Source organism: Mustela putorius, unplaced genomic scaffold (genome assembly GCF_011764305.1).
Source record: "Mustela putorius furo isolate JIRA1106 unplaced genomic scaffold, ASM1176430v1.1 tig00003858_pilon_pilon_pilon, whole genome shotgun sequence".
In the NCBI taxonomy this organism is placed as follows: Eukaryota; Metazoa; Chordata; class Mammalia; order Carnivora; family Mustelidae; genus Mustela; species Mustela putorius.
In genome coordinates, this window is record NW_025422010.1 from 3734239 (window position 1) to 3789830 (window position 55592).

The 55592-nt window shown below is 54.0% G+C and overlaps 2 protein-coding genes across 6 annotated transcripts; both read left to right on the top strand.

The window, feature by feature from the left end:
• Positions 1-2513: 2513 nt before the first annotated feature.
• Positions 2514-38478, top strand: KLHL22 (kelch like family member 22). Of its 5 annotated transcripts, XM_045065295.1 has the most exons (8): positions 7216-7308; positions 7946-8006; positions 8280-8545; positions 18581-18746; positions 21388-22106; positions 28027-28219; positions 34915-35148; positions 37526-38478. In XM_045065295.1, exons 3-8 carry the CDS (start codon positions 8319-8321, stop codon positions 37889-37891), a joined length of 1905 nt encoding a protein of 634 aa, XP_044921230.1. In that variant the 5' UTR covers positions 7216-7308; positions 7946-8006; positions 8280-8318; the 3' UTR covers positions 37892-38478. The 5 variants fall into 5 exon arrangements, with proteins under 5 accessions (XP_044921229.1, XP_044921231.1, XP_044921230.1 ...); XM_045065294.1 differs by lacking the exons at positions 7216-7308; positions 7946-8006 and adding an exon at positions 2514-2641; XM_004742579.3 differs by lacking the exon at positions 7216-7308 and having other exon boundaries at positions 7781-8006.
• Positions 38479-42143: 3665 nt separating this feature from the next.
• SCARF2 (scavenger receptor class F member 2) lies at positions 42144-54204 on the top strand. The gene is made up of 11 exons (XM_004742904.3): positions 42144-42481; positions 47379-47437; positions 47542-47643; positions 47840-48359; positions 48484-48702; positions 48859-48987; positions 49607-49710; positions 49789-49906; positions 50118-50233; positions 51579-51731; positions 52490-54204. Exons 1-11 carry the CDS (start codon positions 42309-42311, stop codon positions 53395-53397), a joined length of 2601 nt encoding a protein of 866 aa, XP_004742961.3. The 5' UTR covers positions 42144-42308; the 3' UTR covers positions 53398-54204.
• The last annotated feature ends 1388 nt before the right edge of the window (positions 54205-55592 follow it).

Here is a 55592-nt window from a genome sequence, read left to right on the forward strand (position 1 = left end):
AGAGAGACTTCCTACTGATCAGAGAAGCCTGATGGGGTCTGGATTCTAGGAACCCAAGATCACGACCTGAGCCAAAGGCAGACGCTTAACGGACTGAGCCACCCAGGAACCCCTTGTACGAATTTTTTTATATACTATTTGCCACTTGCTCTCAAGTTTGTTGCAAACATTTCCTCCACTGTTTTTTGTTTAAGATGTCTGTGATCAGATTGTGTAGCAGGCAAGTGAGTTTGGCTTTTCTTTTGAAATATCTTCCATTGGGTCGAAGCTTGGAAGGTCTTCCATTATCTCTATCAGTTCTTTAACCAGTCTCTTAGGTTCTTATTTCTCTCCAATTCCCTCCACTTTTATTTACTTAGAACCTATTGTGTTTGGCTCTGTTTTAGGTTCTGGGAATATAGCCATAAAGGAGCAGGCAGAAGTTTGTACGCTCAGGGGAAACAGGATCTCCTAGAAAGCAAACACTTCTTGGGAGGCCACCAGAAGACCCTGCACACCAAAGCTTTTGGGGCCTCCTCTTTTCTTGCCACTCCCCTCCTCTAGAATTTTCCAGTGGGAATGCTTCTGACTTACTCTGGGTATATTATGAGATGCTGGTTCCTCTATCTCTGAAGACAGGGGAAATGTCCTGTCCTCTCAGTCCTGGCCAGCACCCCACCTTGCCCCTGGCCTTCTCCCCTTCACCCTGCAGCTCCTTTCTCCACCCTGAAGGTGCTCTTTCTGCTCTCTTCTCTCAAGCTGTGGTCCCATCTGTCTTCATCTCAGACTCCAGACCCACCCTGGCAGTCTTCCTGTCCTTCCCTGATTTCATACCTCAGTCACCGCAGGCTGGCTTCTGGAACTCCAAAGGATTCCGGTGAACATACTGCCTCTCACTTCTGGGGCCACCCTCACACTTAGCCCCATTAGATCTTTGAAATTATTCCTCCCATCTCCTCTATGGGTTCCTGCTCTCTGGGTGTCCCCCAATGCGACTTGTGCTCTGTCCTCTACTCACTCTCCTTTTCCTCATACTTGCTCTGGTTCAGTGCATCACCTCCGGCTGAAGTGTATATGTCCATGACTTTACCTCTGGACATCTGCAGTCTCTTTACCCTGCCTGGGGTCAAAGTGAGTCTTGTCTCCCCCTAGACTTGCTCTTCCTCCAATCTCCTTGTCAGGGGAGAGCCTCATTGTTCCCCACCATCTCTTGGGGTCACTCTTCCTCACCCATCACTCACGTGTAGTGGGGAACTTGTCTCTTTCCCAGGTTTCCAACCCATACCTCCCCGTCTCCTCTCCATGCCCACTTGAGGCTACAGCTTCACTTTTGGCCCCATATTCAGCCCTCTCCCCCCTCTAGTCCAGTCTGTAACCCACCTTGGCATCTTCCAGGCCTGGCAGAAGGCTGACCTTAGGGCTACGTCCACCTGTACCTCCAAAGGTAGGGTCTGCTTTCCAGTGCTCACTTCAGACTCAGAAATTTCTGGTGGCCTCCAGACTACTCATTTTGTAGGATCTTATTTCCACGCCTTTGCTGACACTTCCCTTCCTGGAATGCGTTTCTCATTCCCCAAAAGTTCTCATCTGTTATGTAGCTGGGGGGGAGGGTACCTCCTCCAGAGTCTTCCCAGAAGCCCATTCCCATTGGGAACCCCTGGTCCTGGAGTCTGGTCCAATTCTCCTGGCCCTCGCCTGGACCTAGGGCAGCTCTCTGGGATCAGCCAGGACAGTGCTTCTGTTTCGTTTACTTTCTTCCTCATTCCCATATACCTTTTTTTAACCATGAGCTATTCCTAGCCACACTCTTCCCCCATAGTTCCCCCACACTCCACAATGACTCTTATAAACAGCAGTGTAGGACCCCGCGACTTCATCTATCAGGAAGTTCTGCTGGCTGGAACCTCTGGCTGGACATGGCAATTACAAATGAGCCTCGGAGGACAAGATCCTCTTGCCCCTGGTGAGGCGTAGAAAATGAATACTCAGCCCTTTGGGATGGGGATTGGGAATTGGATTTACTTCAGAACCTCAGCCACCCCTTCACACTGGCAGTTTCTCTCTTCTCCCCAACATCCAGCAGAGGGCAGGCGATCGGCAGAAGCACCGTGAGCTAATAGGACCGCGAGGAAAGGAGGGAATGAGTTACAGGGAATGAATAAGGGGATGAGTAAGAGAGGTAATGAGGAAAGGAATAAAGGAATAAAGAGGGGGTGGATGGAAGGAATGAGTGAGGGAGGGAATGAATAAGTGAGGAGAGAGAAAACGAGAGAGGGACGGAAGAACTGGATTTACAGGGCGCGACCCTTCCCAAAAGGCACTGCTTCATTTATTCACTCATTCATTCGTTCAGCCCCGCCAGGTGCCGGGAGCTATGGCAAGTGCAGAGACTTAAGGTCAACCAGGCGGCTGGAGCTCTTCTTGGCTGAGCAGAGACCAGAAGCTCCGCCGCGGAAGAGAAGCTTCGGGCCGCGCCCCTCCTCCTGCCAGAGTTTAACACCCCTCCCCCAGCCCTCCAGCGAGGCGCCCCCCGGCCTCCGTCTACACCCGCCTGGCGCCTGCGCGACGCGGCCACGTGACTCGCTGAGGCCCCGCCCCGCGGCCGCCCGCCCGCCCCGCCCCCGCCTCCGGCGAGTGCGGCCTCAGCTTGCGGCGGCACCAGGTGAGCTGCCAGGCTCGGGCCGGGCGGGCCGGGTGGCAGCGAGTGCGGGTGGTGGGCGGCGGGCGGCCGGCGGCAACAGAGCCCCGGCGAGCAGCCCTGAGGGCGCGGGGACGCAGGGGCGGGCGCGGGCCAGAGACGCAGGAGTGGCGGCCTGAGGCGAGCCCGCGGCCTGACGTGGCGGGGGCGCGGCGGGCGGGACCCCCGGGCGCGGCTGGGCGGGGAGCTGGCGCTAGCAGAGATACCGGACCTCCGCGCGGCTGCAGGGCCCGCCAGCCTCCTAGCTCTTGGGCTGCCTGTCGCCCGGGGCGGGGCTGAGCGCGGCCTTCCCACCCGCGACCCTCGTTTCTGCGCGCGGGCGGGTCCTGCAACAGGCGGGTGGGGCGGGTCGGACTGCCACCACCTGGTGTGACCTTGGACCTCGGCCTGCGAGCCTCAGTTTCCTCAGCAGCTCTCCGGGGCCGGGTTTTCGGGGAGCCCGCGGGCTGCAGCCGAGGGAGTCCAACCTCGCCAGCTCGCGCGGTTTCCAAAGAGAAGCCGGAGATAGCGCTGTCATTGCAAAATCTCCGGGTCCGGGAGCGTCCGCCGCGGGTTCTGACTACTTCCAGTCTTGGCGCGGGCCGGAGTCGCGGGGTCGCCATCGCCTTATGCCTGGGGTCCTTTTCGCCCCGGGCCTGAGCCGCGGGTTTGGCGCGCCAAGATGCCCCAATTCAGCTTTCTGGAAGACTCATTCCAGAGCGCATCCGAGTTGGCACTCCTATGATGGCTCCCCATTCTGGAAATTAGTACCTACTCCCTCCCCTCCTCTTCCCAACTGTCCCTTTTCCCTTTGTTGCAGACCTTCGTGCTGCCAAGGATTGGGGTTCGTTGAAGGCAGACAATGTTTTGGGGCGCTTCAGAGGACTGAGGGGGTGCCTGCTCAGTAAATGGTGTTGAGTTGGAAATTCTTCAAAAATACTTTTGACTCTCATCCATGAGTTAATAAAAAAAATCATTTTACGTCCTTAAGTTTGTACTTACTTGGGACATAAAGCTTCCTTCCTGCTCCCCTCAAAAGCTTTGAAGAGCACAGAACGGAGGGGCCTTGCTTGTGATGAGTAGAATCAGAAATGTTATGGAGCTGGAGGGAACTAAATCCAGGGAAAGACTTGATGATAGAGTAATCCCTGTGAAACAAATAGGAGAAAGAAAGTGCTGCCAAATGAACTCCCCAGAACATTCATGGGAAAGGAATCACAAAAGGAGTGTTGCATTTAACTTAATTTATTTTTTGAAATTTTGTTAATTACACAAACATAGTTGCACTGTGAATGCTGTTTTTCATCTAAGTCAACAAAGACTAAAAAGAAATGGGATTGAGCTAGATAGTGGTTGGAACCAGCTTCTCCATACTTGGCTGGTGGAAGAATAATTACTATAACCTCTATGGAGGGCAATTTGGCAGTATGCATTCAAATGACAAGCATTAAAATTGGCATGATCTTGCAGTTATGTATCCAGCTAATTTTTCTCAGATAACTGCTGCATATGTGGCATATCTAAATGATTTTCAGTTAACTGTTCGCAAAAGCAAATAGTTGGAGGAAACCCAGATGTCTCTGAAAAGGATTGTTTAAGTAATGTGGTTATCCGTACAATGGACAGTGGGAGGGATATTAAGTTTTCAGATGCAAAAGTTAATGAAGGGGGGGAATGGTGTAGATTTACAGATTTGTCTTTGAAACTGTAGATGCCCCCGACCAGGGGAGATAGAATATAGTTTTCTTCTGGGAGAGGATCTGTTTAGGGCATAAGTGGGAGGAAAATTTAAGTTTCATAACATACCTTTCTGTGCCTTTTGAATTTGAATGTGAACATATTAAATAAGTTTGAGAATTTAGTTTTTAAAAAATTTATGCTGGCAGAAAAGTTATCATCTCTCCCAATCAGATCTTAATGTTTTGTCTTCTTTGTTTTTTTTGTTTGTTTTAAGGAAATAAAACATTCCCTTTTTCCTTCCTGGAGAAAATCATGATCCTGAATTCCTTTAATGTGCCTATGCTATGTTCTACTGTAACACCTATCTATAAGCAAAACTGGACAATATTTTGTTGTGTAATTTCAAACTTTTTGTATTATACATATTTTGCAGTGTGCTTTTTTCCCCCTTTGCAAGCCTTTGAGATTTTTCCATGTTGATGACTATAGTTTGAGTTCTAGTTTGCCCCCCCCTTTTAAAATTTTACTTATTTATTTGACAGAGGGACACAGTGAGAGAGGGAACATAAGCAAGGGGAGTGGGAGAGGGAGAAGCAGACTTCCCACTGAGCAGGGAGCCTAATGTGGGGCTTAGTCCCAGGACTATGGGACTATAACCTGAGCTGAAGGCACATGCTTAATGACTGAGCCACCCAGGCGCCCCTAGGTTGCCCATTTTTAGCTGTTGTCTAGGATTCTGTTGGCTCACTGTGTTGCGGCATACATTCCTTTGAGGATGGACATTTTGGTCGTGGCCAATGCTTGTTTTATGAAGGAGGCTCAGATGCATGGTCTTGAATGTGTTGCACTCTGAGCTATGCTTTGTCAGAGCAGGGAATTGCTTCGTTTTCTTCACACCATCCTTAGCACCTAGCTTAATTAGTTCCTTAAATTGTGCTTGGTAAATGTGGTTTGTTTGCCCAAGGGGGCAGCCTTCTCCTAATGCATTCTGTACTCTATAGTAAGTGTAGCTGCCATGGATCCCTTCCCAAAGGGGCAGAAGCGCTGATGTGGGATGGGGACCCACCAAGCATTGATGTCTGTTGGAGCAGTCAGTCCCCACTGCCACCCTTAGAGAAGGAGGCTCTCTTGACTTCCTGGTGGTGGTGGTAATGAGGAGGAAGCTTAGACTTGGAGATAATGAGTTATGTGCTCACAGTCACGTGGTTACAAGTGGTACAAACAGCCATGGAGTTTTGCAATGTGGGTGAGATAAAGCTCTAGCTGGTGGGTAGAGAGACCAGCTTCGGTGATGGAGCATGCCTGTTGTGTTCTTGATACAGTGACAGAGGGAGAAGTGATCGAACTAGACCTTGACCAATATGGTATTGTAAAGAGTCTGGTCTAAGAGGGAGTCTGATGGTGTTCAGAGGATGACCCAACGGTGTCCCTTTTGGTCTAAGGGCCAGTGACAAGGTACAAGGGAAAGGATCATTTTGAGCCAGATCGTGGGGGAGACCTAAGCAGAAGGCAGTAAGGAGCCAGCTCTTAAGCCAGGTGGTATACATACTGGGCATTTGGGGACCCCCTGCAACCTGAGCAGCTGAGCTGGGGAGGATGGAGCAGGAGGAAGGAAACCAGTTGGGAGTGTGCTGTGGTCTGACCCAGAGTGGTGGCTGCGGAAGAATACGTGGATGGGCATCTGAGATAGGAGAGATGGAATCAGAACGAGGGGGTCTGATAGACACAGGTATAAAAAGGAAAAGAGATCTTTGAAACCATGAGATTTCTGATGTGGAAATCATGGCTGTACGGAGTAAGAAAGCTAGACCAGTGGGGAGGGGTGCTGGCTGGATTAGGCATCGAGCTGGAGGTGCATTTGGGAATATAGGGTAGATTCTTGGGAAAGAGGGGTGGGCTGAGGCAGAGTGTGTTGCCCAAAGGGATCAGAAAAGAGAGCATTGCCATGGGGCAGAGTTTTGAGTCAAGAGAGATGGTTAATGGGGACTACCCCTTGGCCCTTGCTGTCTGTGTGTGAGGCAGTTCAGGGTGCGGAAGAAGCAGTGGTTATGGTGGGTGAAGGTCCCAAATCCAGGAGGTACACTGAGGAATGGAGCATGTTGGATGGGAAGCGGCAGAGTCCAAAGCAATCAGGTGTGCTCCTAAGCTGTAGTAGTGAGGACAGAGCCCTCTTCTTTTTGGCCAGGTTTTTTGTTTTGTTTTGTTTTGTTTTTCATTTGTTTAAGTAGACTCTGTGCCCAGCGTGGAGCCCAGTGCGGGGCTTAAACTCTCGACCCTGAGATCAAGACCTGAGCTGAGATCAAGAGTCAGATGCTTAACCAGCTGAGCCACCCAGGCGCCCCAGTTTGGCAAGTTATATAGTAGAATCTATTTTTCTTTCTCTCCCCTCCCTCTTCTCTTTTTTCTTTTTTAATTTTAAGTAGGCGCTGCGCCTAACATGGGGCTTGAACCCACAACCTTGAGATAAAGACTCCTGTGCTCTACTGACTGCCTTAACCAGGTGCCCCTTCATTTTTTTCTCTTAAAGATAGAGTACAGGGAATTGGAGAAGAAACTAATTTGGGGCAGGGCATAGTGGCATGGCCTAAGTGGTGAAGGCAAATGTTGACAGACAGTGTGGCAGGTAACTCCTGGGCTCCCGCTTGCTAGCTGGATGGCAGTGCTGCGGCTAGAGTGCTTAGCTTAGCCCCAGAGTGCAATGCAGGACTGGCTGCCCTCTGAGTTAGAATGCACTGCCAAAGTGTGTTTGAGGTAGGTTTATTTTACTGATTGGGTTTCTGAGGCTTGGACTCAATTCATTGTGCATGTTTTGAACATACTCAATTATTACAAAGTAACCCTGAACCAAAAACATGCTGCATATGATCTTGAATGCACCAGCTCTAGTTGAAATTACTGTGCTTGACTCTCAGAATCTTGGTAAAAGAAGACAGGTCCTGGACCCTCCCCTGGGTTTCCTGGCCAGCACTCAGGTCTGTTGTCATTTTTATGCATCCATTCCTATGTGAGGGAACCCAGTTTTGTTCTCCCTCTCTCTTTTATTTTTTATTTTATTTTTTTAAGATTTTATTTATGTTATTTATTTGACAGAGAGAGAGAGAGTGCACAAGCAGGGGGAGTGGCAGAGCTCCCCACTAAGCAGGGAGTCCTGGGATCATGACCTGAGCTGAAGACAGATGCTTAATCGACTGAGCTCCCCAGGCACCCCTCTTTTTTTTTTTTTTTTAAGATTTTATTTGTTTATTTGAGAGAGAGAGATCACGAGCAGTGGGGAGGGTAGAGGGAGACGCAGACTGCCCACCAAGCAGGGAGCCCAATGCGGGACTCAATCTGTGGATGCTGGGATCATGACCTGAGCCGAAGGCAGATGATTAACCGACTGAACCACCCAGGTGCCCTTTTCTCTCCCTTTTTTAAACATAAACTCTGCTTCCAGTTTGGGGCTCGAACTCACAACCCAGAGATTAAGAGCCGCATGCTCTACAGACTGAGTCATCCAGGTGCCCCGGTTTTATCCTTTTTCAATGGGAGAGAGGAAGAGCTCTTGAGAACCTGGTCTGTGCTGCTGCTTTATATTCATTGTTCACCAATTTTAGATTTCCCCAACAGGTGGGGTGCTTTTATTTCCCTTTTACCATTTGAGGAACCTGAGACTCAGGTTGGTCATGTGGTGAGTCCATGGTAGGGCTGGGGCCCCCACTGAAGTCAGTCTGTCTCTGGAACCCCTCAGAATCTTGAAGGGACACAGGACTTCAGGAAGGAGGCTCCAAGTTTGGAGAAGTGGGTGGGGAGAGGGAGTTCGTGGGTTTAAGACCACAGGGGAAGCACTGGTGAGCTGGTGGAGGGAACAGAAGTGCCATCAGCAGCAGGTGCCACTAGGCCAGCCTGTGCACTGTGTGGTGTTGCTTCCCTGGCTTATTCCCTGTCCCCTCTGTCTTGCCAGCTGACAGCCGCAGCGGTGAGGTCTGGTGTGGTGGTCAGGATGGCAGAAGAGCAGGAGTTCACTCAGCTGTGCAAGTTGCCTGTGCAGCCCTCACACCCGCATTGTGTCAACAACACCTACCGGAGTGCACAGCACTCCCAGGCCTTGCTCCGGGGGCTGCTGGCTCTCCGGGACAGTGGCATCCTCTTTGATGTTGTCCTGGTGGTGGAAGGGAGACACATTGAGGCCCATCGAATCCTCCTGGCTGCATCCTGTGATTACTTCAGGTGAGTTACATGCACATGTTCTCACAAGTAAAGTAACACAGGCAATCCTGGCTTCACTAGGAGTTTGTGTTGGCACCCGCAGTGACCAGGTGGGAAGAACCAGTCAGAAGCTGCCAAGTCCCTTGCTCTGCCCGAGCTCCTCCCACTGCTTGTCGTAGTGACTCACCAACACTGAGTGGGACAGAGGGGTCTTTGAATCTGTTTTTCTTTTTACTTTTTTTAAAGATTTTATTTATTTGAGAGAGAGAGAGTGAACGAGAGAGCAGAGCACAAGCCAAGAGAGAGACAAAGGGAGAGGCAGGAGTAGACTCCCCGCTGAGCAGGGAGCCTGGATCTGGGCTGGATCCTAGGACGCTGGGATTATGACCTGAACCCAAGGCAGGTGCTTAACTGACTGAGCCACCGAGGTGCCCTCGAATCTGGTTTTCTTTCAGCTCTCCTGGGACCTGTTCTCTCTTTTCCTTTTTTTTTAAGTTTGTTTACTTTTAAGTAGTCTCTAGCCAGCATGGGTGGGGCTGGAAATCACAACCCTGAGATCAACAGTGGTATGCTCTTCCCAGCCAGCTAGGCTCCCCTCTTTTTTCCTATTTTTTTTTTTAAAGATTTATTTATTTATTTGACAGACAGAGATCACAAATAGGCAGAGAGGCAGGCAGAGAGAAAGAGGGAGCAGGCTCCCTGCTGAGCGGAGAGCCTGATGTGGGGCTCGATCCCGGGACCCTGAGACCATGACCCGAGCCTAAGGCAGAGGCTTTAACCCACTGCGCCACCCAGGCGCCCCCTTTTTTCCTGTTTTTTTAAGAGACAACATGCTTGACTTGACTTGTCCTGTTGCATTTTATAAAATGAATTTTCTGTATCTTGGTATAAAATAGATTTTGTTTCTATTTACTCTGGTTTCCCCAACATTTCATTTTGAGAAATTTCAGATCTGTGGAAAGTTGGAGGAATAATATTACGAACACCTGAATACCAGTTGTTAACATTTTACCATATTTGCTTTCTCTTTACACACAAAGACACATACACACCTTTTTAAAGATACTGGCACTTTATGCCTTAGTCTTTCATTCCCCCCACCCCCCAGTGGTGTTCTTACAATGCTAACTAAAAGCCCACATGAACCCTGGTCATCAGGCTTCTGGTCCTGTGGGTGCTGAGGCCTAGGACAAGTGGTCAAGTTGTGTGTATACATTGTCCACACAACCATATGGTATATGAAGTTGTGCCTTTTGTGCCCCTTCCCTGGCCATCTACCTTCTCACCCACACCTTCTCATCTTTGTTGTTGTTGTTGTTAAGATTATATCTATGAATTTATTTGAGAGAGAGTGAGCATGCTCACGCATGAGCTGGGGGGTGAGGGCAGAAGGAGAAGCAGACTCCCCGCTGAGTGCAGAACCCCGCTTGGCCCAATCCCAGGACCCTGAGATCATGACCCTAGCAGAAGTCAGATGTTCAACCGACTGAGCCACCCAGGTGTCCCACACCTTTTCATATTGAGGGCCTAAGCCTCTGACCTTCCTCTTCCCCCACTCCTTGCCCCCGCCCAGCCATGGATTCTTGGTCCCTTGGAGTTTCTGTGGCCTTCTTCATGACCCCATCCCAGCCATTGGCACATTGAGAAGAATTAGTGCCACTGCCCTCATTGTACCCTGGTGAAAGGAGGCTCAGGAATGAGCCCCAGCGGAGGCCACCTGATTCCCATTCCAGCCTATTGTTTCATTGTTTCAACTTCAAGTATTGGTTATAGTCCTTAGGAGTTTTTTGTTTTGTTTTGCTTGTATGTTTTTATTTTTTTTATTTTTATTTTTTTTTTAAAGATTTTTATTTATTTGTTTGAGAGAGAGACAGTGAGAGAGAGCATGAGCGAGGAGAAGGTCAGAGGGAGAAGCAGACTCCCCATGGAGCTGGGAGCCCGATGTGGGACTCGATCCCCGGACTCTGGGATCATGACCTGGGCCGAAGGCAGTCATCCAACCAACTGAGCCACCCAGGCGTCCCTTGCTTGTATGTTTTTGTTTTAAAGATTTTATTTGAGAGCTAGAGGGAGTGGGGAGTGAGACTGGGAGGGGAGAGGCAAAGGGGGAAGGAGAGAGAGAGAATCTGAAGCAGACTCTGTGCTCAATGTAGAGCCTGATGTGGGGCTCGATCCCACAACTGCAAGATCATGACCTGAGCCAAAAGCAAGAGTCAGGTGATTAACCTAAAGCCACCCAGGTGCCTCTGTTTTTTGTTTGTTTGTGTTAAAAATAATCTCTGTTCCCATTGTGAGGCTTGAATTCATAACCCTGAGATCAGGAGTCGCACACTCTACTGAGCCAGTCAGACCCCCAAGTTCTCATTTTTTGATTTTAGGAACTATCAAGTATTTTTTTTTAAAGATTTTATTTATTTATTTGACAGAGATCACAAGTAGGCAGAGAGGGGGAAGCAGGCTCCCTGCTGAGCAGAGAGCCTGATGTGGGGCTCAATCCCAGAACCCTGGGATCATGACCCGAGCCAAAGGCAGAGGCTTTAACCAGCTGAGCCCCCCAGGTGCCCCGTGAAGTTTTTTTTTTTAACAAGATTTTATTTATTTATTTGACAGAGAGCACAAGTAAGCAGAGTGACAGGCAGAGGGAGAGAGAGAAGCAGGCTCTCTGCTCAGCAGAGAGCCTCATGCAGGACTCGATCCCTGGACTCTAGAATCATGACCTGAGCCAAAGGCAGCTGCCTAACCAACTGAGCCACCCAGTTGCCTCTCAAGTGAAATATTTTTTCATGGTAAAAGTACCTCCTGTTCTCCAGAAGGAGGTATAGAGAGCACGACCTGTGGTGACCAAGGGCAGACATGGCCAGGCTTTCTTGCTTCTACTTTTGCTGTTACTCTGCAATGCTCTCTGCCTTTCCTGTGCCACAGTGTTGTCTTCTGGGCCCAGCTGAGGTACTTCTTCCTCCGGGAAGCTTTCTGTAGTTGTCCTGCACCCTCTCCCAGCCTCTGGCTCTCAGGGTTGGCTCCTCCCTGCAGGAGGCTGCTGACCTGTTGGGGATGGAGAGCTGCATAGCCCTGGATCGCCCTTGTCTTGGGAGGTACCCCCTGCAGGAATCCTCCTTTGGTGTGTACTCTGTGCTAGGCTTAGGGATTGACTAAACTGTGCATCTTAGGTTTTTTGGTTTTTTTGTTTTTTAAAAAAGATTTTATTTATTTATTTGACAGATTACAAGTAGGCAGAGAGGGGGGGGGATGTAGGCTCTCCGCTGAGCAGAGAACCCGATGTGGGGCTCCATCCCAGGACCTTGGGATCATGACCTGAGCCAAAGGCAGAGGCTTTAACCCACTGAGCCATCCAGCGCCCTGGGTCTTGCTTTTTTCACATGTAGTAATAACTATCCACTGTGCTAATCTTCTGGCTCTCATGACCCTCTCGTGCTTTGCCCTATCTACTTCTGCTGTGCTGGTTCCTGTGCTCCCTGCCTCTGTGTGTCAGGGGGCATAAGTGTTCTGTCCTATATGTGGTCTCTCTGGGTCATAGACCTCTCCTTCGTTTCCATACTGTGAATTATAAGGTAGTCAACTATAATTGATACTTTGATTTTGAAAATTTGGATAAAATTGATATTTTGTAGAAAATATATATTGATAGAACTTCACCCCTGAAAAAGAGTTATATTCTCCACAAAAACATGAAGCCTAGACATGTCCTGGAGTCATATCCTTTTATGAACAGACTCTAATGTCATTTAAGCTTTCAGAGCAGAGAAAGAGAAAGGGTCTCCAAAAAAAATTTTTTTTAAAGATTTTATTTATATGACAGATAGCACAAGCAGGGGGAGAGGCAAGGAGCCTGATGAGGGGCTCGATGACAGGACCCTGGGATCATGACCTGAGCTGAAGGCAGACCCTTAACTGACTGAGCCACCCAGGCGTCCCTAAAATACTTTTTTTTTTTTAAGATTTTATTTATTTATCAGAGATAGAGAGGGGGAGAGAGCAAGCACAGGCAGACAGAATGGCAGGCAGAGGGAGAAGCAGGCTCCCTGCCGAGCAAGGAGCCCGATGTGGGACTCGATCCCAGGACGCTGGGATCATGACCTGAGCTGAAGGCAGCTGCTTAACCAACTGAGCCACCCAGGCGTCCCTAAAATACTTTTTGAAGTATACTTTTTGAATTGGTGAAGAAAAGTTGAAAGCACCTCTTTCCCCTTGCCCTCCCATGTCACCTCCCCACTTACTCCCTCACCATGGTAACTCTTTCAAAGTTACTCTTCATCCCTATACTGTTTCTCTTTGTAAACACTAGTCCAGAATTCTGAAACCCCCAAAGCTCTGAAATTTGAAAGTTGTTTTGTTTTGTTTTTTTGTTCCACTATGTTGCTAAAACTTTGTAAGTGTATTCAGGGGGTCCCCTAGAGCTGTTTTTGTTAGTTGGTAGCTGTCCAGTCCTTACTTTTGTGGGGGGATGGGGAACTCTGGGTTCAGCCACATTGCCATATTTTCACCAGTTTTTGTTTTTGTTTTTTAAATTTTGGTACCAATCTGTTAAACAACAAAGCCTGCCCTAAACTGATATGAGACTCATTTTATTTTTAATCTACTTAGTATATGTCTTTTACATTTTGCTTTGGAAATACTAATGAGTTTGGATGGGAGATACAGACCCAGACCCTGCAGGGGTGTGACATCCTATGTGGCATGGGTGCTGTGTCTCTCCAGTTGAAACCTTTTGAATTCTGAAACATACTTGGCCCCCATTAGGGTACTCACTGGAGTTGAGTTGCGGTTTCCTAGCAGCAGAGGCAGCCCTCCTTGCAGAGTGTTTTGTGCTTTTCATGCCCTCCACCTACTTTGTTGGTGCCCTGCTGTGATCTTAAACACATGATAAGATTTAGCATCTTATATCTGTTTTTTAGTGTACAGCTGAGTAGTGAAGTGTATTCATGCTGGTGCGGAAGGGGTCTCTGTGCTGTTTACCACAGTAGCTGTCACCATTTTACATTCCCACCAGCAGTGCACAAGGGTTCCATTATCTTTGTAGTCTCAGCAACACGTATCATTTTCAGGGTTTTTTTGGTAGTCGCCATCCTAATGGTTATGAGGTATGGACTACTTCTTCTTTTTTTAAAAATTTAATTTAATTTAATTTTTTATTAATTTTAAAAGATTTTATTTATTTGACAGAGAGAGAGAGATCACAAGTAGGCAGAGAGGCAGGCAGAGATAGAGGGGGAAGCAGGCTCCCTGCTGAGCAGAGAACCCGATGTGGGGCTCCATCCCAGGACCTTGAGACCATGACCTGAGCAGAAGGCAGAGGCTTAACCCACTGAGCCACCCAGGCGCCACCACCCCCCCCCTTTTTTTTTAAAGATTTATGTATTTTAGAGAGAGTGTGCAGGTGCATGGGGATGGGGGGAGAGAGGGAGGGAGAATCTCAAGCAGACTCCATGCTGAGCCCAGAGCCTTACATGGGGCTAGATCTCAGGACCCTGAGATCACAACCTGAGCTGAAACAAAGAGTTTCAGCTCTTGGGGTGCTTGGGGTTCCTGGGTGGCTCAGTCATTAAGCGTCTGCCTTTGGCTCAGGTCATGATCCCAGATTCCTGGGTTTGATCTCCACATTGGGCTCTCTGCTCTGCTAACCTGCTTCTCTCCCTCTGCCTGCTGCTCTCCCTGCTGTGCTCTGTCAAATAAATGAATAAAATCGTTTAAAAAAAAAAAGGGGAGTTTGTTGCTTAATTGCGCCACTCAGGCACCAGGCATCCATTTTTGGTTAAAACAGCAAAAACAAAAGGGGTGGATATATATTTTATTATTCTTTCAACATTTTTTTCCCTCCCTAACTCTTATTTTGAAAGCTGTCAGGGACGCCTGGGTGGCTCAGTTGGTTGAGCGTCTGCCTTTGGTTCGGGTCATGATCTCAGGGTCCTAGGATTGAGTCCTGCATCAGGCTCTCTGCTCAGCGGGGAGTGGTGAGCCAAGGGGCAACTCTGTTTCTTGAGAGGGCCAGTGGTGAGCATGCTTCTTCCTTTCCCTGCCCTTTTGCTCTTGCTCTTTCTATCTCTCTCTCTCTGTCAAATAAATAAATAAAATCGTAAAAAAAAAAAAAAAAAAAAAAGGCAGCCCTATAGAAGAGCTGAAAGATCCGTACAGTGACAGTGAATAGCTTGTGCCCTTCACCTAGATTCATCAGTTAGCATTTTGCATATTTGCTTCAGGTTAAGTTGGGGATATAACAGTTTATCTGGAAATACTTCATTGCACTTCCAAGAATAAGAGCTTTCTCTACTTTATCTGTAAGAATATTGTAAATCTCAGAACATTTATAGTCATTCCATAATTTTATCTGATACTGAGTCCATATTCACATTTCCTTAATTGTCCCCAAAATATATTTTGTCTCCTTCCTTCTTACCCTCTTCATTCAGGATCCAGACAAGGTCCACATATTGCAAGGACACTCCAGAGAGTCAGTGTACCACAGAGCACAGGAGAGCACCCTGAGGGGGTGCATGTGGAATAAAATGTGTAGGAATAAATGTGACATGCCAGGGCCAGCTCTGTGAGCAGGTGACCTCCAAGATCTCCACAGAGACACAGAGGCTGGCTTGTGAGATAGAAGAACCCATCGTGTCCATCACAGAGATGCTAGCTCTCTCTGCATCAGTCTGTATGTGTAATGCATTCCTCTTAAAAATACCAAGAGACTTTATGGGGGGGATGGGAGGATTGCACAAACTGATTCTAAAGTCCAGATTTTCAAAAGCAAGCAATGGCCAGGAAGTTACTGAGAAGCTAATAAAAGGAGACTCGCCCTACCCTACGGTCACTCATGTTATGGAGCTGCAGTAATCCAGACTGCTTCTGGTGGCCGCAGAGATGTGGGAACATTACTGGGGAAGTAGTGACTTTGAACACAGACAAAGGCCTGCCAGAAACTTGGTGTGTGGCAAAGAGGGCATCCCAACTTGGGGAAGGAGATGATGGGGTGGCCCTCTCAAGAAACAGTGTTGCCCCTTGGCTGTCGTGTTGTACCAAAATAAACTTCAGGTGGAACAGTTTGTTGTTGTTGCCAAATGATCCTTTATTGAAATATTTTCCTTTGTAGTTCTTAAGTAGCTGGGCATTCCACTACATACAGCACTGTTGACGTCACCTATGATGTCATGAGGGTAGCAGCCATCAGCATTGCAAGCCACAGCAGGATCACTTTAATGGTTCCAGAGAGTGAGTTCTCTGGCTAACGTGTTGATACCCTCATCAAAAGTGACAGTTCCACTGTGCTTTATGTGCTTCTGCTTCTTTCTTTCTTTCTCTTGGGAGGTTCCTTGAGGGTTTTGATAATCAGGGCAGAGGCAAAAGGTACCATTTCAATCTAGGCCTGTCTGTTCTATGTTTGTTTTAAATTTTAAGTAGGTTCCAACCCCAACCTGGGCTCAAACTGACAACTCTTGAGATCAAGACTTGGGTGCTTAACCAGGTAGTCTGCGGCCTGTCTGCTCTAAAGGATCAGTTTCACTGTAATCCTTAAACCCTTCCCATTACTGGTTGCCTTGGTGATGTCATCACTAACTTTTTTTTTTTTTTTTTTTAAATCACGAACCTTTTTTGGATACAGTCCCAGGGGGCCAGTCTTGGGGGCCAGGGCAGACATGGCACCGACTTCCCCACCAGTGCACCTCACATGTAAGACTTTGATCTCATTGAGGTCAGACTTGGTGCATGGCAAAATGCATCATAAAATCAAAAGATCTGAGGTAGAAAAAAAAGTTCTACTCATTCGAAAATGGGCAGATTTCGTCAAATTGACAAGATAGAGACTAATAGAAATTGGACAAAGAACCTGGACTGTTGAAAAAAGAATATAGATGGGTGCCTGGGTGGCTCAGTGGTTTAAGGCTCTGCCTTCGGCTCAGGTCCTGATCTCAGGGTCCTGGGATCTAGCCCCACGTTGGGCTCTCTGCTCCGTGGGGAGTCTGCTTCCCCCTTTCTCTCTGCCTGCCTCTACTCTATGCCTACTTGTGATCTCTGTCTATCAAATAAATAAACAAAGTCTTTTTTTTTTTAAGATTTTTTGTTTTTTTAGAGATTATATGTCTTTATTTATTTGTCAGCGAGAGAGAGAGAGAGAGAGAGAGCGAGCACAGGCAGGCAGAGTGGCAGCAGAGGCAGAGGGAGAAGCAGGCTCCCTGCTGAGCAAGGAGCCCAATATGGGACTCGATCCCAGGACACTGGGATCATGACCTGAGCCGAAGGCAGCTGCTTAACCAACTGAGCCACCCAGGCGTCCCAATAAACAAAATCTTTAAAAAAAGAGGGAGAGAGAATATAGAAATGGCACTTTAAAGGGTGCCTGGCCGGCTCATTTAGATCTCAGCTGAATCTCGGGGTCATGAGATTGAGGCGCACATCAGGCTCTGTGCTGAGTATGGAGCCTGCTTAGGCTTCTCCCTCTCTCTCTCTAAGGAAAAAAAAAAGTAACCTGGGTATATTGCGCTGTAGGTTAAATCAACCATGGTAGCCCTTTACATAAAGAAGAGCGGTGCTGTGTATACCATTAAGGAGCCATTTCCAAGATGCATTGTTAAATTATAATGTAACGTAGAGTATAGAGTACATGGACTGCCTTTGGGTGCGGTGCTGCCCTGGGAAGGGCAACTGATGGCCTAGAGCAGAGCAGAGGAGGAGGGCAAGAGGAAAACTTTCACCCTGCTCTGTATTTTAAGTCTTGTACTGCTATATACGTTACCTAGTTGAAAAATAAACAAAATGTAAAAATAACTACTCTTCCCTCTCTGTGTGGCTGTCATGTTCAGCCCTGCTGCCTCCCCTGATCACCCCGCTCTTTTGCCCTGAACAGCTTATTAACTGGCTCCCCAGGATGCCTCAGAGGCATCTCACTGATGGTGACTCCGACCTCACTCTGACCCCTTTCCTCCCAAGTCCCTGTCAGCCCAGCTAACCCAGCCAAAGGGCCCTGGTTCCTCCAGTGCTCTTCTAGATTCAGTCCTTCAACATGTTCTCCCTGCCACCGGGCCCTCCCCAGGCCTGCAGGAACCCTTTTGCCTGAAAAGTCTGCTCACACCACCGTCCTAGGTAAAATTCGCCGACAGAGCTTCATTATGCTTGGATTTCAATCCTGACTCAGTCTTGACTTGGGGGAAGCAGGATCTGGCCCTGACTCACCTGCTCACTTCCTCCTTGCGCTGGCCTGGCTGCCTGTGTACTGAGCTCATCCCTGCCCCAGGACTTGAGCTCCTGTCTTCTCCGCCTGGAATGCCATCCACTGGCTGGTGAGGTGCCATCCAGCCCTGTCTCAGCCTATCCCTGCTCCTCCTCACTCTCTCCCTGTTCCCCCTCTCCCAGCCAGGTGCTCCTAGATCATACACCCTCTTGTGCTTCTTCCTAGCATTTCCGCACTCAGAAATCCCTTGTTTTTTACTTGCTGTCCTCCCTAGCATCAAATTCCTTGTAAGTGGGAGTCTTAACCACTTTACTTGACAGTTAATCCTTTGACTCTAAATGGTACTGGCATTTAGTTAGGTGCTCAGTATATTTTGAATGGATTGACTTTTATGACTTGTTTCCCATTTATTCATTCATCCATTCATTCATGACGTGTTCTGGGCTGCAGCGTGTAATCCAGGAAGTGTATTGTGGATGCAGCAGAAAGCAAGCCAGATGCTGTCCCTGGCTCCAGGAATCTCAGGTGCCACACCCTGCAGCACGTGAAATGCGGACAGTGATTTCTAGTATGGCTGTCCAAACTTGATCAGGAGCTGGTGGGCACCTTCCGTGGTAAGACTCAGTGCTCAGAGCAAACCACTGTTCTGTTGCACATCACTGCTGGGTCAGTCTGCCTCCTGCTCCCCCTTGCTCTCTGCAGGCTGGGCTGGTAACCTAATTGATACTGATTTGCTCATTATGGGGCTTGAACTCATGACCCTGAGATGAGACCTGAGCTGAGATCAAGAGATGGACACAGACTGAGCCACCCAGATGCTGCTATGATTGATACAGATTGATATGACAGCACTTTTTCATGTTTTTACTTTGCAGAGGGATGTTTGCTGGGGGATTGAAGGAGATGGAGCAGGAAGAGGTGCTGATCCACGGCGTGTCCTACAATGCCATGTGCCAAATCCTGCATTTCATTTATACCTCTGAGCTGGAGCTCAGCCTGAGCAATGTCCAGGAGACGCTGGTCGCCGCCTGCCAGCTGCAGGTGAGGCTGCCCTCGCTCCAGCAAAGCAGACCCAGGTGTATCCCCAGGTGTCTGCCGGACAGTGGCGTGAGGGGGATCAGCAGGTGAGGGTATCAGGCAGCAAAGGAGACTGCAGGTAGGGCAGAGCCTCGAGGGTGGTACACAGCTCAGCCAGCCCTAGGCACCAAACCATAGCTGCTCCAAACACCTCCAGGCCCAGGCTCCTTTTCCCTCTGCCCTTCTGCTGGTTCCTTTCCTTCTGCCTGTAAACATGTAGGCCAACCCTGAGGCAGGTGTGTGATGTCCCGTGTGTCCTGGTGTCAGATGAAGCCGAGCTGCCCCCACAGTTGCCCAGGCCTTTTCTGCTCATCCACCCCACTTGGCTTGCCAGTCTCTTTGAAACTACTTTTCATTTTTGTCATTGAATTTTGAATACTTGTTTTCCTACAGAACTCAGAAAGTTTTCTGAGGCTTTGACAGCGTGACTTACGTTTTGGAAGGCTGTATGACCTCGGTGGCGTTGGTGCAGTCACGCAAGGGCTGGGCCTGCACGTGCCTTTGCTTTCAGGAGCCGTTGTCAGATGTCTCATCTGGCTGAAGAGACGTCTCATCTTACATTTGTTGAAAGTGAAAGTGAAATGCTATGCTGAATTCATTATCCTGACCTTTTTTCAGGTCAGAACATGTTTGGGGCCATCAGCAAAAACTCAAGTTGGGAAAGCCAAGCTGTTCAGGGGTGTCTGGAGCCCTCACACTGCGGCAGGGCCCCAGCAGTTCCCTGCGCCGTCTCTCTCAGATCGGGGGTGGGGGGCACTTGGCCTCTGCTTGCTGGGCTGGTTTGACCCTGGCTTGCCATATGCAATGAGTAGATGGACTTGAGCCAGTGTTCCTGAGCACGTTAGCACTTCCGAGGCCATTGTGGGGGCAGCACGGGATGTAGAGCCTCTGCTTTACCTCGAGCAGCTCAGCTTTTGGGGGTTTTATTTTTAACATAGTGGGCTTCTATGCAGTGTGTTTAAAGCAAGTCCTACTTGGTATAACAGTTCCAAGTCCATAGGCCCACCATGGTCATGTTTGTTCATGTAGCCAGTGACCACGTGCTCCCCTTGTACTGTCCCTGGCCCTAACTCAGGATCACACTGTTCCTGGTGTCCCCAGAGACCTGGATCTGAATCCCAGCAAGACTGTCACCACAGGATAACCCCCAGAAAGGGCTCCTTCCAGGCCTCTCATGGGGCTCCTGCACTGGGTAGACCTGGAGTGATTCCTCTGTAAGCTTCCCTAGCAGAGGACACCCCCTGTTGTGACAGTGAGGATGGGAAAGAGAGGGTGACATGGCCCCTGGGTTCTTCAGAAGTTGCTTCTCATGCCCACTGAGGGCTCTTTGCTCACACTTCCTCCCTAGAACCTGGTCAGTGTCCTGGCCCGTGACAGATCAGAAGTAGTTTTTTAGGAAGAAGAGGCAAAGCAGAAGTGCCAGGCAAGAGAGAAAATGGGTAGTCAAGTGAAGACTTCGAGGACCTAACAGAGCCCTACGGGGACATTCCATCTGGGGCAGACACATGCCTGGCACTTCACAGGTTTCCATTCAGCTCTTGGCTAATGACCTGGAAAGCACGGAGTGTTTTTGAAATGAGAAAAAATATAAAGATAAGATTTTTACACGTTTATTGTTAAGCTTCACATACCAGCAGAATTACTTTATGTGTACTGGTTAATTTGTTGATGATGAGTGAAGTATTCCCATTTTTAGAGCAATTTCAAAATCCTCTTTTCCTAAACAACTTAGCAGTGCCTGGGCAGCTTTCCCCAGAGCCCTCCTCTCTATCTCCTTCACCCGGCCATGCTCTGATTGTCTCAGCACAGGCTGGCCTCTAAGCCTGTGGCTCACTTCTCAGCTGCCACCTCAGCACTGTTCCGTCTTGCCCTCCTTTCAACCCACCAGTTCTGCATGACTGGAAAAGGACAGGTTTCGGCCACCTGGGGCCCCTGTGCTAGCCAGAGTCATGCAGGTCTCTCCCCAGGCAGGATGGCTTCTAGCCTTTCAAGAACTTAGTGGGGTTCCCAGGAAGGGTGCTGGGTGAGCATCTGAAATGCCCTGCTGGCAGTTCCTAGCTCCTGGGGGGTTCAGGGCCCTGCTACTGGGGTAGGGGGTGGCTCCCTGGGGCTGCAGCTTGGGCTAAGCCCACAGTTGTTGGTGGGGGGTGGGGGAGAAGAGAGCTGAATGACTTGTAGACAGCCTGGGTTCCCAGATGCCTTCCAGAGCAGGGGTGGCTGATGTGGTGGCCACTGAGCTGCCTCTTGATTCTCTGGAGATTCACTACTTTTGATTTGAAAGGGTCCGCTCTGTACCAGATAGTTCCTGGGTACAGTCTCATTTTCAATTTATTCCTCTCCACTTATAGAGGAGGAAACCGAGGCTCAGAGCAGTTAAGAACGTGCCACAGATCTCTTCCAAGCCTGGATTTAGACCCAGTCAGTCTGCAGTGAGCCCCAGTCGCCTCTAGAGCTGGGGGAGAACAGCAGCGCCACGCCTCCACTTCAGGAAAGGTTGGGGGCAGCGGTGGGGGGGCCAGCTGTAGCCATTGGCTGTTACCCTCTGTCTCCCTCACCCAGACACTGTTCCCAGCCCAGGCTCGAACGGGGCTTATTCTCTTCACAGATCCCAGAGATCATCCATTTCTGCTGTGATTTCCTCATGTCCTGGGTAGACGAAGAGAACATCCTTGATGTCTACCGGCTAGCGGAGCTGTTTGACTTGAGCCGTCTGACTGAGCAGCTGGACACCTACATCCTCAAAAACTTTGTGGCCTTCTCTCGGACTGACAAGTACCGCCAGCTTCCCCTGGAGAAGGTCTACTCCCTCCTCAGCAGCAACCGCCTGGAGGTCTCCTGCGAGACTGAGGTGTATGAGGGCGCCCTGCTCTACCATTACACCCTGGAGCAGGTGCAGGCCGACCAGATCTCACTGCACGAGCCCCCCAAGCTCCTGGAGACAGTGCGCTTTCCCCTGATGGAAGCTGAGGTCCTCCAGCGGCTGCACGACAAGCTGGACCCCAGCCCGCTGAGGGACACGGTGGCCAGCGCGCTCATGTACCACCGCAACGAGAGCCTGCAGCCCAGCCTGCAGGGCCCTCAGACAGAGCTGCGCTCGGACTTCCAGTGCGTCGTGGGTTTCGGGGGCATTCACTCCACGCCATCCACTGTCCTCAGCGACCAGGCCAAGTACCTGAACCCCCTGCTGGGAGAGTGGAAGCACTTCACCGCCTCCCTGGCCCCCCGCATGTCCAACCAGGGCATCGCGGTGCTCAACAACTTTGTGTACCTGATCGGAGGGGACAACAATGTCCAGGGCTTCCGCGCCGAGTCCCGGTGCTGGAGGTAGGCGAGGGTGCTCGGCTGAGGTATGGTCTGTGGGTGATGCTGTCATATGTGAATTACAGGCTCTGTGGGCTCAGAGGCTGCTGTGGGGGGGTTCTGCGAGGGCTGAGGCACTAGCCTTATAAATTAGTCTGTGGCTTGCTAGGATGCGCCACCTTATAAAGTCCAGGTTAATTTGGAGAGTTCGGCCGCGATGAGGCAAGGAAGAAGGCACCAGGCATGCATGTTTTCACTCTTGTCTTCTCAAAGCCACTCATTGTGGGTCACACACCCAGCTGTCTTGCGGGGGAGAGGCTAGGTTGTGAATGACTATGCATTTAGACCCGCTGGACAGGGCTCGGCCTCAGAAGGAGGGGACTGAGTTGCCAGGAGCACTGGGCAGGGCAGCTGCTCCTTCTGTCTTGCCCTCTCCAGCTTTGACATATCTCGTCCCAGGTTCCCTTTGCCCGTCAGCTGTGCTCCGCTCTCTTAACCACAGCCCCTGGTGGAGAGTGGCTTCCTGTCCTCCCTCCCTCTTTTGTAGTATAGAGTCCTCAGCCCAGGGAACCGAAAAAGCCAACAGGCATCAGTGAGCCTCATGTGAGATTTCATTACCCCTGCCTGCCCTGGCAGTGGTGTTGGTGGGCTCGGGGTCCCCCGAGGTCTTCCAAGCAGGCAGTTTTCCAAGAGCAGAAGGTGTGATGTACTATGTATGTTTTTTCTATGTTAGGTCTTTATACACAGTTCATGGTTCATAGCATCCAAAACCCTTGGAATATCCTAAGAGGAGAGCACTGATTCTGTCTTTTGCTGTTAAGAGAGTTATTGTGAGAATGGCACTTCCAAGTGCCTTCCCTAGGAACTACACTCCGCATTTTAGCATCGAGCGGCCAGAACTTTGAACTTTTTTTGTGACTCTGGAAGCCCCTGAGTGTGAGGGGTTGCTGGTCCCCAGGAGAACCAATCCTGCCCCTTAGAAAGTTGGAATTTTAGTCACGCCCTCTGACATTGGGGAGAGGAGAATGGCCTGTTGTTGAATCAGTTGCCAATGGGCAGTGATTTAATCAAGTGTGCCTATGTAGCAAAGTCTTCATAAAAAAACAAAAAGAGAGGGTTGGGAGAGCTTCAGGGTTGGTGACCACCCAGTCTGGAGGTGCTGGGAGAGTGACACACCGTCCTGGAGGGGGCGTGGAAGCTCCCTACTCTTTCCCCAGACCTTGCTCTTTGTATCTCTTTCTGTCTGGCCGTTCTGATTTATATCTTTTTATAATAAATGTAATCTAGTAAGTGTAATGTTTCTCTGAGTTCTATGAACTGCTCTGGCAGATTAATGAAACCCAAGGAAGGGGGTTTTGAGAATCTCTGATTTATGGCCAGTTGGCCAGAGGTACAACCTGGTGCTTGTGATTGGCATTGTGGGCTGGAGGGGGTCACTGGAACCTCCCATTGGTAGCCGGTAGGTCAGAAGCGTAGATAACAGGCTGGGCTTATGACTAGTGTCTGAAATGGGGACGCTGGGGAAGGGTGGTACCAGCCTATGGAGTGAGCCATCGTACTGTGGGATCTGATGCTACCTCCGGGTAGATAGCGTTGGGATTGAGTTGAATTGTAGGACGCTTAGTTGGCATCCAGAGGATTGCTTAACGGTGTAGAGAAAATGTCATGCTCCCTGCCCCAACACACACATTGGAATTGAGTGCAGGAACCCGAAAGAGGGGATTTTGTGGACTGTCCTGGTCTGTAGGATGCTTCTGGCTCTGTCAGTCTATTGAGCTGTAGGATGCTTCCGGCTCTGTTACTCTATTGAGCTATCCACTTTTGGGGGCAGAACAGAGGAAATCAGGGTAGATCCCCACAGCCTCAGCTACCATTAGATATCCAGGGCCCCTCCACTGTACTTTGGTTTGATTGTGTGGGATTTGATATGTGTGGGAAGTCTCCATCTTTTGCAAGCTGAAAGAAAGCTGGTAAGAAAGAGAGAGTGCTAGCTGCTTCCATGGCTATGAGTTAGGTACTGACCAAGTTCACATTCATGTTTCCTTCTTTGGGGGTGGGGGTGGGGTCTGGCCTGTCCTTGTCTCTTGGAAGTGAGCATGAGGTGACTTTGAGGGGAGAGCTCCAGCCCCTTCTGCTTTCTGGGCTCCAGGAAGCAATCACCTCTTTTAAACTGAAGAGCCCAAAGCTTGGCAGCTCAACTGCAGTTAAACACAGGACAGACTGAGTTCAGAAAGGAGGAAACAATATGTTCATTTTCTCCCTAACCAAATACCCTCCACAGTGGGTGTGGCAGCACCAGGTCAGCCTTCCCTTGAAAAGCCTCAAAGCTGCTTTTTTAGGGGCCTGTTTCCGCATTGGGAAGGCCAAGGCCAGACCTCCCTGCTGAGGGCAGCCCACAGACCTGCAAAACAGACCTCTCCAGGGTGTTGTGGTCACCAGTCTTTATCATACAGTGGGGTGGTTGTGTGCCCACAGGGAGGCTGTGGGGCTTTCCCACAGTGGGGGCTGCTGCCTGCCCTTGGTCTGCCCTTTTACTGACTTGCTATCAGTTTCACTCAAGACCGGTGTAAATTTCCCAAGCCAAACTCTGGAAAATGCTAGTATCGGCAGCAATGTTTGATAACCACTGCCTCAAACTCCAGTGACAAGTTTGGGTCATTGTGGCAGGTGGGGTGGGTGAGACCTGCCTGGCAGGGGAGGCATTCTGAAGGGATTGGGGTGCCATGTCTGCACCCCTGGGTGGTGGGCAGGACCCTGGGGTCTGTCACCTCTACAGGGTGGGAGTTCCATCAGTCTCCTCGTAGACTTCTAAAACTGCCAGATGGATCTTAATTGGAATGGTCTAAGAGTTTGGTTCTCTCCTTTCTCCCATTCCTTAGTTTATGAGCCTTAGATCTACAGACTCTCAGAATACAAGAAGACAAAATTTGCAATTAGGGTTTGCACTTGGGGTGCTAGAGACTTCTCAGGTTATGTCAGAGCATTGGTATCCAGAACCTGCATGTAAGAAGTCAGCTGTCTTGGAGCAAATTGTATTGTACTCCCCCCTACTTTTCAAAGTCTACGTTACTCCACTTTGCTCTTGTGAAAGACCTACATTAGTGCCTGTTTTCACTAACCAGTAGAATTCCAAGGAGGATTTTTGCTTTTACAAAAAGATTAAAAGCGAAGATAGTGTTCGGCATTGGTTTTGCAGCAAGCCTGTACAGAGGCAACATGCACCCTTGAGTGAGAGTGGGACCTCCAGATGCCTTCCCTGGAAACTACAGTCAGCATCTCAGCATCAAGTGGCCAGCACTTTGAACTCTGTGAGCATCTGTGCTTTGTCTCTTTTGTGCCTCCATTAGCAAGCAGTGACCTAAGGTATCAGAAAGGCCCTAAGAACGGTTATTTTTTGGGTCTGGAAACACTCTCATTTTTTCCCCACATGAATTAATTGTATTTGCTTTGTTTTATGCCATTTCAGCTTTTGAAAGGTTTCCAAGGAACACCCTGCTTTCAGATGGGGGGACCTGTGCTGACTGTCCACCTCACCCATGGTCTGTTGGACCCTTCTTAGAATAGAAACTTGTTTTCTCCCTTAGGCATTTCTGTGGCTATTCATATTTCAAAATATATTTTTAAAATTTCCTTGATTATAATGGATATAGGCATGGGGATGCTTAAGTTGTGGAAACACAGAAGAAAAATGGTCTGCCCAATTTAACAAAGACCTCAGAGCATTTCTTTTTGACTCTAGCTTGCACTTCTGAGTTTGCAGTAGGGTGATCCAAAATCTGCCTTAAAGTGACTAAAACTGTTTATATCTTTATATAGCTCCTTTTTATTAGAAAAAACATTACTTGAGGATTTATTCCAATGAAGTAGAAAATCCAATAAAATGGGAAATGTGGAATATAGGACACAGTGGAGAGATAAGAAGTGAGCACAACTGCGGTTGCGTCTGAATTATTGATGTATAGTGTGTGTATGTGTAGTATGTTTTGTGTGTGTGTGTGTCTGAAACCACAGATCCATATGAATGCATCCAAGGAAGCTGTGAGGGCAGGAGACCAGAAGGAAGCAAGCGGAAGCATCTGTGGGTCTTATCTCACTCTGGTGGAAGATGCTGACTTGCAGTTGACCAGAAATAGGGGTGGGGGAGACATGTACATGAATGAGTGTCGTGTACAGGAAAGGCAGTGGGAAGCGCCCATCCCAGTCACTTGGCAGGGCCTCCGTGAGTGCTGAGCCCCTGGAATGGCCTTGCTGCCCGTCTCCAGCTAGACCTTGGACTGGCTTGCCCCGGGCCCTTCCTGGTCTCTCCATGAGAGAGCTCTGCCCTCCCAGCCCCTGCTATCCAGGGATCCAGTAGATCATGACTTCTAGGTAGATCACCCTCTCTGTATCTCTACAGTTGAAAGAAGCGTGCTTGTCTGGAGTTTCCCTTCGGGGTCCCTGCACTGAGCACCATGCCTGATCCACATTGGGTGGCCAGCGATGACTGAATGATTGCACTGTTGGTAATTTTTGTTTAAGTCATCGAGCAGACAGTGCGCGATCTGCCCCTAGCTACAATGAGGACTAGGAATACAGACTTGAACCAGTCCTTTACGAACTCCCTTTCGGTGTGACAAGGACTCTTTTCATATGCATTGTCCTTTCTGAGTCCTTGTGATAGCTTTCATAGGCAGGCGGCACCCTCCCCTCACCAGGCGCAGAAACTGGGTGAATGCTGGAGTGGGGAGAACTGATGCCTGCACGCACCCAGCTGGACCGGGGCAGACCAGCTCCCAAACCTGGGTCTCTGTGACCCGTGTGCATGTGCTTTCTCTCCTGTTCGCCCCAGCTGCTGAGGCGTCCTGTTTCCTGCCATTCCTGGCTGGCAGGGAGGAGCTGGCTGAAATGTGCAGGCAGGCAGGAGGAGCCGCAGAGCATATCTCACTCGTGCTTTGAGGCAAAGGTTGAAATCTGTCTGTCCACCAACTGTATATGGCACCAACCAAAGAAAACTGTTCCTTCTCTAATGAGCCCCTTGAAGTTCAGCTCATCCCCTTGGAGTTGGTCTTTCTGTGGAGAAGCAAAACCACTTATCTGAAAGCAGCTATAATTATGCACGAGCTCTTGAGGAAGGAGACTGCAGAAGCAGGCACTCAGAACTGGTACCAGAGTGGACGACCAGGGGAAAAGGGCCAGACTCTGTTTGGTGGGGAAAGTGGACTCTGGGGCTCGGGCCCACAGGGTCCTGGTCACTTAAGGCTCTATAATCCTCTGTATTCACCCAAATAGCATACCTGCCTGCATGTCCTGCAAAGTGCCAGGCCTGTGGCATGGAGTGGGGCAGGGCTGAGTGCCGGCAAGGCAGGTGTGTAGATTGGCCTGTGAAGGGCCTCAGCTGCTAAGCTGGGTAAGGATTTTGGTATGAGTGGGGGCTTGCTGGTGAGTGTGGGATCGGGTGAGCAGAGGGAGCACGGGCTTCCGTTCGGACTGGTGAACAGCCAGCTGGAGAGGGCTAGGAGGCCTTTGCTGTGTGGGTCCAGCATGCCAGAGGATGAAGTGAGGGGTGATGTGGGTCTCCCAGGAAGGCTGCGATTGCCTGTGCTGAGTATGCAAATGAAGGCCTTCAAAGGCCCATGAAGGGCAGAGGACTCTCAGAGCTGTGGGAAGGGGTAGTTGCACAAAGGAGCTCGTGATGAAGCTGCTGCTTGGGGATATGACTTTTTGCAAAAGATGATGAAGGAAGAAGATGGGCTCCTGGCCATGCCTTCCAGGCTCTGTGCTAGAGACACACCCATGTTCAGGCATGTAGTGGCCTGCTGGTGTGGTTGTAGATGGGCATGTGCCGGTGTGTTGGGGCAGTTGGGGGGTGGCGGGTTCAGGGTACATGGTGGAACAGAAGGTGTGGGCCTGCTGGGCAAACTTTCTGGCCTATCAGTGATGCACTGCCCTCGTGTTCCCTCAAAAGGTATGACCCAAGGCACAACCGCTGGTTCCAGATCCAGTCGCTGCAGCAGGAACATGCCGACCTGTGTGTGTGTGTGGTGGGCAGGTACATCTATGCGGTGGCGGGCCGCGACTACCATAATGATCTGAGTGCTGTGGAGCGTTACGATCCCGCCACCAACTCCTGGGCTTACGTGGCTCCGCTCAAGAGGGAGGTAAGGAAACCCCTCCCAGAGGGGCCTTTTCCTGCCCTCTTTCCTTCTAGGGTGTGCAGAGAAAGTGGATGGCCAACCTGGGGAACCAGAACGAGTGGGTACCCCCAAAGACTCTGCATTGTGATTGGGGCAGGGGACTCCTGGAGTTCAGCCAGCCTCCTGGGGAGAACCTCCCCAAGTACACACCAGATCCCGTTCCCGGTATTTCATCCCCATCTTGGTCTCGCCACCTTGATCCCAGGAGGCTGCTTTATTTTTTCTTTTCTTAAAAATTTTATTTGAGGGCTCTTGGGTGGCTCAGTGGGTAAATAAGCCTCTGCCTTTGGCTCAGGTCATGATCTCAGGGTCCTGGGATCAAGCCCTGCATCAGGTTCTCTGCTCAGAGGGGAGCCTGCTTCCTCCTCTCACCCTCTCTGTCTGCCTCTCTGTCTACTTGTGATCTCTGTCAAATAAATAAATAAAATCTTTAAAAAAATAAAGATTTTATTTGAGAGAGAGTCTGAAGCAGACTCCCTGATCGTGGAGCCCGACATGGGGCTGGATCCTATGACTGCGAGATCAGGACTGAGCTGACACCAAGAGCTGGAGGTTCAACTGACTGAGCCACCCAGGCGCCCCCCGACCCCCCGAGGAAGCTACTTTAATCCTGCAGTTCAAATGTCGACGAAAATCTTGTCTGTCCCTTGTCTGTCCCTTCCCCTTATCTGTCCCTCAGCATAGTTGAGCTGGTCTGAAGTGTGTTCAAAGATGTTAGACAGGAGGGACACTGTGATAGAGGAGGGCATGGGAGTCTCTGACTTCAAGGGCTTCCTGAAGGGTGGGGCCTTTGAAAAGGCCAAAACACCACTTTAACCAACTGAGCCACCCAGGCGTCCCCAAAACACCACTTTAGAAGTTGTATTTCACATTTCTTTGCTTGTTGTTAAAGATCATGTGTATCCAGGGGTATCCCTGGGCACTCTAGAAGCAGAGGATGGCATGAGGATACACATGTGGGGCTGTTGTCCAGGCTCTGCCACAATATCTCCTGCCTTTTTTTTTTCTTTTAAAGAGTTTATTTATTTGACAGACAGCGATCACAGGTAGGCAGAGAGGCAGGTGGGGGGAGGGGGGTGGGGGGAGGTCTCCGCTGAGCAGAGAGCCCGATGCAGGGCTCAATCCCAGTATCCCGGGATCATGACCTGAGCCGAAGGCAGAGGCTTTAACCCACTGAGCCACCCAGGAGCCCCGATCTCCTACCTTTCTTTCTTTTTTTTTTTTTTAAAGAATTTATTTATTTGACAGACAGAGATCACAAGTAGGCAGAGAGGCAGGAAGCAGGCTCCCTGCCCAGCAGAGAGCCCAATGTGGGGCTCAATCCCAGGACCCTGGGATCATGACCTGAGCCGAAGGCAGAGGCTTAACCCACTGAGCCACCCAGGCGCCCCTCTCCTACCTTTCTGAACCTCTTTCCATACCTCCTCTTATCTCTGTCCCCTCTCCAATCCCCCCAAGGCTGTAGTCTTTTACCTCAGGGGGCTGAGGTCTCCCTGATGGGTCCAGCTCTTCTCCATGGCCCGCAAGGGCTCCGAGGCTGGGGGTTTCCTCCAAGGCAGGGAAAGCTGGCCTGCTCCTTGCTCCTCCGCTTTCCTGGGGAAGGAAGTGCCTCTAGTGGGGTACTCCCTCCCCTCGTTCTGGAGGAAGGAAGAGATTTTGCATGGGAAAGATCAGGGGGTCCTTGAGACCTGATGGACCCCTGAATTCTCTTCCCTAAAGGAATGAGTAGGAACGGAGGCTGTTGGGCTCCAGGGGCTCTTTGTCTGGAAACTGCAGTTCTCCCATGTGGCCACAGAGGGGCAGCCTCGGCATTCAACCGGGTTCTCCCCTGTCAATGTTACTTCTTTCTTACCATTCATTTGTTCAGCTACTATTTATTAAGCACCTACCATATACCAATCCCTGGGGATCCAGTGGTGTTAAAAGATGAGAAAAGTACCCCTCCAGACCATGGTGTTCACAGCCTAATAGAGAGACCACTCTTTTTTTTTTTAAAGATTTTATTTATTTATCTGACAGAAAAAGACACGGCAAGAGAGAGAACACAAACAGGGGGAGCAGCAGAGGGAGAGGGAGAAGCAGATTCCCCGCTGAGCAGGGAGCCAGACACAGGGCTTGGTCCCAGGACTCCGGGATCACGACCTGGGCCAAAGGCAGATGCTTAATAACTGAGCCACCCAGGTGCCCCAGAGAGACCACTCTTAACCACTAAACAAATCAGTAAAGTAATTGCTAATTGTGCTAAGTGTGGTGAAGGAAATCAAGAGGCTTAAGCTCAGCATTGTCCTGAGAGGGGGCTCTGGCAGGACTAATCTGAAAAGACTTTGGGGGGGGGCATCTGAAGAGATGTTGATTAGACGAAGGTCTAACGAAAGCAGCTGCTGGGAGAGGGAAGGAGTTCCCAGGTCAGGAGGGGGCATTCCCAATCTGAGAAAGAGGGATGGATGGCATGAGGAGGCATTGTGAAGAGACAAGGATGGAGAAGAGCAGCTCCTGAGCCACTGGGCGGTCCAGGTGGGGGCGACAGTGGCTTGTCTTAGGGTAGAGGCTGTGGGGAAGGAGAGAGCTGGGCAGGTTCAAGGCATAGTTTGGAGGTAAACTGACCAGACTTGCTGATGGATCAGATGTTAGAGAATGAAAGGGGAGAGATCATGGAAGACGCCCAGGCTCCAGGTTTGAGCACATGGGTGGATGGCTAAGCTGCCGACCAAGAGGACAGATGGGTTTGGGAATGAAAAAGAAAAGGAAGGGTTCCCTATAGATCATGATAAATATTCCAGTGGGAAATGTCAGTTTGACATTAAAAGTCAAGCTCAGGGGAGTGGTCAGCCAGGAGATAGAAATGTGAAGGATTTATCTGGACATGATGGTATGCTGGCCATGGGAGCAGTTGTGATCAGCTCAGAGGAACAGGGACGAGAAGAGGGGGTTGGGGGGGGGGGACGACATCCAGGGAGGGAAACCTGCCAGAGAGCAGGGAGGTTTTCTCTTGTGAGCAGAGGGGGCCCACGGGTCCTGGAGAAGGGAGGTGTGTAGCCCATGTTGCTGTCCTAGAACCCACAGTCAGACATAGCAAATGACTGAGGGAAAAGTCTGTCACAACCCTCATCTGTTTGTCACATTCTCTTACCTATTTCTTAGGGACACATGTAATGCTGAGTCCCACCAGTGTGGCATTGCTGACGTGCCCCCAACAGACTATGAGTGGGGTGCTGCCTTCCTGTGGTCCGGGGGAGAAAAGTGGGACCTCTGCAGGGAACTCTTCTCACTTAAAAACCTCCCCAGAGAACTCACACTTCTGGGAAGATAGAGTAGATGTATTCCTCCTAATTCTTGCTAAGTACAACTCAAAACGCTGGACATACACATTAAAAAAACAAAAAACAAAAAACAAAAACCCTTAAGCTTCAGAATGGTTGAGAGAAGGCAGTCTAGCTAGGGGTCTCAGGAACTGAGAAACAACACCATACAGTTATGTGTTCCCTGGATTTCCTTTTTGCCTCATATATCTCAGACTTAAAAGTGAAGAAGTTCATAGGCAGTAGCACCAATGGGAAGCAAACTTCAGTGAATGTATAAAAACTGAAATCCTCACTGTGGTCTCTCACATGGACTCACACTGGCTTGTGCTCTCTCTCTCTCACTCTCTCTCAAATAAATCTTTATTTGACAGAGAGACTGCAAGAGAGGGAACACAAGCAGGGGGAGGGGGAGAGGGAGAAGCAGGCTTCCCGCAGAGCAGAGAGCCTGATGCAGGGCTTGATCCCAGGACTCTGGGATCATGGAATCATGACCTGAGCCTAAGGCTCCATGACCTAAGGCAGACACTTAAAAACTGAGCCACTCAGGCGCCCCTTTAATTTAAAAAATATAAAGGAATAAAGTGGGAAGAATTAGTCTACCTGATTTCAAGACTTAACTACATGGCTGCAGTAGTCACGACTGTGGTGTTGGCAGAGGGTTAGGCATGGATCAGTGCAGCAGCAAGGAGAACGCACACAGATAGGCCCACCTGATTTTTGATAAAGGTGCAAAAGCAAATGAATGGAGAAAGGATAACTTTTCAACAAATTATATGAGAGCAGTTGGAATCTGTAAGCAAAGAAGATGAACATTGACCAAGTCTCATACTTCATAAAAAATTAAAGTGGCTTATGGGCTTAGGTGTAAAATGTACATCTATATAGTACTTAGGGGGAAAAAAAGAAGAAAAAATTTGGCATCTAGTACTGGGCAACAAGTACTTAGATTTGACCCCCAAAGCATGAGTCATAAGAAGAAAAATCGATAAATGGGACTTGTCAGGGCGCCTGGGTGGTTCAGTGGATTAAGCCGCTGCCTTCAGCTCGGGTCGTGATCTCAGGGTCCTGCGATCAAGTCCCGCATAGGGCTCTCTGCTCAGCAGGAAGCCTGCTTCTCTCTCTCTCTCTCTCTGCCTACTTGTGATCTCTCTCTAATAAATAAATAAAATCTTTAAGAAAAAAAACAGTGGGACTTGTCATCAGAACTCTGGAGGGGGGATATCAGATGGCAAATAAGCACATGAGAAGATGTTCGATGTCATTAGCCATTAGAGAAGCCCAAATGAGACCCACAGTGAGAAGCCCACCTGTCAGAATGACTAAAATAAAAACTAGTGGCACAGCCGGTGCTGGCGGGACCGCAAAGCTGATGGGACTATAAAATGGCGTGGCTACACTGGGAAAGAATTGCACAATGTCTTTAAATAGTTAACTTCTGGGCTGCCTGGGTGGCTCAGTGGGTTAAAGCCTCTGCCTTTGGCTCAGATCATGATCCCAGTGTCCTGGGATCGAGTCCTGCATCGGGCTCTCTGCTCAGCAGGGAGCCTGCTTCCCCCTCTTTCTCTGCCTGCCTCTCTGCCTGCTTGTGATCTCTGTCAAATAAGTAAATAAAATCTTAAAAAAAAAATAGTTAACTTCCCACTACCATGCAACCCAGCAGTTGCCATCCTGGGCATTTATCCCAGAAAAATGAAAACTCTGTTCACAAACAGCCAGAAAGTGGAAACAAATCCAATGTCCTTCAGCAGGTGAATGGCTAAGCAAACTGTAGCAGATACGCAGCGTGGAATTCTACTCGGCAATAAAAACGAACTATGGACACATATGAGCAAGTCTAGATGAACCTGAGGTAGCACAGAAAGCCTGTTTCAAAAGGTTATGTGCTGTGTGATTCCATTCATATAACACTCTTGAAATGATGGAATTATAGAAATGGAGAAACAGATTGGTGATGGAAGGGATTAAAGAGGGGGCTGGGGCAGGGGGATGTGGGTGTGATTACAAACAGGCAACAGGAGGGATCCTAGTGGAGATGGAAGTGTCCTGTGTCCTGACTGGGTCAGTGTCAGCATCTTGGCTGTGCCCTGTGCTGGAGGTGTACTGGCTGTTACTGGGGAGCCTGCGTAAAAAGTACATGGCTTCTGTATTTTCTTACAACTATGTGTGAATCTACACTTACTTCAAAAGGAAAAATTTAATTAAAAACAAACAAACCCAAGGGATGCCTGGGTGGTTCAGTTGGTTAAGCATCTGCTTTTGACTCGGGTCATGATCTCGGGGTCCTGGGATTAAGTCCCATTTGGGGCTCCCTGCTCAGTGGGGAACCTGCCTTTTCCTCTGCTTGTGCACACTCTCTCTCTCTCTGTGTCAAGTAAATAAAATCTTAATGAAAAAAAAAAAAACCCAAACAACCAAGACTTCCCCATGTCCCCACTATTGATTAGAGAAGACCCAGGCCTTGGTTTATGTCCTGCCCACTGCTCGCTCTGTCCCCTGTCCACCTCTCCAGCCCTCTGCTGTATCACCACACAGCCTCAGGGTTAGTGGCTGCCTCTGAAACACCAACCTTGGAGCCTCCATGCCCCATGGGGCTCCTCTGACCCCCAAACACACAATTCTCTGTCTTGTGGGCTACGGGCCCAGCATGAAGGCCTTGCTGGGGGTGGGTTGAGCAAGTGGGTATGAGAGAGGAGGTCCTGGATGCTGTAGGAACCGGTGAAGGGTCAAGGTGGCTGGGCAGGGAGGGGATCCCCCCCCCAGGGTGCACACCCAGGTCTGAGGACCAAAATCAAAAGCAGGGTGGTGTATTTTCTTCTTTCACACATAACCATCACTAAAATGGCATTGATCTTTGTGTTCGATTTTACATCTCATTTTCTTCCTCACCATATGGTTAGTTATTATTTGTGAACGATTGTGAAAGCGGGGTCAGCAGGCCTGGAGAACTGGCTTGTCTTTGGGAGTAGGGGAGGGGTGGAGGCCACTGAGGGCGGGTCAGGTATTCTTGGAAGTGCAGTCTCCTCTGGTATCTGGCTCTAACAGCTGGGCTTTGATTGCTTTGAGCACCCCCCCACCCCCCGCCCCATGCAGATGTCTCCTTGAGGGGTGAGAGAAAGACAAAGATTCTGTTCTCCCCCTTGTAGAAGCTCAGAGTCACCTCTGGGTCCCTGGACTTGTCCCCTATTGGAGTAAAGTCAGGGTGGGTGACTCAGACCAAATCAGGGAGGGTTCTCAGCAGAATGTGAGGTGGAAGTTGGGGACACCACAAGGGATGGGGTTTGAGTGAGGGCCCCTGGCTGCCTTCTGTCATGGCCCTCTTGCCCCCTTCCCACACACTCCTGGTTCTCTTGATGGCAGGTGTATGCCCATGCGGGCGCCACGCTGGAGGGGAAGATGTACATCACGTGCGGCCGCAGGGGGGACGACTACCTGAAGGAGACGCACTGCTATGACCCTGACAGCAACACCTGGCACAGCCTGGCTGATGGGCCCGTGCGGCGGGCCTGGCACGGCATGGCCACGCTCCTGGACAAGTTGTACGTGATTGGGGGCAGCAATAATGATGCTGGCTACCGGAGGGATGTGCACCAGGTGAGCAGAGCTGGGCCGCCCACGCACATGCTTTTCCCATCCCTTCCAGTTGTTTCAGATGCAGGGTGAATTGCAACGTATATGCTGCCTTATTAAATAGTCTTTATTTTTTATAGCAGGCTCTAGGTTCCCAGCAAAATTGAATAGAAGGTGCAGAGACTTGCCATGTGCCCCCATCCCTACACACGTGGTCTCCCCCACCATCATCATCCCCCACCAGCGGGGCATTTGTTCCAACCCATGAACCCACCGTGACATGTTTTACCCCAAGCCCATAGTTTAAGGGTTCACTCTTGGGTGGTGTACATTCTCTGGGTTTGGACCAATGACATGTATCGACAGTATAGTATAGTATCAGTAGAAAAATGACCCCCCCCAAAGAAGTCCATGCCCTAGATCTCTAAACCCTGTGTTACTCTACATGGCAGAAGGGACTCTATAGACATGCTTTGGGGTACGGACCTCAAGGTGGGAAGGTGATTCTGGACCAGTATAGTATCAGACAGGGTACTTTCATTTGTTTTCATTATTAAAAACATTAACTATAATGTTAGTTATGACCGCATTGCAGATCCTTTGAATAGTTCCAGTTTAATATTCAGTTTCCATAGCCACTGCCCACTTCAGTGGTCATGCAGAATTCCGTCACTTTGGTGTGTCATTTGGTTTGGTCTGAGTAACAAAAGTTATGCTCTGTAGTGCATTTCAGGCATTTTGGATTGTTTTCTTAAGTGAGAGCTCTGCTTCTCCCAAGTGTGGTCCCAGACCAGCAGCATCTGCATCCCCGGGAACATGTTAGAAATGCAGGTTCTTTTTTTTTTTTTTTTTTTAAAGATTTTATTTATTTATTTGACAGACAGAGATCACAAGTAGGCAGAGAGGCCGGTAGAAAGAGAGAGAGGAGGAAGCAGGCTCTCCGCGGAGCGGACAGCCCGATGCGGGGCTCGATCCCAGGACCCTGGGATCATGACCTGAGCCGAAGGCAGAGGCTTTAACCCACTGAGCCACTCAGGTGCCCCAGAAATGCAGGTTCTTGAGTCCCACCCCAGACCCACTGAATTGGAACCTGTAGGTCTGGGACTCAGCCATCTGTTTTAACAGCCTTGAGCAGTGAGAACCCTTGGGCTCTCGTGGGTCGCTTTCCTATTGTTTCCATGACAAATCACCACCAGCTTAATAACTTGAAACGACATAAGTGTATTCTTACAGTTTGTAGGTCCTAAGTGTGATGTGGTCTCACATGGCTAAAATCCAGGTGTTCTCAGGGCATCTGTCCTTTTTGGGGCACTATGGGAGAATCTGACTCCTTGTTCACTCAGGTTATCAGAATTCAGTTCCCTGCATGTGTGGCGCTAAGGTCCCTGTTTCTTTGCTGGCTGTTGGGTAAAGGCCCTTCTTGGCTTCTCGAGGCCTCTGCATTCCTGGCATGGGGCCGCTTCATCCTTAGCCAGCAACGGCAAGTTGTCCTTCTGACTTCTCTTACCTCCTGGTAGACTTTCCCCCTCTGCTCTCAGAGACTTGTGCAAGTAGATGGGCCCACCTGGCAAGTCCAGAATCACCTTCCCACCTTGAGGTCCGTACCCCAAAGCATGTCTATAGAGTCCCTTCTGCCATGTAAAGTAACACAGGGTTTAGAGATCTAGGGCATGGACTTCTTTGGGGGGGGGTCATTTTTCTGCTGACCACAGATAGAGAAGCAAAGATGCTTATTAAGCCAAAAAGATAAGATTTTTTGTGGCTCTTAAAGCTACTGTCAAATAGCTTTCCTAGATTATCAGACAAATGCACAGATGGGTGGCTTCCTTACGTAGTTATCAGCAATGGGTCTTGTGGTTTTTCTTCCCCCAGTGGCTGCTAGTTGTCAGGGACAAATTTAACCTGTCTTTCACATTTCTTGGATTATGAGTAGGTGGAACATTTTCCCATGTATTTGTTTACTGTCCGGGGGACGTTTGGAGATGTGAGAATGTTGGTAGTCATCACTAGTCAGTGAGTTAACTCCTTCCACATTTTATCTGCACTTCCCCCTGGGGTCTGTGCCTTTGGTCAATTTCAGTGTTGTGGAGGGGAGAGAACCCCAGACCTTAGAGAAGAACAGCGTGCCCACGGGGAGGTGTGACACATCTGGGGCCGCCGGCTGGCTGAAGGCCCTGGAGGCAGGACAGAGGTCAGCCTGGCCGGGAGACAGGACGTTTTGGTGCTGGCCCCAGATTCTTCCTCCAGAGGAGCCGGGTCTGCACACAGCCTGGCTGTGTCCCTTAGTCTTGGTCTGAATCCAGGGCCTGGCCGAGAGTGCTGCCCTGCCCGGCTGGTCCAGGGCAGCCTGGCAGCCCCGTCCCAGCAGGTGCCCCGCTTTACTCTGACCTTGGCTCTGCAGGTGGCCTGCTACAGCTGCACGTCTGGGCAGTGGTCATCTGTCTGCCCGCTCCCAGCCGGGCATGGCGAGCCTGGCATTGCTGTGCTGGACACCAGGATCTATGTGCTGGGTGGCCGCTCGCACAACCGGGGCAGCCGCATGGGCTACGTGCACATCTACGATGTGGAGAAGGACTGCTGGGAGGAGGGGCCGCAGCTCGACAACTCCATCTCGGGCCTGGCAGCCTGCGTACTCACTCTGCCTCGCTCCCTGCTCCTCGAGCCGCCTCGTGGGACCCCCGACCGCAGCCAGGCCGACCCGGACTTTGCCTCCGAGGTGATGAGCGTGTCTGACTGGGAGGAGTTTGACAACTCGAGCGAGGACTAGGGCTCCCGTACCTGGTGTCCGAAGGGAAGGTGGCAGGAGCTCCGAGAGCATCTGGGGCCTCCCAGCGGCCCCTCCTGCTGGCTCTGCGTGCTTGCTGGCTCCTGCTACCCATCCTTCCTGCCAGTCTACAGCAGTTATTTGTGGAGCTCCGCAGATCCGTGGCTGTGATCGCCCTACCATGGGAATGCTTGTGGAGGGCTCTGGTTCTCTGGAGAGTTTACTGAGCCCGCTCCTCCTCAGCTTGGACGAGGCATGGCGTCAACAGCTGTCTTGGACTCCCCAGTGCCTGGTACTACTCCCTGCTGGGCTGAGAGGGCACCCTTCTCCAAAGGGACCCGGGGACTGGCCCTGTGGGTGAGGCGGCCGAGGCACACTGTACCCCCTTCCGTGGGCAGGGAGGTGGTGGAGTGAGCCTGTCGCCTGCCTAGCATTCAGAGGCTTGAGCTACTGCAAGCTCCCAAGGCCTGGAAAGGGAAAGGAGATACATAGAGTTGCCCAAGACTGGTTCAGTAATAAAAAGATCTCCTGCAGCTGGGCTTTTCTGACCCCATGTTGTTGATAAATGAAATAAATCATCTTACAAAAGGTGTGAATTGTGTTCCTGTGGCTGCAGCCTCACCATCTGTTCACAGCCAGTGCAAGGCTGTCCTCTGCGGGTGCCTGTGGCCTTCTGGGCCCAGAGCTGCTGAGTGGCAGTGGCAGGACAGAAGCCCCCATCTGAGGGAAAAGCACAGTACCCCTCTCAACCACCGCCGCCCCCCCGCCCCTCCCCCACCCCCCAGCTAGCCAGGCTGTTACTGGGAAACATGGAAACCAGCCCTGGTCTGCTGAGATGTGGTCACCCAGCCTGCTGGAACACCACCTGCGGTGAGGTGCTCTTCTCTAAACCTCAGTCCAGCTTGGTGAGCAACCTTGTGGCCCTGAGTAAAGCCCAGCCCCAAGCCTGAGAGGAAGACCCGCTCACCATAGGCTCTTCCCTGCTTGCTGGATCTGAGTGTGGCAGGGGTGGGAAGGGGAGCTGCCTTTCCTATAGGTTCACTAGCTGAATTCTTAGCATGTGGTCTCAAGGGTCGTGGTGGCACAGCAGATGGCAACCTCTGGGGCCACCCTCGAGTGGGCTGGGCCTCCAGCCCCTCCCTTGCTTCTGCGCAGCTGACCTTCCACCTGAACCCCCTCCCCTCCTCCAGCCACAGCCTCTGCTCTTGCGAACTCCCAACGGCAGGGGGCAACCTGCAGAGGAACCGTCACTTCCCAGTCTCCTGGGCAGAGCGCCGGGACATCGGCGTCTTCTTTCTGTGCCCCAGAGCCTGTGGGAGCTGGCACTCTGTCGTGGATGGAGGAGAGCAGAGGGACAGTGTGTGCTGCTTGATGGGAGGAAGAGGTAGGGCCCAGATGCCCTAAAGACAGTGGACGTTGCTGCCTGCCCCTCAGGGCCATGCGTATGATCTTCCTGTCTCTCAGGGTTCGGGTACCCCTCAAGAATAGGCACCCACTCCCTAACCCCTATGTGACATCGTGCACTTCTAGCTTGGGTGGCAATCCCAGTGCTGAGCCTAGTGGGTCACTTCCAGCAGGACAGAGTAGCCACATTCTTCAGTGTCCTCTCCCCTGCTCGGGGGCTCACAGTACCTTGAGGCCAGGGCAGGAGTTCTTACAGACCCCAGAGTCCCTGGGAAGGAGAAGCACCAGAGATGCCCCCCCCCCCGCAGTGTGTCCCAGGCTTGCTGGTGTCATCCCCCTCCACCCGCAGCCTTCTAGGTGCGGCCACGGCTTTGTAAGAGTTCTGCTCTGGAAGGTAGGGAAGAAGGGTCTGTGAGGTCCTGTGGACCATGGGGTGGACTAGACACGAGCCCTGAAAGGAGTCCTGCCGCTGTCCAGGCAGCCTGGAGGCCTTCATGGCTTCCCCTCCCAACACCTGTCTGGGACCTGGGCAACCCGGGCTCTCCAGCCTGCAGCCTCTCGGAGAGGCCGCGTCTCGTGCCTTCACTCAGCTGGGTACTCCTTCCTTTCTGCCTGCAAATCCTCACCCTCTCAAGGCCCCCTGGGGAAACCATCGTGGCTGGAACCAGTCGGCCCAGGCTCCACACCCGCATGGGGCATATGTGTGGTTGTTAAGTCATCTGTGGGTGCCTGTGAACCCACAGCTTCCTCATCATGGTATTCACCTGGCACCTAGCCAGCTGCCTGAATGGTCGGTCATGCACCCGCACTTCTCAGTCTCCTGATTGGGGTGTGACAGTGGCTGGGACCGACATGGGCCCTGCATTCACCCCTGAACTTCCCATCACCTGGGAGGTGGCTATGATGGGACACAGGTGGAGGACCACTGTGGATCTTGAGTGAGATCAGGCTGGGGACAGGCCTGCGAGCCGTTGGGGGCAGCCAGATGTGATTAGAAGGGCTGCTCTGGGGGATACGCCAATGGGGTAGGTAGAGATTTGGGACACTCCTGGTGTTGGCAAGGACTGGGGGGCATCATCCAGCTGGTGCCCTTCACAGTGGAGGCAATTTGGGGTGGCAAGCCGTTCTGAAGGAAGGGAAAGAAGGTGAGTTTGAGGTGCCTGTCCATGAACTCAGTCCAGCTGGGGTGAGTGCCCAAAGCCCTGGGGGGTGTGCTTCTAAAGCTAGGAGCTGGGCAGCCACATGGACCTCATTTGGCCCCTCTTGGTGGCAGTCTAAGGGTGGGGGGCTTTTGAAAGGGGCCCCCTAGGCTGAGAGAGCCTGGGCCGTGTCGGGGCTGTGCCCAGGCAGAGCTGCCCACAAGTGGCTAGCCTGTTTACTTGTCCCCCAGAAGTGTTTGCATTTGTGATCTCAGGGGTTCAACTTCCCCTTCTGAGCCGAAGGCAGAGGCTTTAACCCACTGAGCCACCCAGGCACCCATCAACTTCCCCTTCCAGTCCACCCAGCTGTTGCCTGCCGCTGACCTCCCTCCTGCACCAGCAGGGCTGACGGAGGGGCCCTCACCTCTGAAGTTCCCTGTTCTCCTTTCCTCCACCAGCCTACTCTGGACAGGCTTCTGGCCCAGCCAGTCTGGTGGTGTCCACAGCCTTGGGCTTTTCAGTGGCCGTTATTCCAAGTCCCTCCTTCAGCCCCTCTTCCACTCTGACCACCTCCACGTGACTGAGGAAGGACACCACCTTTCCCTCCTCTGAGGAGTCTGTATGCAGTCTGTTCTCCTAGAGAGCGCAGGTGCCCTCTCCCTGCAAGGTCTTCCCACCAACTCCCAAGTCTGCAAAAGACAAGCTCATCTTTGCTGGGATCTGGATGCTCCCCCTTTTGTTCCATACCCCAGCCTGCCCACCTTTTGCCGCTCCATGGTCTCTGGGATCGGGTCTGTGTCCCAGACCACTGCCAACTCCTCGGTTCCCCAGGCCCAGAGTTCTTCCTCCCGGTCCCCTTTTGCCCTGTTCCTCTCCACATTGCTCCCCTGCCCCCACTGCCCCTGCGCTGCTCTATGCTGTCACCCCACTCTTCCTGAGGCAGGATCCTCCAAGCCTCCACCTTCTGGACTTTTACCTCTGGTGATCCAACAGCCTTCTCAAGTAGAATGTCTCTCCCAAACTCCCCTTTCATCACTGGAGGAGGATTGCAGGGTCTCTCAGTCCTGGAGTACTCCCGCCTCCTCTGTCTTTGCCCCCATCTGCATTTCCCTCCACGAACAGCCCACTGCTGGGCCATTCTACCTTCTGCGGAGACACCCTTTGCCGAGGTCTCAGGTGCAGCCCGAGGCGACCCCTCAAGCATTCTGTTCGAGTGTCTTCTGCAGGCTTTAACTGCACCCAAGTGAGCCTGAGGAGCCAACACCACAGCCCAGCTCTACAAGGGCGAGGGCTTCGCGGGGGGCAGCGGAGGCCGGTTTGCGGCCTTGATCTGGGGCGTCTTCGGACCGCTCTTCCCCGGCCGGTTCCGAGGCACAGCGGGCCGGGGGAGCTTTGGGGCGTCGCGTTCTCGTCCCCCACCCTCTTTCCCGCCCCGGGCCTGGCCGCGCATTGAGCGCGCGGGGGTGACTTCTCTGGTGGGTGTCTGGAAAGGCAGGGGAAAGGCTCGGGGGCAGGGGATTCCTTGGGCGGGACCGCCGCGGCCCCTCCCTCTCGCCCCGGCCCCTCCCTCTCCCAAAACTCCGCGGGCCTACTCCAAGTTCGCCCCCAAGTTTGCTAGCGGCCGCGTGGGGGCGGGGGCCGCGCGGAGGGGCGGTGGCGGGGCCGGAGGGTGGGGTCTGGCGCGCGGGGCGGGCGCTGCCGCCTGGCCGGCCGCGGCTGGCCCGGGATCAGGGAGCCGATGTGGAATTTCCTGCCCGGCCCGGCGCCCCTCCTGCCGCCCCCCGCCCGGCCGCGCACTCCGCTTCCGGCCGCTCTTGCTGCGGCCGCACCCGCGCCCGCGCCCGCCCCGCGCCTGCCCCGCGCCTGCCCCGCGCCTCATGGAGGGCGCAGGGCCCCGGGGGGCCGGGCCGGCGCGGCGCCGGGATGCCGGGAAGCTGCCGTCGCCGCTGCTGCCGCCGCCGCTGCTGCTGCTGCTGCTCTGGCTGCTGCCCGGCTCCGCGGCACCCCAGGAGCTGAACCCGCGCGGCCGCAACGTGTGCCGCGCGCCCGGGTAGGAGCCCGGCCTGGCTGGGAGAAGGGGCCGAGGGGGACGTTAGGGGCCGAGGGAAGGGGGCGTCCGGGGCTTTCCTAAGCTAAACGCTCTAGTCCTTTCCGCCGCCCTCGCCGATTCGTCTCCAGGCCGAGCCTGGGCGCCGGGCCACGACGGTGCATCCGAGGATACCCCAGACGCGAAGTCAGCCGAGGAGAGAACGGAGTGCAGTGGGCACCCCGAGGTGACATACCGTGTCTGAGAGTTCAGACCTAGAAAAAGGAACGCTTGGGCTGGTTGAGAAGGCGTAGGGAGAAGTTGGGTAAGGGCATTCCAAGCTGATGGAAGGGTATTTGCAAAGGCCCCGGGCGCGAGTGTGGTTCCAGCCGGCAGGGAGGGTGAGAGTCAAGTGGAGATGGAGTAGAGCTCCTGAGAGGTGGGAGCCGGCAAATCTTGAGGCTGGCGGGACTCGGAAAGAAGAATTTGTGTCTTAGAGATAGGCGCGGGTGGGAAGAGGGTGGTGATAGAGGTGGGCACTGAGGAGCCTGCGCTCAGAGTGGACCAGAAGCAGGATTCGAGAGGACAATGACGTGCACTGGGGTCCGACAGATATGGAAATCCCGAGTGGGGATACTGGGTGCTCGGAGGGGCCGCGCAGACGTGGGACTCCACGAGGTGCCGGCTGGGAAAGCCAGCGTGGGACAGGCAGTGGGCAGGCAGACTGGGTCGGAGAGCGGCGGGCCGAAGACCTTGTGCGGAGGGAAAAGAGTGGAAGACAGGACGCTAGGAGTGGGCGCAGGAGTCCGAGGACTTGGTCGGATGTCAGAGGCCACAGCGAGGTCACGGGCATCTCCACCCGGGGCCAAGGAGCCGGCCTGTGGGGGTGCCTTGGCTCAAGCCCGGGCGGTAGGGGCGGGCGGGGCGCCGGGCGGGCGGGAAGCTGGAGAGGCGGCCACAGGGCCCCAGGCTGCGTCCCGTCGGGGCGTCCTGAGCCGCAGGGCCCTGGGAGGCCGCGTCCGGGGGCTTGGCGGTCGCCGCAGACAAGGGGCTGCGAGGGGCCGCGCGGGGTTTCCGAGCTCGGATCCCGAGGCGCGCAGACCCCTCCCCACTGCGAGCCCCGCCTCCGGGGCGGGGGACGGCCTGGCCAGCCATCTGCTTCACATCGACGCCGCCGCCGCCTCCCGGGCCTCCCCGGCCCCAGGAATGCAGTGGCAGTGGCGGGCGGGGCCGTGCCTGGAGAGGGGGAGGGCGCGATCGCTGCGGGCCCTGTCTCTCCGCCTCAGCCCTCCTTCCCCGATGGGGCTCCGTGCTGGGGGATCCGGTGGCAACAGGCTCGAGCTGTCGGGAGCCTGAACCCTTCGCTCCCGCGTCCGGTTGCCCGGGCACCTCCCCACGAGGCGGCCTGTTTCAGCAACCCAGACACCGCCTTTGGGTTTCCGATCCTGGTGTCACTTCTCCCCACCCGTGCGGACCAGGACAAGTCTCTTAATCTCTCTGGGCCTGTCTCTGCCTCTGTCAAATGGGGTTGTTGCTGTGGCACCCCACTCATGGAGTGGCGAGCTGGTTTATGGGAAGGACAGCCACCTCTGGCCACCGCCCACCCAGGGTCCAGGCCATCTCCAGGGGTTCCTTTCCCCAATGGCAGGAGAACCGAAGAGGGGAACATACACTTAGCCCGTGAAATCCCATGCACCTCCTTTGTGTGTGCCAGGCCTGTAGTTGGTGCAGCCATAACATCAGCTGAGATAAATACTGCTGTCCCCACAATGGAAGAGACTTACAGCAAGTCATCTGACATTCCGAGTGCTGCAGAGGAGGGGTTCAGTTGGGGAATGCTGTATCCTTTAGAGTGATCTGGGGAGACCCACTGAGGGGTGGTGAGTGGGCAGAAATCTGAAGGAGGGAAGGTGGAGCCCTTCGGTGTCTGGGGGCAAGGCTCTAAGTGCCAAGGGCTTCTGGAAGCCCAGAAAAGAGCCCTGGGGCCTGGGCAGAGCCTGGGAGAGGGATGGTGGAGGAGAGGCCAAAGAATGAGAGCCGGCCTGCCCACTGCTCTGAGGGCCATGGGAACCCATGCACAGAGGAGGGGTGGGATCTGAATAGGCTTGGCTGCCAGGTGGCAGATGAACTTGGCTCAGGAAGGTAAAAGGAGGAACGAGGTAGGAAGTCAGTCAGGAGAAAACCAGGCGGAATGAGGGTGGCTCTCACAAGGCTGGGGCAGAGTAGTCCAAGAAGTGGTTCGCCCCATCCTAGATCCAGTTTGGAAGGCAGGGTGCATGTTTCTCCACGAATCAGGTGTGTGCTGTCTCCGTCACGGCAGAGCTGAGGCCTCTGGGGTTTCAGGCTCCCAGCCTGGAAGGATGGCATTCCCTGAGATGCGGAAGGCTACAGGTGGGGGAGGCTAGGCATTCAGGCTGAGGAGGTGGGCCCCACTGCGGGGCTCTGAGCATTTTCAGCACCTCATTTAGATGGGCCCTGGGGAGCTTCCTGATGGAGTGGCAAGAGGAGAGGAGACGACAGAGCCAAGGAGGGGGACAGAAACCAGAGGAGGGGTGTCCAGGGGCAGGGGTGAAGGAGGAGAACAGGGAAGTATGGGATCCCAAGTGGCATGGTAGGCCGGGGGCCTCTGGGCTGGATCGGAGAGAGAATGGGGACTTTGGCACAGTGAGCAGTTCTCCCAGGCTGCTTTGCTGCATTGGCATGGTCAGGTTCAAGGTCACACGGTTTGAATCAGGGCAGTTGTGTCCACAATGACAATGATCTCTAGAGGGGACAGCCCAAAGCAAGGCATGCTTGCTAAGGGGCCTGGCCCAGCCTGTGGTTTGGCTCCCCTGGGTCTTGCTAACTTAGAGCTAACTTAGAGCTCAAGTGTGGGAACTGTCCCCTGGGCCAGGCCATTTTTCTCCTCATCTACTTCTGTAAGCTCTTAAGAGGGTAGGCTTGCGACCCCAGCCTGGCCCCCTCTGCCAGCCCTCCCAGAAGGAAAGGCAGCCGTCCCACAGTCTCATCCTCATGTTCTTGTTGAACCCACGTGTGTTCCGTCCTGCCCAGGGTAGAGGGTGTTTGCTCTGCTGGGTGGGGCGTAGGTGCCAGCCATGCTGGCGGGGAGGTGGGACCAGGGAACGTGCACAGCATGGGCTGGAGAGCAGGGTACAGCCTTGGGCTGAGCTCTTAGTTGGAGCCAAACACTTGACATCTTCGCTTTCTTAATCCTCCCTCCAAACCCTTGGACCCCATTCTACAAACAAGGAGTCTGAAAGTCAAAGAGGTTAAGTTCTGGGCCCAAAGTCACACAGGAATCAAATCCAACTTTGTGGGGCCCTAAAAGCAGACGCCCAACCACAGAGCCATATGGCCAGGGCAGAAAGTGGTCAGTGCTTCTAGGATCATCCCAGCTGGCCATCTGGCAAGACTGCCTACAGGAGGGACAGCAGCAGAGGCTCTCCACGCAGAGACCTGTGTTCAGAACAGGCAGAAAGGGCGGGAGGGTGATAGGCTGGCAGATCTGGCTCTACCCTCAGATCGGCACCCACGAGTCCGGTGGCTGGAATCCACGGTGGGGGCCAAGCCTGCTTTGTGTTCTCGCGCCTGGTTTCCTGTTTGATTTGTAGAAAAGAAGATGGGTCCACCCTCTTGCAGTTCAGAATTTCATGGGTCCTGTTCCCTAGGTTCCTCATCTTTGGCCTGAAGGAGAATCAAACTGTTTGGGTGGGGCCCATGCAGGGTGTGGTGATGCTCTCTGCTGGGGCCTGGGGGGCCGGGCAGGCGGCATTTTGAGGGGCACCTGCAGTCTTTCCCTTCCCAGTCAGTTCCACCCACCAGGGTCTCAGGCCTCTTTCCAACATCCTTCCAACACCACATTCAGGTGTTCAGATCAGACCCTTCTGAAGGAACACATTCCTTTTCCTTTGAACCACGAATGGCTGCTATGTGCCTTTAGGATCTGGGCGAAGTTCTAGGTCTGACGGGATCCATGAATCTGCAGCCTGAGTGTCTGTCTCTTCCTTCTCAGGCTCCTTTGCTCCCCAAATCCGGGCACACTCCATCTCAAACCACTGGCTCCCCTGGCCCCGCACACACTCTCCAGTGGTAGGCACCAACCACTCTGACAGGGCCTGCAGACTTTGGTGCCCAGAATTTGGGCACAAATACTACCCTGAAATGCAAGAGTCATAAGTTATTTACCTCCTGCAGAGATAACACGACGTAACACGACGTACCTTGTAAAACCAAATAAAATTAAAACAAGATTTTTCACACACATAAGTGGGTGTTCTAATCTCCTCCCTCCATCCCAAGTCTTGCCCTGGTGCGCTGGACCCCTCACGTTTTGCTTTCCTTGCTGTCATGAAGGACTCCCTGGGTGTGCCCTGCCCCTCCACCGAATGGACACCTCTATCAGAGGCTGCCCATCGTGCCAACTGGGTACCCATATGTGCCCTCTGGCTCTACCTGTCCCTGCTGGCCAGGTCATGTCACATCTAGATCCTGACACCCATCTGGCAGGGTCCCCCCCACCATCAATGCCACCTTTAAGTAGCTCCTGGAGACTCATGGATCTCTCCCCAGTCCCTTCTGAGACACCTGGGCTCTTTCCTCAGGCCTAGTTGGGGAGGGGTGGTGTCACAGAGGAGTTTGGTGGAATGGGGAGGGAAGACCCCTCCTAGAGGGGGCTGAGAAGTTCTTGGAGGTTAGATCCCTCAGTGGTGTGCCCTCTGCTGCCTCCCAGTGTCTGCTGCGCAGGGCTGGAGTCAGTCTTCTTTGCTGGGAGTCACCTGAACTTCCATCAGTGCCTCCAAGGGCCTCCAAGGGCCTCCATAACCACCTCCGGGGGGGGGGGGGTCGGGAGGAGGCTGCCGGGGAGTCCTAGCAGGGACTGGGGCTTGGAGCTAGGGCTCAGGAGTCCTTTCTCTGCCTGCAGCTCCCAGGAGCCTGCGTGCTGCGCTGGCTGGAGGCAGCAGGGCGACGAGTGTGGGGTCGGTGAGTGGGGCACCCTGGGGACCTGGGCAGCGGGCAGGGACACGGAGAGGAGGGAACAGTGTGGGGGCAGGGCACGCGGCAGCTCAGGCCCCTCTTGCCCGCAGCGGTGTGCGAGGGCAACTCCACGTGCTCGGAGAACGAAGTGTGCGTGCGCCCGGGCGAGTGCCGCTGCCGCCATGGCTACTTTGGTGCCAACTGCGACACGAGTGAGCAGAGGACCCGGGTGGGGGCTGGGCAGTGGGGCGGGGCCGTTGAATGGGGAGGGATCTGACCCGGAGACGGGATCCAGCATGGGGGAGGGGCCCCAAAAGGCGGAGAGCAGGACTGGGGAAAGGCTCTGACGGGATTCTCTCTCCCTCGCCAGCACCCTGGCCTGACACCCCTCTCTGCCCGCCCCTGCAGAGTGCCCGCGCCAGTTCTGGGGCCCCGACTGCAAAGAGCTGTGTATCTGCCACCCGCATGGGCAGTGCGAGGACGTGACAGGCCAGTGTACGTGTCACGCGCGGCGCTGGGGCGCACGCTGCGAGCATGCGTGCCAGTGCCAGCATGGCGTGTGCCACCCGCGGAGTGGCGCGTGTCGCTGTGAGCCCGGCTGGTGGGGCGCGCAGTGCGCCAGCGCATGCTACTGCAGCGCCACGTCGCGCTGTGACCCACAGACGGGCGCGTGCCTGTGCCACGCAGGCTGGTGGGGCCGCAGCTGCAACAATCAGTGCGCCTGCAACACGTCGCCGTGCGAGCAACAAAGCGGCCGCTGCCAGTGTCGCGAGCGCACGTTTGGCGCGCGCTGCGAGCGCTACTGCCAGTGCTTTCGCGGCCGCTGCCACCCTGTGGACGGCACGTGCGCCTGCGAGCCGGGCTACCGGGGCAAGTACTGCCGGGAGCCGTGCCCAGCCGGCTTCTACGGCCTGGGCTGCCGCCGCCGGTAAGCGCGGGCCCCCGACCTGGGAAGACTGGGGGGAGCGAGGGGGGCGGGGAGAGGCGCCGAAGCGGGGGCAGGGCGGGTGAGGCGGCTCTGGGCCCCGCCTAGCCTTCCGCCCCTTCCCCAGATGCGGCCAGTGCAAAGGCCAGCAGCCTTGCACGGTGGCCGAGGGCCGCTGCCTGACTTGTGAGCCCGGCTGGAACGGCACCAAGTGCGACCAGCCGTGCGCCACCGGCTTCTATGGCGAGGGCTGCAACCACCGCTGCCCGCCCTGCCGCGACGGGCATGCCTGCAACCACGTCACTGGCAAATGCACGCGCTGCAACGCGGGCTGGATCGGCGACCGGTGAGCAACCCGCCCGTGCCCGAATGTGCCCCAGGCATGCAGCTCCCCTTCCCCGAACGCCAGGCCAATCCCCGAATGCTGTCCGCGGAGGGCACTATGAGCTTTGGGTTCGTTTGCCCCCATTTCCGCTGATTCCCCCTCCTCCGCGTTTCCGAGGTGCGAGACCAAGTGCAGCAATGGCACTTACGGCGAGGACTGTGCATTTGTGTGCGCTGACTGCGGCAGCGGCCACTGCGACTTCCAGTCGGGGCGTTGCCTGTGCAGCCCCGGCGTCCACGGGCCCCAGTGAGTGCCAGAGACCCCTTTGGGTGTTAGGAGTTAGTACACGTCCCAGGGATCCAGCCAGACCCCCAGGTGCTGCTAATGGTGGCCGACTGGTTGAGACCCAGGCTTGCCCTTCAGCCCAGGTCCTCTTACCGCAGCAAGGGAGAGCCCTCAGGCTCTTTGGGGGCAGTTTCTTGCCGTGGTGTGGAGCCGGCTCGTTTGGCGGGATCTGGCAATCAGTTCAGCCTGTGGTCAGTGGGCTTCGGAGGACCGCAGGGTTGAGGTGACCCCCAGCTAGTGCAGAAAGTGCAGAGACCTCCACTTACAGTCATGAGTGGTCTGGCAGCCTGTCTTCTCACCCACCCAAGAGTCAGCCCCAGAAATGGACGCTGAGGCCGAGTGACCCCAGGTCCTGTCCCCCGGATCCCATCCTACTGGTTGTGCTGTTGCACATTCTTTTCCAAAACACTTATCATCCAGTATATGCTCGGTGGTGGTGGTGGGCATCAAACCCTAGAGAACCCTAGAGAATAGAGGTGGAGAGCTCGGTTCTGGGACCGGGGCTGGCTGGCGGCAGGGGCGAGGGCGAGGGGCATCACGGAGGGCTGCTGTGGCCCTCCCTGACCCCGTGCCCCCATAGCTGTAACCTGACATGCCCGCCTGGGCTTCACGGCGTGGACTGCGCCCAGGCCTGCAGTTGCCACGAGGACTCGTGCGACCCAGTCACTGGTGCCTGCCGTTTAGGTGAGTCGTGGGGGGCATCCCGTTGAGGGGGATGCCAGGGGTGTCGGCAACCGCGCTGACCCCAGTGCCTTCCCACAGAGACCAACCAGCGCAAGGGCGTGATGGGAGCGGGTGCGTTGCTTGCTCTGCTCCTCGGCCTGCTGCTCTCGCTGCTCGGCTGCTGCTGCGCCTGCCGCGGCAAGGACCCGGCGCGCCGGTGAGGACAGAAGCGGTCCCGCTCTCCTGAGTTCGGGCCGCACCCTGTGGGTGGCGCCGCGCGCCCTCCTCCAGGACCCCGCCCCACCCCGCGGGGGAGTGTGGCAAGCCTAACTTTAGCCCAGGCCCCGCCCTTCCTGAGTCAGGGCTCCCGCGGAGGTCCCACAGTCCCATCCTGGCCCCGCCCCCTTACTCAGGCCCGGCTCCCGCAGGGAGCTCACGCTCGGGAGGAAGAAGGCGCCGCAGCGACTGTGCGGTCGCTTCAGCCGCATCAGCATGAAGCTGCCACGGATCCCGCTCCGGAGGCAGAAGCTGCCCAAGGTCGTAGGTAAGGATATCGGCACGGGGTCTCTGGGGGAGCACCTCCCGATGCAGGACATACGGGGCCTTGGGTGCTGATGTGGGTGGGCTGGGGAGGGACGCAAAGAGGGGCTTCTGATGCCGGCGAGCCGGGGGAGGAAGGCGGGAGTCCTAGGTGTAGAGGCAGGTGTGGGGAGAAGGTTTGGGCCTGTTTCCGTGGGTGGGAGTGATTGCATCTGGAGTGTGGAGACATCCTGGTGGGCAAAGCCCCTTCGATCTGTAGGAGTGCACTGTAAATCCTGGTGGGTAGCTGCAGGAGAACGCCGGCTGGGGGTGGGGGGCGGCGGCGGCGGCGGCCTCGGCGGTGGTAGGTGGGACCTGTACATGGAAACCCTGCTACTAGGAGCACCCCCCCACCCCCGCCGCCTGGATCCCCTGCAGTGCTTTCTGGATGGTGGGCAGGCTGGTTCCTTGGCTCCTGTACCCTGGTCAGGTCTCCAGATGGGAGGGAGGTGCTTCTCTCCCTCTTTCTGCACTGATCCATACCAGGATCATCTTGTTTCCGATGATGAAGGGGAGTCTCATCTACTGAGAGGTAAAGATGGAACTAGCTGGGGAGCCAGTTAAGTGTCTGCTTTCCACTCAGGTCATGATCCTGGGGTCCTGGAATCATTGGCTCTCTGCTCAACAAGGAGCCTGCTTCTCCCTTCCCTCTGCCTGCTGCTCTCCCTGCTTGTGCTCTCTCTCTCTGTTGGGAAAAAAAAAGATGGAGACAGCTGAGAAAACTCCTTGGCCCACTCAGCAGAGTGGGATCTATGGACAAAAGTGTGGGGGCTGGACCCCACATCCCAACCATAAAAGGGGACAGGCCAGCCAGCCTCTGAGATTCCTCCTTTGTGGGGGTCTGTGTTCATGGAGGCTAGGCCTGAGGGTTCAGCCTGCTGAGATGGGCTGAGCCAAGGGGGGCCTTGCCACTGCACATTTGGGCTGAAAAAGTGCTTTGAGGTTCCCTGAGTCCTACAGGGCAGGGTCTGAACATGGCTCAGAGGCCCTGATGATCTGTCCCAGGCAGGGTTTCTCTCTGGCCCTCTATTTCCAACACTTCAGCCCATCCTTGTTCAGTTGCCTGGCTGCACACACTAGCCTGGCACCATTGACTACGTTGTTCCCCCTTCTTTTTTTTTTTTACTAGCCCACCTCCACCATTCTCCCATCCTGGTCTAGTGTCCCTCTGCCTGTTGAATTGCCTGTTCCACCCCCAGTCTTAGGGTAGGGCTGATCTTAGTTATTCCAGCATTTGTTGCAGGGCTAGTGAGGGTGCAGGCTGGGACAGGGTGGGGACCCCTGGCAGCTGTGCCTCCCTCCTTTCCCAGTGGCCCATCACGACCTGGATAATACACTCAACTGTAGCTTCTTGGAGCCACCGTCAGGGCTGGAGCAGCCCTCGCCATCATGGTCCTCCCGGGCTTCCTTCTCCTCCTTTGACACCACTGATGAGGGCCCGGTGTACTGCGTACCCCATGAGGGTGAGTACGGCTCTCCTTGGGCCTTCCTCCAGGCAAGTGAAATGTTCCAGTTGAAAAGATCTCCGTGCTCTGGCTGAGACTACTGAGTGGGGTTCTGTGCTGCTCAGAGCTAGACTGGGCTAGGGTCTGGGGAGGTGGGTGGGCTCTCCTGTCTCTAGCCACAGCCCAGAGTCACTTCTTGGGGAGGCCATCCCTAGAGGAGTTTCTGGGCCTGGGTCAGAGATGGCAAAGGTGATAGGAGCTGATGGCCTATGGGATATGGGGCACACTTTTGCCTGAAGTTTTGGCCCACAGTCATCTGGAAGGAGCCTGACTGGCTGGTTTTCTGGCTGTGGCTTCTCTTCTCCCCTGGCTATCCCTCTGGGTGACCTTGGGCAGGTGACTAAACTCTCTGAACCTTAAAAGCCCTTATCTCTTAATGAAGAATAATGAATCCCATTGGAGGTGTTCCAGGGTCATATTTGATGATGCGGCCCCCAGGTTGGGAATGTGGTGGGGGAGGGGTATGAGGCCAGGCCAAGGTTGTGGCTTCAGCCCCAGGAATGTTCCCCCTTACCCCTCAGCACTCAGCAGCACACCCTGGGGGCTCAGAACTAAGTTTGTGGTTGGTATGACTTTTGAAAGCTTGTATAGATGCCAGGGCAACCGAGCATCATTTGGGGTGGGGAAGAGGAGGAGGAAGGTGAGGGTTTTGCCTTAAGGCTGGACTTTGAGCTCCCTGAAGAGGCCCTGACCGTCAGCTCTTCTTCCTTTGTCAGAGACCACAACCGAGAGCCGGGACGCGGAGGCCCCCACGGGCCCTACCGAGGCGCTGGCGTCATCCCCGGCGCCGGTGACCACACCGACGTCCGCAGAGGAGGCGACTCCCCTCCCCGCGTCCTCTGACAGCGAGCGGTCAGCGTCGAGCGTGGAAGGGCCTGGCGGGGCGCTGTATGCGCGGGTGGCTCGGCGCGAGGCCCGGCCGGCCCGGGCCCGGGGCGAAGCGGGGGGCCTGTCGCTTTCGCCGTCTCCCGAGCGCAGGAAGCCGCCTCCACCCGACCCTGCCACCAAGCCCAAGGTGTCCTGGATCCACGGCAAGCACGGCGCCGCTGCTGCTGCCCGTGCGCCCTCACCGCCACTCTCGGGACCCGAGGCCGCGCCCAGTCCCAGCAAGAGGAAACGGACGCCCAGTGACACGTCAGCGCGGCCAGAGGAGCCCGGCAGCCCCAGGGCCCGCGACCCCACGCCACGGCCCCCGGGGCTGGCGGAGGAGGGGCCAGCCCTCGCCTCCCCCTCGCCGCCTAGGGCTCGGGCGCGGGGTCGCGGCCCTGGCCTCTCGGAGCCCACGGACGCTGGCAGTCCCCCGCGCAGCGCGCCCGAGGCCGCCTCCATGCTCGCCGCGGAGCTGCGCGACAAGACTCGCAGCCTGGGCCGCGCCGAAGGGGCTCCCGGCGCGCAGGGTCCGCGAGAGAAGCCGGCGCCGCCACAGAAAGCCAAGCGCTCGGTGCTGCCTGCCTCGCCGGCCCGCGCGTCCCCTGCGCCCGAGGCCGCGGGGCCCGAGAAGGTGGCGGCCGCCGTGCCCGCGCCCGACACCCCCCGTAAAAAGACCCCCATCCAGAAGCCGCCGCGTAAGAAGAGCCGGGAAGCGGCAGGCGAGCTGGGCAGGGCGGGCGCGCCCACCCTGTAGCAGGCGACGGCCCCGGCCGCGCCCGCAGGTCCCCCAGGCTTAGCAGCGCTGCTTGCCACCCCGCGTTCCGCGCCCGCCCGACGAGCCCCGCGGCGCCCCGGCCACGGCGGCCTCCCGGGACCTCGCCGGGAGCAGCCTGGCGGGAGGCTGCGTCTCATTGGCTCAGGCTCCAGCGGCGGCTCCTCAATTGGCGGGAAGACCCCATTCCATCCATTCTTTGAGGCCTGACAGGCGCTTAGCAGGCGACTCCCTTCCCACTGGCTGAGAGCTCCGACTACCCAGGGTCTCGAAGGCCGAGAGACCAGTAAGAACTGGCCCAGAGTGCACTTGTGCTGGGGTACCTTCTCATTGGTTGAGGCCAGAAGCACTTCTTCCTCGGCTGCCTCTCATTGGCCAGGGCCTGGTGCCACTGGCCAGAGGCCTCTTTCCTTGACAGTAGCCGAAGGCTACTTGCACTGGCCAGGCCCCAGGGCATCTGGTTGACTGGAGCCTGGGGAGGAGGGCTGGTCTCTGCTCCTCAGGGGGCTCAGCGTCCCCTGGGCCCGGCCTGTCCTCCTTCCCACTTCCCCTCCCTGCGCCCCCAACCCCAGCCTCCCTAGCCCTGGCCCCTCAGCTGTCGAGCTGGTTTTGATGGCCTCCCACCGCCCCACATGCCGCGGGAATCCGAGGGGCGACTCCAGTGGTCTGAGGAGATGTATTTATAGGCCCCCGGTAGGGCTGCTCTGGCCCCATCCGGGTGCCCCAGGATGGGCTCCTCCCGGCAGGGGCTTGGCCAAAGCTTTCTTATTAAAGTGCCTTTTTTTTTTTTTTTTTTTTTTTTTTTTTTTTTTTTTTTTTCCTCCTGTGCTTTGCTTGCTTCCAATCTGCCCTTTCACGGGCAAGGAAGGATCTTCCCTCCAAGAATTCCTGTCACCTCTTCCAGTGGGCGCTCACATACCAGAGTCCTCTACCTAAGCAGAACCTGGAAGCCGAGGTGTGGGGCTCTTGGGACCGCGCTGGAGGCGGGTTGTGTCCATCGGCCCATCATTTATTTATCAGCTTTACTAGGCACCCACCTCGGCCCATTCTCCACCGGCAGCCCAGGATGAAGGATGGGCCAGAACAGACAGGGTGGAGTCCCTTGGCTACAGAGACATTGTGTCTGGGGCTGCTTCTGACCTGTGTTTCTCCCGCGGGCCACTGCTATTACACTTGGGGGCTCCGAGCGTTTGGTGTGGCTGATGCAGGTCAGAGGCTAGGGCCAGGGGGCAGTGGGCCACAGGCACAGCTCCAGCCGGTTTCCTCAGGCACAAACAAGATGGTCTGGCCCTGCACAGAGCCCCGCTGTCTGCCTCAATGGGCTCCTTGTCCTCAGCCGGAAACTCTCACCCGCCCTCCCCGCCGGGCTGCGGGAGGCTGAGGGGGTGGGTGGGGGGGGGGAGAGGAGGGAGCATGCCTGGCCCTGAGCCCTAGCTGGCCTGGCAGGCAGTCCCTACTCTGGCCCAGCCTTATATCTGTGACCATTTGCACGCCCTCACCCCCAGGGTCTTCATGGCTTCTGGCCCTCCAGCAGGTCTCCCAAGTGACCTTCCTGGGCTACAAAGCCTTATCTTTCTAGGGTACCCATTGACTTCTGTCCATCTGGGGTCCTCCCATCCCCCTGCCTCTGCCCAGCAGGTCTCTTTCCATCTGGATGCCCAGCAGTTTCAATCAGGAGATTCTGCTAAGATCCTCCAATCATCTCCCCAGCCCCCCTGGCCCCCTCCCCTGCAACCCCCAGCGTAGCATAGGGTCTGACCACGCTGGCAGCTCAGGGATCTTGCCCTGCAAGTCTCTTGACTTCTGGCCAGATACCACACTAATGTCAACTTCAGTGACCCATACAGTGGCTCAGCCCCCTGAGTGGAGATGGCCTCATGCCATGGGCGGGACATCTGATGTGGCTTGCATGGACATCGTCCCGGCATTTGGCCTGGTCGGGCTGCACATGGAACACAGGCTTCCCTCTGGCCAGCCAGGCACCCTCCCAGCCGTGGCCCTGTGGCTGGCTGCCTCTACTGCTGCTGGGGTTGAGAACATGGGCTTAAGGTTGCCCAGGAGGGACTGATGCCCAGCTGGGCCCAGCAAACGCAGAGCAGTGACCGAGGATGGGGGGGGGAGGGTGGTGCCGTGGTCGAGGCCACAGTCTGGCTCTGTACCCCCTACTCCCCAGGGAA

Bases quoted from the DNA above. Each gene is read 5' to 3' on its own strand.
- KLHL22 (XM_004742579.3), top strand. From the start codon at position 7,812: ATGCTCTACAGACTGAGTCATCCAGGTGCCCCGGTTTTATCCTTTTTC. The intron at 18,747-21,387 runs GTGAGGCTGCCC...TTCTCTTCACAG, and splicing joins TCGCCGCCTGCCAGCTGCAG to ATCCCAGAGATCATCCATTT. The intron at 35,149-37,525 runs GTGAGCAGAGCT...TTGGCTCTGCAG, and splicing joins ACCGGAGGGATGTGCACCAG to GTGGCCTGCTACAGCTGCAC.
- SCARF2 (XM_004742904.3), top strand. From the start codon at position 42,309: ATGGAGGGCGCAGGGCCCCGGGGGGCCGGGCCGGCGCGGCGCCGGGAT. The intron at 50,234-51,578 runs GTAAGGATATCG...CTCCTTTCCCAG, and splicing joins GAAGCTGCCCAAGGTCGTAG to TGGCCCATCACGACCTGGAT. The intron at 51,732-52,489 runs GTGAGTACGGCT...TTCCTTTGTCAG, and splicing joins GTACTGCGTACCCCATGAGG to AGACCACAACCGAGAGCCGG.